Genomic DNA, 72,089 nt, shown 5'->3' on the forward strand with positions numbered 1-72,089 from the left:
AATTCTTCCTAAGAGGAAGCACTTTAATTGGTCCTTAAGAAATTGGTTAAAATGACTATGATATTTTGTTAATAATAGTAGGCAAGGTCTTTGAGTAGTTGGAAATGATAAATCTAGACACTTGGGGACAGAAGCCCATCTCTTCCTCAAAGGGGAAGCCAAAGGGTTAGGATGGGTGTGTGTATAGGGTGTGGTGCTGGTGCAGGAAAAGGGTCAGGATGCTGAGTACTTTCTGTTCTTAGTAGAAATCTTCCAGGACTTAATCTGAGCTCTCCAATTAATTTTTTTCTTAGTTGCTAGCTATTTATATCCAGAGGTATCTATTCAATTGTATTCTCTCCTTTAGCATCAACCTAATGAATTCGTAAGATCATGTAAAAGCAGAGTACACATAAAATGTTTGTATTTTATCAAATGTTTCTTATGTGTATTTCTTAGATTAATGTAGTATTTTTTATTTTGCTGCTTGAGTTTTAGGTGTCATATCCAAAAATTCATTGCTAAGACCCATTGTCAAGTTTTCCTTTTTTCCTCTAGTTTTATGGTGTCTAGTCTTACATTTAAGTCTTTAATCCATTTAGAGTTAATTTTTGTGAGTGGTATAAGATAGGGGCCTAGTTTCATTATTCTACATGTGAATACCCAATTTTCCCAGCACCATTTACTGAAGACTGTCTTTTCTCCACTGAGCACTGGCTCACTTGTCAGGTATTATTCAACGGTATATGCATTGGTTGACCTCTGGGCTCTTGATTCTTTTCCAATGATCTGTTTTTATGCTAGTACCATACTGTTCTGACTACTATAGCTTTTATTTACATTGATTTTCCCCACCTTCCTACTACCCATTGGCTATCACATAGAGCTTTATATTACAGCTTGAAGTCAGGAAGTGTAATGCCTGCCTCCCCCTTTGTTCTTCTTTCTGACAATTGCTTTGGCTATTTGGGGTACGCTGTGGTTCCATATAAATTTTAGAATTTTCTACTCCTGTAAAAAATGCCCTTGGAATCTTGACAGAGATTGCATTGAGTCTGTAGGTAGCTTTTGGTGGTATTGACATTTTAACAAAATTAATTCTTCTATTCCATGAACTTGGGATATCTTTCCATTTGTATGATTTCTTTCATCAGTCTCTTGTAGGTTTCAGAATAGAGTTCACCTCCTATGTTATTCTTATGCATTTTGTTTTTGATGGTATTATAAATGGAACTGTTTTTTCAGATAATTCTTTACAGAAATGCTGTTGCTTTTTGTATATTAATTTTGTATCCTGAAGCTTTACTGAATTTGTTGAGTATTTCTAACAGTGTTTTTGTGGAATCTTTAGGATTTTCTATTTGTACAGTCATGTCATCCGCAGAGACAATTTTACTTCTTCCTTTCCAATTCTGATGACTTTTATTTCTCCTTGCTTGATTGCTCTAGCTAGGACCTTCAATAGTATGTTGAATAGGATGAGAGTTGGCACCCTTGTGAGGGGAAGCAAAGTCAGGAATGACCTATGTTGCCATCTTAGTGATGTCATTCTCATTGTTTTGTGTATGCATAATGTACTTTAATGAAAAAATAATAATTAGCTGAAACTTAAAAGTTTCTGGACAGATGTGCTGTTTATTACATGTACTCCCATATACCACTGGGTCAAAAGCAAGATACATGCCATATCCTGAGTGAAGCTAAGCAAGAGTGGGGAGGGAGAAAGAATTGTGTGCAAATAATATAACAGGGACCTTTATATTTCCTGAGGACTGCACCCTTTTCTATTGATTACCTTATATACAAATATTTGTTATCCTCAGTTAAATTATATCCAGTTTTAAAGAATAAAAATACTTGAATACTATATATTAATGCATTTGCAGTTGATTTATAGTGGTAGTTTTTTTTATTTCTACTGTGAATATCCTATTTTTAAAATTTTACCTGGCAGAATTAAGTGGCTTCAAATGAAAATTCTTTGAGCAGTGCTTCTCAAACTTTGGTATTCATCAGAATCACCTGGTAGGATTGTTGAAACGTTTATTGCTCGGCTCCACTAGAGTTTCAGTAGGTCTTGGGTGGGAGACTCAAGAATTTGCACTCCTAACAAGTTTCCGGGGGATGCTATTGGTGGTTCAAATAACTACACTTACAGTGTCAACAATCTGACATTTTATTTTGGGGTTTTCCTATTAATTTCTCTTGAGTTTGATGAAATGAAGCAAAACCACACACACTTGGTAAAACTCTTGGTGAACAAAATTTTATTCTAAAAATAGATCTTAGATCTTAGTTAACAATGAAATATCCAAAGCTAGTTATTATAATAAAAAGAAAAAAAAGGATTCACTTTAAATTTTTTCCTGAAAAATACAAAATTATCACTGTAGTATACTGCCGACTCTGATGTATCTGTATTTGAATTATTTATTTTACAAATTATCCAAGGAAATTTTAAAATCACTGATTGGATTCTACCTGATAATATACATCTGAATTGCTTTTATCTTCAAGTAAATACATTCTCAAGGAATGCAAACAAAATAGAATGTTTGCTTTAAGTCAGTATAATTAGGAAAAAATTAGAAAATATACTCCAAAGCAAAATATTGGTTTGCCCTCCCTGTTTCCCTCAATTTTTGCACATAACCAAAAACACCTGACTGTATAGAAATACTGGTATTTAAAAGTAGCAAATTATACAACTTATATACAGCACAGAAAACTTTTTGTGCTATACCCAAAGCACAGAAAACTTTAAAGGCATATGATGACATTTAGTATTTAAAAAGTGGTTTTTTACCTTCAAAGTGCTAAAGAAAAAAGTATGCAAGAAAATTTCAGGCCTGTCTACAAAATTCTGACTTATCTGAAGTACTGAAACATCAAGAATGCAGGGGACAAAACAACTTAAATGTAAAAGGCCCCACTGCTATAAAAGACCGGTTTCATAGCATTTTCTCCATACAGCGTGTGTCACATCCATCCTGTCATGTCTGTATCTGGGATAACTTCCATCATCCGCATTCATCCCATCAACTGGCCATAATGCACAGTGAGTAGAACTGATTCTTTTAAATCAAATTGCTTGATATAATCTCCATAAACTAAAAGCTGATCACAAAAGTTACATATAATTCCTATTAATGTAGCTGCATGTTTACTAGAACATCTTAGCTCATTTTTAGACTATTAGAAATTGGTGTGATTTACTTTGACTAATCTAAGATAGAAATACCATCTCAGTATGACGCAATACCTCTTTTGTCAAAACAACCCTGAGTTTTGAGTGCTGGGATATAAACTGTAAAACTGAAAACACTCCAAAATATGTTAGCTAATATCAGTGTCCCTGTAAGTACTATGCTTTTCCTCTCTGCTAACAATACATGTGGAAGTACCTCCTCTTCAGCAAGAGAGGAGTTGTGGGAAGAATATCCAAATAAGGAACTCCTGTCTTAAATCTTGGTAAGAATTTATTTCAAAATACATTGGTATTTTAGCGTAAAAATGCTGTTTCTCCATCTTTTGAGTAAAATCAACAGTGCAGAAAAATGCAGTATTTCCACCTTGTAGGTTTAGTAGCGTGAGGGGAGTGCTACAATCCTTGGCTTGAGGAACAGAGCATTAATCTACAGTTCTGACTGTACAGAGTCCTGAATGTTGTATGGGAAGTCAAAAAGGGGCTTTTTAAAAAAAGTTAGGTGTGTTTACGCTGCATTAAACATTTCTATATATTGAAAGCAGCTCTACATCTCTTAAAAATATTCACTAAATAATAGCTGAATATGAAATAAAGCAATTTCCAGTGGTGACGATATTCTCACAGTAGCATATAATCTAACTTCTTAATACTAACAACTAAGTCTTTAAAACACTATCCTGTTAAACATTGCAATTTACTGAAATTACAGAGGGAAAAAAAGATAATTATATCAACTGCCACTAAAGCTTGAAAGAAGTTATTAATAAAAATACAGGCTCTCACAGGGCTAAACTCCAGTATTGTTTCTACTTTTATTTGATTTTTTGTTTGTTTGTTTTGTGAGGAGGGAATGCATTTTGTTTCTAAACCTAGTACTAAAACAAAATATTCATGCTTTTTGAAGAGACACTTAAACTAAAATTATGCTTAAGATCTGGTTTACTCATAAAACGCCTGCCATGTGACATCAGTAAAGCAGCATATATCCATCCAGCTCTGTGTAGCACTAAGTTCTCTGCGTGAGCAGGAAAGACAACCCACATCCTGAGTGCTGTGACGAGCACCTTATTTGTTTGTCCAGATGGCACTGTGCCCTTCTGAGACGATGTCCCCCAATCACTGGCCCCTATGTGACCAATGCCACAAAGAAACCGGGACAGGACTTGTCTTAACATCTATTTCCTAAAAGTGAATATAACCACTGCATTAACTGTATGTTCCAAATGAAACCCAAAAAACCCTTTTTACCTTTAGTAATCATGAGAAGTGATCATAAGATATAATCATATTTATATGATGTATTGTACATTATATGCATGGCCTGTTTATACTGTTTTCAAAAAGAGAGTATGGTCTTAAACTAATCGACAGGGATGCACCGATCTTCTTTCCAATGGTCCTCATATTTCCTTAAATGATGGCATCATGTTCATCACTGTAATATATCAAAGGTTAAAATTACTTTCTTTTGTATTTGTATCAAAACTACTTATATATACATATTTTAAAGTAACAAATAATTTCAAATTTTAGAATTAAAATTAAGTGGTTAAGGATTGGAATAGTGGTTCAGGCTGTCAAATCTAGACTTAAATTTTTGCTCTGCCTCTTGGGGCTGTGTGACTTTTCACCAGTTAGCGATTATAACCCTCTTTAAAAAAGAAAACCACCATCATTTCTTGAGCATTTACTACGGGCCAGATGTTACACTACAGACTTTACATCCAAAACTCATGTAATCATCTCAGTAGCCCCGTGCAGAGGACACTTTTATTTACTTGACTTATTCGTTCTCCCATTTGCACAGGACCTGAAGTTAAGCAAGCATGTGAACTCCCATCTTGACCCCTGGGCACTGTGCTGCCTCGTTTACATAAGCACGGGAAGGCACCCAGCTAGTCAGCAGTCGACCAGGCTTAAAACTGTTGGTCTGGCCAAAAAAGTCCGTCTGGTTTTATTTTTACCAATACCTTTATTGTTTTGGATATTTTGGCTATGTCTTGTTATTGGCTAGAGGGTAGAGGCCAGGAAGAAGTGCTGCTAAACATCTATCTTCCAATGCATAAGACAGCCCCATAGCAAAGAATTATTTGGCTAAAATGTCAACAGTCCCAAGAAACTTTGCAAAACACTTGACACGTTCAATCAGTGACAGCACTTTCTCCATACATTGCATAAATCTTTTTAGACTTTCAGGTGTGTTTTTACATCTCTTGAAATAATAAAGCATAATATGCAGAAAATGTGACGTATTTTCTTCCATTTTCAATATTAAACTGGCTACACAAAAGTTTTGATAACAAAACCAGTTTTGGTAAGTTTTTTAAATATGTATGCTCTTATGATAGCTGTCACAATACAATCTAACAAAACTATTTCAAATGAAGTTAAAGACAACTAAGCATCACTACAGCCATCACACAGAAAAAAAACAAACTTCCTAACCAACCCAATTAGTCTGTCCCAAACCCTATGTCTTAACTATTTAATTCCATTGTTTCTCCATGCAACTCTAAGAAACATAGGAGCTAACATTTTAATTAGTTAATATCCAATAAGTGAAAACTAGAAATGTTCATTATTACTGGATATAGAGGGTCTCAGTTTCTTTCTTTTTAAATTTTTTTTAAAAAAGATTTTTATTTATTTCCAGAGAGAGGGGAAGCAAGGGAGAAAGAAACATCAATGTGCAAGAGACACTGATTGGTTGCCTCTCACATGCCCCCAAACAGGGACCTGGCCCACAACCTGGGCATGTTCCCTGACTGGCAATCGAACTGGCAACCCTTTGGTTCAGAAGCCAGCACTCAATCCACCGAGCCACAGCAGCCAGGGTGAAGGTCTCAGTTTCTTTACTGGGACAAACATTAAGTCCTTACTTATGGAACGCCATTTTTTATAATTTCAAAGGAACTACTGGCTTTAAAATGCACATTTTTTTTATATAGCACTAAGAAAAATACAGCCAATTAAACTAAAACACAATGCTTTCTCATCCCACGGACTGCAAGAGATATCCTAATTTCAGAGGTGTTAAAACATGGTAAAAACCAAAAATGTTTACTTAGACTCAATTAAATATTTTTTTTACCACCTACTGATTCCTATATGAAAATAAAACCCCTTTTAGAGTCAAAATGCTTCTGCCAGCAGTTTCCTCCCAGCAAGTGGGGAGTCTGGACCCTGACTTATTCCCCAGGGCACATGGCGCTGTGTGGTCATGTATGTCTAAGGGGAAAATTAGCCCATAAGCTGAACTTGCATACTTCATGGTTAAGGCAGTTTAAAAGGAAAATACATATTTTAATTTAACTGCTACACTATTTTATAGCCTCCACTATATGAATACATACTGATGTTATGAAATACAATTGGCATTTAATTTACTATAATCAAAATGTGCCTTCTGTTTAACTGCTTAAATTTACTAAGAAAACAGATGATAAATATTTCTAGAAAGAGTGATTTTTAAGAATTACTGCAAATTTTAAAGGCTCAACCAGTATTTCTCAAATGTTTCTTACATGGAAAGTCTGTGTGGGATGCATATGTTTACAACAACTTAAAACAAACAAATCTGGGAGAACCATCATCTATTCTACGGTATTATACATGAACATCAAAAGAAGGAATTGGTACTTGTACATATAAGACTCAAATCTAAAAGGATTTTGTTGGTGTAACAAAAGCTGGGAAGCACTACTTCCAAAAATTGTAAGGCCTATACAATTTATGAAGGAGGAACATGGTTTGAAGATCAGGGCTTGAAGTAAAGCTCATCTAAAAAGTAGTTTTACCACAGATAAAATGATAATGTATGTTACACTAACAAGTCATTTGATACAGTAGATTATCAGGGAAAACGTGGCTGTCAGAAAAATTTCTTTAGTTGCTTTGCCTTTGTCATAGAAAGCAAAAACCATGTTTTTACCAAGGATGTTATTTTAGCGCTACCGATAACACAAGACATGCTAGGCCAACAGCCACACAAACCCTGATCCGGTGTTCCTTATGATTACAGCTACAGTCAAGTAAAAAGGGTTGGCTTAACTTGGCTCTGTGGTAAAAAAATGTATAACATTAAAAACTAGAAACACATTACCAGGTACATACATCTATTTCTGTGTGTAAATAATTGTAATCAGAAGCTGAACATACGTAATTTACTTTGGGCATAGAAGATTAATGGGAACATAACTCATAAATCTATAAATTACTCATCTCTGAGAAGAACATCGCCCCTACTACTTTGATATTTCGTCATGATATTTAAATAAAGAAATACAGAGATAATTAAAATTAAAGTCCTGGGCAATCAAAACTCACATGGTTCTATACTGAATGCCTCTTCTTGAATAATACATTTTGCATCCAATGTAAAGAACAGATAAAATTCCCAGTGTTAATACAATACCACCGACAAAGCTGCCAATATCAAATTTTGATCCTTTGTTTTCTTTAGAATTTATTGTTGCTGTTACTGAAAGAAAACAAAACAAAACAGGCTTTAGTACTTTTAAAAACCTAAAATTGTAATAACCTAAAATTTTCTGAATCTCTATATAAATGAACATGGAATTGGGGACAAGGGGGCCTCTAAACATAGAAAGGTGCTCCCTAGCATCTCTAGAGACTTGCCTGGCTCTAGTTTTTTTCGGTCTATCCAACACCTCTCTCAATGAAAAACCCCCAGTGCCTGCAACCCCAAGACCTGGAGGTGTCTGATGGTGCTGGACTTGGACAGTCTCTCACCAAAACCCCGGAGGCAGCAAGACTTCATGTTTTTTTCCCCTTATAAATCCTATTAAGAGTTTATGCCTTAACAAAAGAAGTCTGGGTAACACAGCTATAATCTTGAAATTGGATCCAATTTGAATAAATGTTTCTAACTGAAATTTCTCCTTTTAAATAAATTAGAAGTCTAAACTATTTTGGTTTGAATCATGGCAAGAGCCACTGAGATAATATGTTTGATTTCAATAAATAAATTGTAGCAATAAAGAAAATGAACTAGATGGAGTAAAATACATAAAAACACACAAAAGAAACCATAAAGTCTGCTGTTTGTTCTCATGAATGTACTAGCCCTTGAAAAGAAGAATAATGTTGGATAACTTAAAAAGACAATCTTCTTAAAGGTTTTTGAACTCATGGTTTCACAAACATCATGTTTTTAAAAATGCAAAAAATAAAGAGTGCTGAGACTCTGAAACTACATACATAATTATATCTAATACCATTTTAAAATATCTTTATGGCACAAATGAATTAAAATCACAGTCCACTGTGATTTTGGTTTGGAAATCACATAGACTGAGCCTTCCTAATTCCTTCCTACAGTGAGGAAAGGCATTAAAGGTATGACAAATTTTCAAACCACAAAATAAAGTCCCCTGTTAGGATAAATTACTTATTCACAAATGGGTCTTATATAGTCATTATTTGGTATGATTAAGTTGGAAAACCACTTTTTTTTAAAGGGACAAGAACACTAAGTCAATCAGCTCTTTTCCTGATTTCTACAACTAATTTATTTAATAGGAAATCGTTGCCTAAATTTCTGTTATTTATTTTTGCAGAACGGAATGATGATATACATGTGGCACTTAAATTAACAACTATTTTCAGCACAGGAAAAGTAGATCATTTTTAATACATACTTGTTACTGATGAAGAAACCGATGTCACCGAGCTGTTGTGGTTTGTGGTCATCGTGGATGTGGACACCTGTGATGTGTTTTGTGAAATGCTTGTTATCTTGGGTGTAGACTTTAAGGTGGTAGATGTTGTATTTATTGAGACCCCTGGAGGTGTTGTCACTTGGGAAGTTGTTGTGGATTTCAAGGTGGTGACTGTCACATTTTTTGTGACTGAAGTAACTGAGGCTGTTGAGGATTTCACTGTGGATTTCGAGGTATTGACTGTCACTGACGAAACTGAAGTTGTAGATGGTTTCACGGTCGTGCTGGAAGATTCATTCCTATTGTTGGCAGGCACAGGTGGGACATTCCCTGTAAGAAAATCAAAAAACATTAAAACTGGACTTCCAGCCAAGATGGAGGTGTAGGTAGATACACTTTGCCTCCTTGTACAATGAAAAGGACAACAAATTTATAAACAAAAACAACAAAAACTGGCAGAAAATTGAACTATATGGAAGTCCGACAACTAAAAAGTTAAAGAAAAAATATTCATCCAGACCAGTAGGAAGGGCGGAGATGGGCAGCGGGGGTAGAGAGGACACATGACAAGGCAGTGGCTGGAGGACTGGGTGAGTAAGGCAGTGGCTGGCCGTTCCACATTTGTATGCAGATAAACTGGGAGGAACAACTGGGGAGTGAGACAGACTGTACAAGCCAGGGTTCCAGTGCAGGGAAATAAAGCCTCAAAATCTCTGGCTGTAAAAATCTGTGGGGGTTGCAGAGGCAGGAGAAACTCCCAGCCTCACAAGAGTTTGTTGGAGAGACCTGCAGGGTTCTAGAACATACAAAAACCTACCCACCTGGGAATCTTCACGAAAAGGGCCCAGTTTGCTCGTGGGTAGCGAGGGAAGTGAATGAAAGCTGGGAGAGAGCCAAGCAAGCGGCATTGTTCCCTCTCAGACCCCTCCCCCATATACAGCAACGCAATGCAGCGATATGAGTTGCCTCACCCTGGTGAATACCTAAGGCTCTGCGCTTTACAATGTAATAGGTGTGCTGAGACAAAGACATGTGGCCCAAATGAAAGAACAGATAAAAAAATCTAGAAAAACTAAGCAATGAAGAGATAGCCAACCTATTAGACACACAGTTCAAAACACTGTCAATGATGATGCTCACAGAAATGGTTGAGTATGGTTGCAAAATAGAGGAAAAAGGGAAGGCTATGCCAAGTGAAATAAAGAAAAATATACAGGTAACCAACAGTGAAGGGAAGGAAACCAGGACTCAAATCAACAATTTGGAGAAGGAAGAAATAAACATCTGACCAGAACAGAATGAAGAAACAGGAATTAAAAAAAAAAAATGAGGAAAGGCTGAAGAATGGCTGGGGCAACTTTAAATGCTCCAACATCTGAATCATAGGGGTGCCAGAAGGAAAAGAGGAAGAGGAATAAATTGAAAACTTATTTGAAAAAATAGTGGAGGAGAACTTTCCCAATCCGGTGAAGGAAATAGACTTCCAGGAAGTTCAGGAAACCCAGAGTGTCCCAAAGAAGTTGGACCCAAGGAAGCACACACTGAGGCATCATAATTACATTACCCAAGATTAAAGGTAAGGAGAGAATCTTAAAAGCAGCAAGAGAAAAGGAGACAGTTGCCTACAAAGGAGTTCCCATAAGACTGTCGGCTGATTTCTCAAAAGAGACCTTACAGGCAAGAATGGGCTGGAAAGAAGTATTTGAAGTCATGAAAGGCAAGGACCTACATTCAAGATTACTCTGTCCAACAAAGCTATCTTTTAGAATGGAAAGGCAGATACAGTGCTTTACAGATAAGGTCAAGTTAAAGGGGTTCATCATCACCAAGTCCTTATGTAAAATGTTAAAGGGACTTATCTAAGAGATAGAAGATCAAAAACTATGAACAGTAAAATGACAACAAACTCACAACAATCAACAACTGAATCTAAAAACAAAAACTAAGCAAACAACTAGACTAGGAACAAAATCACAGAAATGGAGAACACATGGGGGGGTTATCAGCAGGGAGGGGGGAGAATGAGGGAAAAAGTACAGGGAATAAGGAGCTTAATTGGTAAGTACAAAATAGACAGGTGGAGGTTAAGAATAGTATAGGACATGGAGAAGCCAAAGAACTTATATATACAACCCATGGACTTGAACTAAGGGAGAGTAATGCTGGTGGGAAGGGTGTGCAGGGGAATAGAGGGGAGAATAAAAATTGGACAACTGTAATAGCATAATCAATAAAATATGCTTAAAAAATACTTTAAGACTGGAGCTATGACCTGGGGAAACTAAGACCCCACATCACTGTGACGTTCATGGTTCCATACAAACAGGTCTAGCAAGTATGGCAGTGTGAGAGATACTTAGTCCATTAATAACTACTCAACAGGAATCAAGCCTACATTTAAGAATTTCTGTGAAGATATGAAAAAAAGGATTGAGTCCATTCAATACAGGGACAATGTCTTAACCATTTCTATCTGAAGATCTTACCATACTTCCTGTCACAAATATTAGTTGAATAGATGAGTAAATTAATGGATATGAGAAAGGTTTTTGAAATTAAAAGTTTAAAGTTTCTCTGCCACATCCTTCCAATGAGCTTTGAGGACAACCAGTAGTTGCATGTTTCAAATTCCTCTTACATTTTCTCCACTTTGGGTCTCAATGTGTGTTGTCTTCCACTGAGTATTATCTAATATTTTTAAAAGGCCTAAGAAATTACTTTTGTACTATAAAGACCACTAAGTTATAACGTTCCAGCATATGATACAAATGCTATGAACTTGAACTAATCTTTTACTATTAAATTCTGAATGCTTTATATAGATAAAATATGGTTTAACATTGAAATAATCATATTTTATTTTTAAACTAGTGGATGAATTCTATTGCAGTGAAATTAAATACAGCAAATAACTAGCATTTGTATCATATCTTTAGTATAAAATGATCTCTGCAGAGTAAAACAATGAACACAATGCTGCTTTTGGATTCAACACACAAACATAGCCCGATCCCCACTCCCTGCCAATAAGAAATTTTATACAGTCACATGGGCAAAAATAGGGAGGTATTACAGATTAGTTCTCCACTAAGAAAATCCAAATGTGTTAAAGAAACAACTAAGCAGCCAAAAATACAAATTGACAGAAGAGGCAAGTACATTTTGTATCAAACTGTGTTTCATGATTAAATGTGTAAACTGTAATGCCCGGATTTGCTCCTTGAGGTCAGAACTCATATCCAGTATTCCTTCTCCCTTGTCTGTAATATTGTTACAGAACAAAGGGCCAAGGGGGGGGGGGGCACATGGATATACTATTACCGAAAGGAACACCCCGCCCCCCACCCCCCCTTCATTATGTCCCCCGCCTTACAGGAAAGACATCTCTCAATGCCAGATATTTGTGAAAAGGAAAGGAAATGTTTACTTAATGCTATACAGACTTAAAGTAGTGACCTAATGTCTTCATTAAAATATCAAAGTCCTTTAGGATACCCACAGCCGCACACAGTGCTTCCTTCTCCCCCTGCCCTAATTTGGGGTACTGTATCTCTGGAAAAAAAGCAAACATCTGGGATCCAGGCTCCTGACACAGTCAGCTGTGTCTCCGTCCGGGCAGGATCTCCAATTAATCCAAAGCCATGTGGCACCTTCTCATGGCCTACTGGCCTTCTTTCAGGCAAGGTCTCTCCTGCTTCCCAAGCCACTCGGTCAAAGGGAGCACTCCAAAACCATGTGGTCCTCTTCTACCAAAGCTGCAGGGGCCCCCATTCTGGTCAAAACTGCATGGTTCTTCTCTCCACCAAAGCTGCGGGGGTCTGCACTCTGGCAAAACCATGTGGATCTCCCTGCAAAGCTGCAGGGAAGGGGAGGTCACCACTCTGCCAAAGTTGAGTGGCAATTCTCTGCTAAAGCTGCATGGTGGTTCCCCCTACTAAGCTGCAGGGATCCCCACTCTGCCAGAAGCGTGTGGCCCTCCCCTACATGGCCACAGCTGCGTGGTCCTCTCTCTAATGGCTGCCATGTCTGGGTTTAAATCCCGGTGCCAATCTTCCTCCACACCTCCATTTCTGACTCCTCCTACAATCAGTAACATCTGCCAGCATTCCTGTATTAGTCCAAGTTTACTGGGCTGCCATCCTGAGTCTGGGCAGGTGTGCCCCCATGTCATGGAGCCAATCTTCTGCAAGCTCCCACATAAGTGCTGTAACTCAGGGGACCTGCCCCCCACTCAGTTACATCTTGGGGGGAAGTTCCTTCCATCCCCCTGGCTCAGAGCATGGCCACAGCTATTTAACATATCTACGTGACCAGCCAAAGGCTACAGATATGTTAAATGACCATGCCATGGATTAGCTGCAAAGCTGTGGCTGCACACAACAGCCCTGCATGTTCCAGCTCCATGTGTTCCTTCCCCCAACTCACACCTGTGGGGGAAGGGGTGAAGACATCTTATATGTCTTTCTAATATTTCCTAGACACCTTGAGTTCTGGACCCCATTCCAAATCCTTATTTGGGCCCCGCCTTGGCTGTACCCTGTAACAATATAAGTAAGTGATCACTTGTGCTCCACTACGAATGATCCTATGCCACCAAGGAAGTTTGGATGTCTTCCCTTTCCCTTAACTGTCCAGTTACTGACCAGCGACTCCAGGGGGTGGCTAGGTTAGCACCTGCAGAGATACCTGCAGAAGAGACCGCCTAGGGCTTGCAAAGGATTAGGTCCTATCTGACTTTGCCAGTCTTAGCCATTGTCTCCTGAAGCCTCTGAGAAGCACAAGTTGTAAAAGTTTTTGGGGTGAGGGTTGAGCAAATAGGTGAGGGGGTTGAAAAGGTATAAACTTCCAGTTATAAAATAAGTAAGTCATGGGGATGTAATGTACAGATGGTGACTATAATTGATGATACTATATTGTATGTTTGAAAGTTGCTAAGAGAGTAGATCTTACAAGTTTTCATCACAAGGAAAAAAGTCTGTAACTATGTATGGTGATGGATGTTAACTAAACTTACCGTGGGTGATCATTTTATAAATATCAAATCACTATGTTGTACACCTAAATCTAATATGTTATATGTCAATTATACCTCAATAAAATTTAAAAGTACTAAAATCAAAAGAAATACAAAACAACAAGACCAAAAGAAGGTAAGTTATTGGAGAGTGTCACTGTGCTTTGTGTCTACCCCCATCTCTGCCCCTGGAGAGAGAAAGGAGAACACTACCCTTCGTTTCAAACAAAGCTGGAAAGGCAATAAACTCTTTGACATTGATTGGTCTTAGAGTTTCTTTTGGATAGGTCTTTCTGGGCAAGGGCAACAAAAGAAAAAATAAACAAATGGGGCTATATCAAAATAAACAGCTTTTGCACAGTGAAAGACACCATCAACAAAAGTCTTAGAAACTGTGGACACTTCCTGTGTGTCCCTCCAGATCCCGCCAGTTCTCTGACCTGAGAAGGAACCCTTATCAGTTGCACGGATAGGCGACCTTACCGTCTAGGTCTCTGGTCTGGTTCAGCCAAAGAGAAAGCATCATTTGTTAGCTTGTATAACTGATTTGACTAAAAACGCAGTGTCCTTTACTGCTTGGGACTAGATCCAACCAGGAACAGGCTCACAAAGTTAAGCCCAGTTCTGTGTGCCCTAAAGCTATCTGTCTGTCCACATGTACTGAGTTGGCCAAAAGTCCATTACATTTTTTTCTGTACGATGGCTCTAGTATTGCTCATTTGTCTTCAACTTTATTCAAAACAATTTTGTTAGATTGTATTGTGACAGCTGTCATTAAAAAGAACTTATCAAAATCGGTGAATTTTTGTATAGCCATTTTAATATTGAAAATGGAAATACACATTTTTGGCATATTAACTTTATTGTTTTAAGAAAGGCAAAAACTCAACTGAAATGCAAAAAAAAAGAGATTTGTGCAGTGTATGCAGAAGGTGCTGTGACTGATCAAAAGTGTCAAAAGTGGTTTGCGAAGTTTCTTGGTACCAATGACATTTTGGCCCAATAATTCTTTGCTGTGGGGCTGTCTCATGCCTTGGAAGATATTAGCAGCAACCCAGCCTCTCCCCACTAGAAGCCAATAGTGGGAGATAGCTGACATACTCACAATATCCAAATCAATAAAGTTACGGGTAAAAATGAAACATGTGTGACTTTTTGGCCAACCCAATATTTACTTAATGAATACTTAAACAGTATTCATTCTGAACCAGACACAGTTCTAAATATTTAAAAATATTACAATTTTTGTAATTACCCAGGAGGCAGATGTAATGGTCATCCCTATTTTACAGATGAAACTGAGGCAGAGAGGTTGAATAACTTGAGCACAAAGCAGTAAGGGGAGCAGCCAAGATTTGAATTTAGGTGGCCTGGCTCAAGAGTCGTTGTTCTTGATCACTATGTTAAGTCACAAAAAGTAGTGCCATTGTGATGAAAAACTTTGGTTGTGGTGGGTGACTGTCACTGCCCCACTGCTGACCTTCAACATGCTAAGTATAAGCTAATAATGGATATTAGGTAGAAAAAATCACAATATAAGCATTCTCACAATAACTCTAAGTATTTAATAAGCCTCAGTAGGGTATGTAACAAATACTCTTGACATTCCATGTTCTACAAACCTATATACAGAAAACACTACCAGTCTGTCTGCATTGTAAAACACACATAAAACAGTAACAACTTCTCATCTCCAGACGTATTTCACTGTCCTGACAGGGCTAAGATGTGTGAGAAAATAGGTCTGAAATATTTCAAAATAACATTACTAGAACTATAGTTACAACCTCAAAAGGCTGTGCAGGTGACGCTGTCACTCAACTGCAGAAGATTGATGGCCTCAACATGGAGAATAAGTATGTGTAATGTGCAGCTGCCACATAAGAATTTGGTCATTAACAAGCACAAAGCACCACGACAAAGAGATTTTCAGTCAGCAAAAAGAGTCTGCTCAAATGTCAGCAAAAAGAAATCCCTAGAGATGACAACTGTACAGCTTAGTATCCACTAGTGAATAATTTTAATTCATTGTGTAAAGGCATTAGAAAATCTGATATTCAATACTGAACAATTTTTTTCTTGCACAACAAAAAAAAAAGGCAAAACTTTGCAATTACTAAAAATACATACTTGCTCAAATGCTAGAAATGGTACCAGAGTCAAGAATGGGTTTGCTCCCTGTGACATACAGATAAGAAAACTGTGACTCAGAAGCTTAAGTCAATTCCCTAAATCATTCACTGTCAGATGAGGTGGTGAGCAGACCTTACTTAATACAGGTTATCTCCTCTGGGCCTGCTGAGCTTTTCAAGGATTTCCTCATTATTCCTGATGAAAATCCACCTGAATGCCAGAGCCTGCTTTATCTACTTTAGGTACTAGTTTTATCATTGACTATCTTCACTGCACTAAAAGCACCTTCAATAAGAGCAAATGTATATACTTAAATAAAACTTTGCCAGTTAAGAAATCCCTGAGAGGTGTGCCCCCCTCAACTGCAATTCTGTCAGAACAACCACTATCCTGAGTCTATTCTACATTTATCTTTTTACTTCACACTACTTCTAAGCAATATAGTACTATTTTTCACATTTAAATTTTATATAACTAGCATAATGTTAAAGGTAATCTTCTGTTCTTTTTTGTACTCAACATGTTAATTAATTTCATTCATGTTAACATCGACTCCTCTGGTTCATTCATTCCTCATAGTATAAATATTTAATTTTTTATACTGAGAATTATGTTTTGAGATGTTTTCTGTTTCTATGAGACTGATGATATGACTAATTCAAATACCTTCTGAATAATCTACCCAGAACACAGCTGAAAGGCAAAATGTGTTTGTGTATAATCAGGCTCTTCACTTGTAAGAGATGTATCCCCTGAGCCCTCACTCAAAACCCCAACAACTACTGACCCAACAATCCCACTTCTAGGAATCTAGCTAAATCCTAGCTCAAGCCTGTACAAGTACACTTGTGTGTTCACTGTAGCACTGTTTAGAAGAGTAACAATATCCATGAACTGGGGCACGATCAAGGAAATTATGGGACACCCATATTATGAAGCATAGCACAAACATCAAAATCCATCAGGCAGAGCTATACATCCTGTGGTGGTTTTAAAATACGCCCATGGATTCTTTGATATTCCTCCCTTCAAAAGGTGAAGCCTAATTCCACTTCCCTTATATGTGGACCTAACTTAAGAGTCTTGCTTTTTAACAAAGAAAAATGGGGGAAATTATGCTATGTGACTTCTGAGACTATGTCGGAAAAAAAAAAAGAGAAATAGCTTCCATCTGGCTTTGTCTAGGACCTAGGAATCTCTAGGATTGCTCACTCTTGGGGAAGCCTTCCACCATATTGTAAAGATACTCAAGCAGCCCTATCCTATAAAAGGAGAAAAAGTAAGGCCTGCTGATAGCCAGCCTATGATTTAGTTCGCCTCAAAAGTGAGTCCTTCGTGACTACAACCTCGAATCTGACCCCAGCTAAGCATGTAGCTAAATCACTACCTAACTCCTAGCCCAGAGAAACTGTGAAATAATAAATATAATCTTAAACCACTAAGTTCTGGGGTTCTGTTATGTAGCAATAACCAGTAATATAATAATACAAAAAGATCAATATTGCATAGTTTAGTCAAAAATCAACTTGCAGAATGTTATGTGCATGCCTATTTTGTATATTTATACTAGCAAACAGTGATTAATCGAGGGAGTTACTGGGAAGGGAAAGGAAGGGAGGAACCAGATTCTGACTCTGTGTGCTTTTGCATTGCTTAAAAGATTAAGTGCATGCAGTATTAACTTCTATAATTTTTAAAGACTATAAAGATTGAAAAAATATGAAAGAATTTTAAACCAATAAAGATTAAAAAACTCTCCCCCTTTGTAAAAGAAAAGAGCAAAATCACCTTAATTTTAGACACATTGCTAACACGTTCTATTGTGTGGTTTCCTAATTGACTGCTGATTAAAAGCGGCAAATTGGGGGATAAGTGGGCTAATTAAGGGAGGGGAGACATAATGCCAATACGAAGATATGATGGTTGAGTTTGTCAGAAAAAGGAGTCGAGATAAAATAAGCCATCTGAAACCACTCAAGCGTAGAAACAAAGATCCTTATTTATCTAGAAGCCTCTGAGGATGTATCTCACAAGAATATAATCATAAAACTAATATTTAGTGGATTGAGCACGGGCTGGGAACCAAAGTGTCCCAGGTTCGATTCCCAGCCAGGGTACATTCCTGGGTTGCAGGCCATAACCCCCAGCAACCGCACATTGTTGTTTCTCTCCCTCTCTCTCTCCCTCTCTCCCTCTCTCTCTCTCTCCCTCTCCCTCTCCCTCTCCCTCTCCCTCTCCCTCTCCCTCTCCCTCTCCCTCTCTCTCCCTCTCTCTCTCTCTCTCTCTCTCTCTCTCTCTCTCTCTCTCTCTCCCCCCCTCCCTTCCCTCTCTAAAAATAAATAAATAAAATCTTAAAAAAAAAAAACAAAAAAAACCCCCTAATATTTATATAGCAGTAAATAGTTTATAAAATATTCCACATACAGAATTTTGTTGTATCCCATAGTAAACCTTGAGGCATACAGAAGCATTTTTACTGCCATTTTACTGATTTGGAAACAAACCCAGGGAGCGAGTGGAGTCAAGGCACCAAGCGCCCTGAATTTCATGCTAGAAGTTCATTCAGACTTGATTATATACACAATACCATTTATCTGATACTGAAGAGAGGGTTAAGATTATAGATGTGGGTCCTCTCGTCACTACAGCCAAACTGAGCGTTCCTCCTGGCCACTCAACTCTGCACAACTACAGGCTCAGAAGCAACCTTTTCAGAAACAGTCTTGGTGCAAGACAAACAGCTGTTCTTACTAGGGGTTTCTGGGAGAAGCTGGAGGCGGCAGGAAATCTTTGTTGAAAACATAGAAGTGAGAATGCAGAAAATTCTAATTTGTATCAGTTTCTAGTCTCCAGATAATAGCATATGTGTCTAATTACCTGAATTGAGTACAATTGCTTGCGTTTCTGAAAAGGCAGCCAAGTATATTAGAAAGAAAGGCAGGGTCAACCACTCCAGTGCTTAAATGGCTACAAAGTCACTTTCTGTCTGAACGACTTTTCCTCATCCCTAAAACAGGACAAACAATAATTAGCTCATTTGGTGCTTTTGTGGAATTAAAAACCAAGGGTGATTATATATACCTGAATACCTGAGTAATGTTAGGCAACAACATTATGCTCAACAAGGGTTACCATCATTATCATTATCACCACCATCACCACCTCCACCATCATTTTACAATAGGGCAAACTTGCAAATAAAGATGCCTGGGCCTTCTTTGCAGCACACACCATTTCCTTCCTCCACACCTTTCCTCATGCTGTGTCCACCAATGGTTTCCTTCATTCCACCTCTGAAAGTCACATCAACTCAGACCTGGTTCATGCTATTTCCTCTCAGATTTTCCCAACTGAAAAACTAATCTCTCCTTGATGAGTGCTCATTTGTTTTTTGCACATTTATTAGTACACTTAGCATACTGATCTTTTATTACAGCTATTTTTATTCTTTTCAATTAAATCATAAGCATCCTAAGGACAGTATCTATGTGCAGTTAATTCTCTGTAGCTCCCACAGTACCTGGCATACTCCCAGAACATACTGTATTCAAAATGAACATCTGTTGCATAAATACAACAAAGGAATATCAGAGGCTTATATAGCAGAATTATCACTAAACTCCTGTAGGACGATCAGCAGGATATTTGTAGCTTTGAATCTAAATAACTAATATAGTAACCTATTATAACTCTGACTTCTCCACTCTTGACCACTATATTTGGATCATCATTAACAGTAATAGTTAACACGTACATAGCGCTTATTATGGGCCAGACACTGTTCTAAATGCTTTACATATATGTACTTATTTTATCCTTATGCAACACTATAAGGAACTAGAATATTTTAAAGCTAAAGTACTAGCTTTAAAAGCTATAATGCCCAAAAAGAATTTATTAATAAGCATTGCAACACTCTACAGTTTACTTCAATCAGTCTTCACAAACCCCTGTGGATTGGGATCAGATGTGTTTTATTTTCCATTCTTTCCCTATTCATATTTCAATACTTATTAATGATTATACTTTTTTCCCAAAGCAAAACAAGGTTCTACTATCTATTGTCTATAATCAATTTCCACTGACCTACAGAAACACTTTTAGTTACCTCTATCTAACTAGTATAAAAGTCAAGGAGAATTATCTCTAGGCCCTGGATTTCCATAGAAACTTGCCTGAGGTCAACCACTTTGCAACTAATTAGTACATTGACAAAGCATGTATAATAAGATATTTGTAAAACTAAAACAAAAAATTTTCTAATAAAACCCTTCTCTTGTGTGAAAAATTACCCAGGATCAGTTTCTTTACAATAATTCATCTTTCTGTAATGAGGTTGCTATTTAAGTTTTAGCTATCTCCAGGAAGTTATAAAAATTGTCTTTGACTTCATAATAGAAAAATCCAGAAAGTTTACAATCAAATAAGGTGTTCAAGGATCTCTGGTATTCCTTTTGTTGCTGTTATTTAACAGTGAAAACAAATTTACTTACTAGAATATGAAGATAAAGATTGAATAAGCATGTTTAAAAAGGCTGTTTTATCCCCTGTTTACTGATCAAAATCCATGACTACCTAATACTTTAACAATTAAAAGACTGATTTGATGACATCCTGGATACTATAGGATATCAAAGTAACTAACTGATGTATGTGCCCAGACACAAAACTTTTTATTTACTGAATGGCCTGCTTTGGGTAAAGTTTTGGGTCTGGGCATATACTGTACTTTTTGGACTATAAGATGCAGCCCCCATTTGGGAGGGAAGTGGGGTGCATTTTATAATCTGAATGTAGTAGCTTACCTGGCTTGCTGTGGAGGGGGTGAGGGGCGGCAGTGGCCTACGTAATTTATGTTATTAAATATTTTAATTTTACTACATTTTTTGCTTCAAATTCCCCCCCCACCTCCAAACCTAGGTGTGTCTTATGATCCTAAAAATATGGTACATCAGTTACTGGATGTACCATTGTAGTAGGGACATCACTTTAAATCAAAGGCCAGATATGCTTAAGCTTATTGAAGAAGGCATGTCAAAGCTGAGAAAGGCCAAAAACTAGGCCTCTTGCATCAAACTTGCAGTCAGCCAAGTTGTAAATGCAATGGAAAAGTTCCTGAAGGAAATTAAAGTACTATTCTAGTGAACACACAAATGATTAGAAAGCAAAACAACCTTATTGTTGATCTGGACAAACTTTTAGTGGTCCGAATAGAAGATCAAACCAGCCACAACATTCCCTTAAGCCAAAGCCTAATGCAGAGCAACACCCTAACCCTTCAGGTCTATGAAGGCTGAGAGAAGCGAGGAAGCTGCAGAGAAAAAGTTTGAAGCTGGAAGTTGGTTCATGAGGTTTAAGAAAAGAAGCCTTCTCCAAAACAAAAGTGCAAGGTGAAGCAACAAGTGCTGATGTAGAAGCTACAGCAAGTTATCCAGAAGATCTATTAATGAAAGTGGCTACATTAAACAATTCATATTCAGTGTAGATGAAACAGCCTCACATTGGAAGATGCCATATACATCGGACTTCATAGCAAGAGAGGAGAAATCAATGTCTGGCTTCGAAGCTTCAAAGGACAGGCTGACTCTCTCTACTCTGTCTGTGCTCTATAAATGGAACAGTGAAGCCTGAATAACAGCACATCTGTTTACAACATGGTTTACTGAAAATTTTAAGCCAACTGTTGAAACCTACTGCTCAGAAAAAAACTCCTTTCAAAATATTACTGTTCACTGACAAAGTGCAGGGCCGCCCGAGAGCTCTGATGGAGATGTACAATGAGATTAATGTTGTTTTCATGCCTGCTAACACAACATCCATCCTGCAGCCCATGGATCAAAAGGTAATTTTGACTTTCAGGTTTTATTATTTAAGAAATACACTACCTAAGACTATAGCTGCCACAGAGTGAACTCCTCTGATGCATCTGGGCAAAGTAAATCACAAACCTTCTGAAGGGGCTCACCATTCCAGATGTTATTAAGCACTGTGAATAGAAACTGTCATGACAGTCACTTACCTCATGGGAACTGAAATGGAGCCAGGAGGTCATGAAGAGGTTGCCTTATGCTCACCCTACCTGTGAATTTTAGAGACCACATCCTGAACTTCACCTAAGCTTCACCATAGCAATGAGACTATCTGAACTCTATCCTGAAAGGAGCCAATCCAGCTCACCAGTCTGTATCTTTCATTTGCATAGAGGATCTAAATGAGGTTTGAATTCTTGGACTCGCCACTTACCACAGAGCAGTGATTTTCAACTGGTGTGCCACAAGAATTTCTAAAACATGCAATATCTGACCATTTATTTAGTCATGGGCGTTGACCACTTTTCCCTTCGGTCAAATAAAAAAATGACAACAGCCAACACAATAGCTATCTAATGTGAATGAATCAAAATTATACCTATTTTTTGTAGCGATAGTTAAAAAATATAGTTTGCTGTGCCACAGAATTTTAGTAACTGGTTTGTGTACAACGAGATAAAAAAGGTTGCAAATCGCTGTCCATCTGGCACATCTTGGAAGCTGCTTACCTCAGAATCTTACCATGTGGACCTCCCCTATCCTTTTCAACTAGTCATCACACTATGTTAGACAACCAACAGGAAAGGTGCCTTTGTTACAAATGTGTGGGTTTTGCCTTTATAAACCCTGTCTTTGTTCTCTTTGGAGTTCAATTTGGGTTGCTACCTAAATCTGTGCCTCCTGGACTGCACTTCTTTTTGCTCAATTAAATGCTTTTGCTCTCCACTATGGCCTAAACCTAGTCTTTGGTTAACATTTCTTACGGATGAACAAAGAAAATGGTTTCTTCAGAGGAAATCTACTCCTGGTGAAGAAGTTGTGGAGACTGTTGAAATGACAATAAATTCAGATTATGTGCATTTAGTTGATAAGGCAGTGGCAGAGTGTGAGAGGATTGACTCCAATTTTGAAAAAAGTTCTACTGTAGGTAAAATGGTATCAAACAGCATCTCATTTATCTCTGTATCTCTCTTCAACTACAGTGAAGTTGTTTGTGAGTGGAAGTGTAAACCAGTGTGGCACATTTCATTACTGTCTTATTTTATTTATAAATATAAATAAATATTTATATTTATAAGTAAATATATTTTATAAATAAAATAAATTTACTAATTTATTTTATTTATTTATTTTATTTTAAGAAATTGCCACAGCCTACCCAGCCTTCAGCAACCACCACCCTATCAGTCAGCAGCCTCAACATTGAGGCAGGACCCTCCACCCACAAAAGCGTTACGATTTGCTGAAGGCTCAGATGATGGTTAGCCTTTTTTAAGCAATAAATTATTCTTAAATTAAAGTATGTACTTTTTTTTAGACAATGCTATTACACAATTAATAGACTGCGGCACAGTATAAAGACTTTTATATGCACTTGGAAACCAAAAAAATCATGACTCACTCTTTTGTGGTGGCCTGGAACTGACCCACAATATCTCCAAGGTATGCCTGTATATGTTGATGAAAAATAATTCAAAAAGCAGTGACTACGTATTTGCATATATTAAGAAACTATTGGGACTGATGTCACCAAGATGGTGACTAGAGCATTCCTGACTTTGTTCCTCCATAAGATCAACTAACAAGTATTCATGGGCAAGGCACCCCTGAAAGAATCCTAGAACACGGGGGTGCAGCGGGGATGGTATGGGTGGTATGTATGTGTGACTGTCTGTCTGAAGTACTCCTTGCACCACAGAGGCCAAGACAGACCACATTAGAAGAGTAGTAGGCTACATGCTGGCCGCATGCCCCACCCCAGGATGGCACAGAACCATGCTGAGAGGTCTCCCCTGTACCTGTGGTTCATTCAACAGGAAAAGAGAGCCTAGGGTGGACGTTCAGCTCCCCCAGCATTGTGGGTTGTATCTTGGGAGCCCTACTTCTGTCTTGCCCATGGGGATTTCCCAGGAATTTGTGGAGCTCAACCACTGGAAATCTGATTGTGATGGGAAAAAGGGTGGGGCTTGCAACGACTAGCACTGGGATCTTGGCAGACAGAGTTCCTACCTGCAGTGTCCGAGTAGTAATCCAAACCAGCAGCTTTGCTTATTTGCAGAACCAAGTCAGCATAGTACAGCCTGACTAGAGAACTGAGCAGGATGCTTGTTTACCTGATTCAGGTCTTAAAATGACAGATTTACCAGTCCTGGAGCTTGATCTGGCTTGCCACAGGCAGGGGAGCTGAATCATAGCCCTTCCCACTGCTGAGTGAAGCTTCCAACCCTGCCCGACCAGAAAGAAGGGCAAGAACACCTACGAGCTGCATAGCCAGCAATGCTTGAGCAGAGGCCAAAAGGCAGGGCTGACAGTCTGCAGAACAAAGCCAGTGGCCCTAATTGGCCAGTGAGGTTGGGGCACCAGTTGGCTAGAGTCTTACTCACCTTGGAGTTGGTTCTCCCACTGCGACTTAAAGGGAAACTAATTCATGGCCCTGCCCAAAGACCCTCAGCCCACCCAGCCAGGGAATCTAAACTGAGCATATGCAAAGCTGTATAGCCATCCTACAGCCAGGCTTACAGTGACACTTGAACCAAGAGCACAGTTGGTGGCTTTCACTGTCTGTGGAGCAAAACCAGTGGAACTTTCTGGTCAGGGACTTTGGTGAACAATCTTGCCTTATTTGGGTCCCCAAACAACAAGCTCTGGGGGCTCCAGGGCTTATCCTGCTGCCCCATTAGGGCAGAGAAGCTAATTCATAGCCCTACCTACTGCTACATAAAGTTCCCAGTCCTGACCACTAAGAAACCCTGACCAGAGAACCCAGGCTACCACGGAGCTGTTCTACAGCCTCACCTGGGCAGGGAACCAAGCCAGCGGTATCAACTGGCTGTTCTCAGCCAGCAGCACCCCACCCTGTCCATTGACTTCAAAGCCCAGACAGTGACCTCACCCAAAACAGATCCTGAGAGCAAGCCCCATGTGCCCAAAGGTGTTACCAGCAAACATGGGTAGAAACCCAAACTGAGCTGATTGATGAAGAACTGTCTCCACCGAAGTGAACCTGTGAAGTCTGGAAGAGGAGACTGCTTATTCAAATGGAGATACCAACAGAAGTAATCACAGATCACCAAAAAACCAGTACTAATAACACCACCAAAAAAAATAACAAAGTGCTAATAAATGATTCTAAAAAAAAGGGAGATCTATGAAGTCTCAAATAATTCAGAACAATCCTCCAAAAATTTAGTGAACAAGAACACACACAGAGACAACAAAATCAGGAAAACAGAACAAAAAGAAAAGTTCAACAAAGAAATAGAAACCATCAAAAACAAAATAAACACAAACCCTACAGCTGAAAAACACAGTGACTATAGTGAAGAATGCAATACATAACTTCAAAAGCAGATGACAATGCAAAAGAATTGGTAACATAGAAGACAGAACATTTGAAATTACCCAGTCAGAGGAGTAACAACAAAAAATGAAAGAGTGAAGAAAGTCTACAGGATTCATGGAACACAAACAAAAGAAACAATATCCACATCATAGGAATTCTAGCAAAAGAAGAGAGAATAAAATAAAAAACACCTATTTAAAGCAATAATGGCTGCAAACGTCCCAATCCTGGAGGTGGAAATGGACATCTGCTTTCACAAGGCCCAAAAGATCCTAAATATTGTAGTTTGAACTTGAATAGGGCTACACTGAGACACATCACAGTTAAGCACTGTTTAATGATGGGGATGCATTCTAAGAAATGTGTCATCAGGCAATTTCATTGTTGTGTGAACATCATAGGTGCACTTACATAAACCTAGATGCTATAGCCTACTACACACCTACACCATAACGTAGAACGTATTGCTCCTAGGCTATCAGCCTACACAGCATGTTACTGTTACAAAACATGAGAGTAAATCAACCACCAGAGAAAATTATATGACCAAGAGACTCAGCAAACATGAGATAAATGAGGCTGCTGCCAGCATAACAGAGCACACATTTTATAGCAAACTTTTTATAAGTAGAAAGAGTACACTCTAAAATAGCAGTAAGTATACTATAGTAAATACACTAGTAACAGTTGTTTATTGTCACTATCAAGTACTGTGTACTGTACATAATTGGAAGGAGTATATTTTATACAGCCGGCACTGCGGTGGATTTGTTTACAGCAGCATCACCACATCCATGAGTAATATGTTGTGCTATGATGTCATGATGGCTATGACATCATCAAACAATAGGAATTTTTCGGTTCCATTATAATCTTATGGGACCACCATTGTATATGTAATATGTTGTTGACTCAAATGTTGTTATGTGGCTTATGACTCTATAATTAAATTGTCAGAAGTCAAAGGAAGGCTTTTTAAAGCAGTAAGAAAAAGGAGAGAAATGACATACAGGGGAACACCTCCCCACCCCCATGAGACTATCAAAGGATTTCTCAACAGAAATGTTTCAAGCCAGGCAACCATGGTATACTCAAAATATACTCAAAATATTGAGGGGTGGGAAACATCTGTGAACCATGACTTCTATACCTGGCAAAGCTGGTTCTTTAGAGAGACAGGCTTTCCTGAAAAATAACTGAAAGAGTTCATCACCACTAGACTTGCCTTACAAAAAAAAGCTACAGGAAATTAATTGACTTAAAGGTAAAGAATGCTAACTGATATCATAAAAACATAAGAAGGTAATATAAAACCCACTGGTAATGATAAAATATGATTTGTATTACCAAGCTACAATAACCAAAACAGTATGATATTGGCATAAAAACAGACACATAAACCAATGGAACAGAAAGCCCAGAAATAAATCTGTACATATACAGGCAACTGATATTGACAAGAAGGCCAAGAATACACAATGGAGAAAAGATAGTCTCTTCAATAAATGGTGCTGGGAAAATTGGATATTCACTTGGCAAAAGAATGTAACTAGACACCTATCTTATACCATTCACAAAATTTAACTCAAATTGAATCAAAGACTTAAATTTAATACCAGAAACCATAAAACTCACAGAAGGTGGTCAAAAGGTACAAGCTTCCAGTTATAAGGTAAATTAAGTACTGGGAATATAATATATAATATGATGACTATAGTTAACACTGCTGCATGGTATCTATGAAAGCAAAGAAAGTAAATAAATCCTAAAAGTGCTTGTCACAAGTAAAAATATTTTATTCACTATTTTTTTGTTTTTGTTTTCTTCGTATGTTTTTGTATCTATATGAAATGGTGGATGTAACTAAACTCAATTTGGCAATCATTTCATGATATATGTTAAGTCAAATCATTATGCTGTGCACTCTAAATTTATAGAGTGCTGTATGTAAATTATAACTCAATAAACTATAAAATATTAATTTTAGGTATAATGGTATTATGTTTAAAAATTGTCCTTATGTTCATACGTGAAATACACAATCTCAATATGCACTCTTTATGATAAAAGCTGCCTAAATATTCCTTAAAGCCAAGTTAATCCAATTTACTCTAGAAGAAGGCATAAATGACTCTCATTCCATTATTTGTAAAGTTACTGCTATTTCTTTTTTTTGTCACACTGTGATGTTAAAGAGCTAATGGAATGAGTTAACCTGTAATGAAAGGCAGCTTTAATGCTGTAGAAATTTTTCACAAATAATCCAAAAGCAATTGTTCATACATGAATTAAGTTGTGTAAAGTGTAATAAAGTCTCGTATAAGTAGAATAAAAAGTCTTATAAATAGAATTCTCAACTATTTTCTATAGCTTTTCATGTAAATAATTATTATTCTTGTTTCTGAAATTTCTCAAGGAAACTGTACATTTTGGATGGTTAGTCCTCATTCTCCTTGTCAGCTAATGAAATAGGCTTTCTATCATATCTAAACAATGTTAATCACAGTAACAAAAACTTGGTACTACTAAAGTAACTACTATTGCTGTGCCCCTGTTTGTCCCATATCTTTCCTTATCCTGACCAAATCTCCTGAAAAACAAAACAAAACAAAACAAAACAAAAAACCAACAAAAAAAAACCCTGTTCTCTGGATCACTGTGGTATTTTATTTTGGGCGGAGTCAGGAGGGATATCCCAAGATAAGCAGAATCACTATTTTCTGCATATCCCCACTAGTTAAGATTTTATAATTCTTATAAAAAACAAAAACAAAATAAACTATTATTGCAAAAGCATCCATATTTTTCACACACTTGCCAAAGGCTACTTAGGGAGAGCAGCCTCTTTCAGTCATTCTCAAAGTCAGTGATTCTCAACCTTAGTTACACAAGGGGTGACAGAAAAAAAACAGAATTAATTTATAAAAATTTGTGTACTTATTCTTACATGTTTAAACTTCAGTCACCTTCAAAGTACTCTCTATTTCATGCAATGTACCTATGAAGATGTTTTTTCCACTGCTCAGAACAGTTTTTGAACTCATTGATTTTTAGGCCTTTTAGGGATTCTGCCATCTTTTGTTTCACCTTTTCCACACTGGCAAAATGTTTCCCTTTGAGGACTTTCCTTCGCTTTGGGAAACAAAATTCACTTGGGGCGAGATCAGGTGAAGAGAGAAGGTGGGACATGGGGGTCATGCCATTTTTGGTCAAAAACTGAACATTCAGCACACTGTTGGCAGGTATGCTTTAAATCAGCCATTGTGAAATGGGTAAACACATTGAAAGAGTCTTCAAAAAATTCACTGAAGCTGAATGCAGCCTCTCACTACACCAGCTGGTACACTGATATAGATAGGTTCCAAGAACACTCAGTAAGGGAGCCTGTACCACAAGGGTCCTGTCCTCTAGAAGATAATTCTGGTTTTTTGGATCCCACCCCTTGTATATCAGAATCACTTGGGCACGTTTTCATTCTATTCCCCACCCCAGCTTTAACTGGTCTTAAGTGGAATCAACACCAGCATTTTTAACACTGCAGGTTATTCTAAGGTGCTACTAAATTTGAGAAACATTGCTATAAGGTTTCTTGCAGTTCAAGGTTTTATACTTTTTTTAATTAAAATGGAATAACTACGAGATGATAGTTTCTGAGATTTATATTGCCAGAAACCTCTTTAATAACTTGATTGGGGAGGAAGTTAAAACCACTAGGTTTTATCGTCAATGTCCCTCCCCCACATCCTTCTCAAAGACAAAAAAGCATATAAAGAGGGATTCTCTTCCCTTTCTACTTTATCTAACCCCCAATTCTTTGTCCTTACTTTGTTGTCTTTCCTCATGAGGCTTTTCCACTTCAGACATGGATCAACCCACTCTCCCCTTCCGGCCTGCTGGGAGCTCCCAGCTGTTCTCGTTCTTAACTTCTCCCCACCCCCATAGTAATCCCCAGATAAGGTGTCTGACTTTAACTGGCACAATAAAACATTTGATTTAAACTCAAATTCAAACACACAGCCACACTCAACCCATCAGCAAAATCTCTCTTCATCTCCGCTGCTACCACCCTGGCCCACCATCCACTTGGACTGATTTGTTTAAAATCCTGCAATGGCTTCCCACTGCATTTCTATCAACCCAAACTCCCTGAAGGACTGCAGCAATCCCCAGCACACCTTTCTCCGTCCACCTTCATTACCTCTTTTACATCAGTGCAGAGCACAGATGTCCCTGCCTTGCCAAAATGTCACATGGACCAAATATCTGTGCCATCACCTCCTCAACAGGGAGAGTGACCACAGCACAGGCCTGGTGAGCCAGGCAAGGTCCTCTGTGTCCTCTGAGACCTGAACACCCTGTCTATCCCCTTCCACACATCCCTCCCGGCATCAGGGCCTGATTGGAGAGGCTTTATCTGCACAGAAGAAAAGAAAACAAAATTGCCCAGGGACACAGTACAGGCATGTCACAGAGATATTGAGTGTTCAGTTTCAGACCACCACAACAAAGAGAGTTATACCCTTTTCACTGGTGGAGTACCTTGCCTTCAATTTGCCGGGGGGTAGGTGAGGAATTCTAGCACCTGCGAAGTACAAGAAAGCTAAGTGCAATAAAACGAGATGCAACTTCTGGTCAAGATGAAGGCGTAGGTAAACATGCTTTGCCTCCTTGCACAACCACAGAATTACAACTACACCTCAAAACAAATAGCACCCAGAACTGTCAGAAAATCGAGCCGTATGGAAGGCCGACAACCAAGGATTTAAAGAAGCCACATTCATCCAGACCAGTGAGGGGGGGGGGGGGGGGGGTGAAGACATGGTGCGGAGCAGAAGGTGGCAGTATGGGTAGTCCAACATTCACATGCGGTGGATAAAAATCAGGAGGGATACTGTGACAGCGAGTGATCCAGCCCCACACCAGATCACCCAGCCCTGGGTTCCAGTGCTAGGAGGACAAATCTCTATAACTTGTGGCTGTAAAAAAAAAGAGGGATGGAGAGGCAGAAGAAATGGCTGTATTTTCAGGAGACTCCACTTAATGGCCCAGCACAAATTTAAAACACACACATAGACCTACCCTGCTGGGAACCACCCTGCCTGGTTTCAGGAGCTGTAACCCCACCAAGGCTAAGGCTGAGGGAGTGAGTGACCTTCAGGCCGTATGCCACTAAGGAGACAAAGCTTATCTCTCTGGCAGGGGCCCCACTCTTGCTCCTTTTACTTCATCCACACCTGGCCCCCAATGCTTGATCAGGTAGCCAATGACGGGTAAGATTCCTCAAGGGGGGAACAACCTAAGACAGGCACGATCATGTGGAGGCCCCAGGGAAGGACTTGGGGTGCTACAGCAAAAGGGGGTGATGGACCCTCGCCCCTCGGCTTTGACACAGCCTGAGTCTTCATCCTGTCTGCGAGAAGTCTCCTAATTTATTGGCTGCCTTGCTTCCTCTGCCTGACTTAATCCTGAAACAATGACAGAGGGCAGTGCAGCCCTGTGCTGGAAAGGGCAGGTTCCCCGGGTGATCAGGACCAAGAAAGAATACATAAAATCCTGTGCAACCTGCTTTGTTTAGAATGCTCTCAATTAAATAAGGGTCCAAGCAAGAAATGAGTTTGTTCCTCAAAGTTTTACAGCTCTTTTAGCTAATTGACCCTGACTCAGAATAGGCTCTCAGAGTTCTTTGTATGTTATCTATTGTTTGATCCTTACCGCCTGACAACGATTAATGAACTTTACCTGTATTCCTGTGCAATTTAAAAGCCAATAAAAACACTGTGAAGGGAAGGATCGAGGCACCCTCCCCTTAGGAGGGTAGCCATGCCGTCCCTTTTCCTCCACAGGACTCAGTAGTCTGTGTGAATGTCTCATGTCTCATCCATGATGCCACCGGCACTGCAGGTTAGTGAATGTGTCACCACCCACCCTGGGATTCAGCTCCAGGGCAACAGTTTGAAGGTGCCAGTCCCAAAGGGTGAGTGCCAGGCAAACCTTTAGAAGGCAGGCAACATCACAGTCCACCCTCCAAGCCTTCTTCCCCACAGAGCCACAAGGCGGTGGTGAAACAGGTTGCCCTGCCCTGGTGGTTACGTAGGGCTCTGCCCACACAATTTATAGGTACCTTTTCTACAGTAGGCCATGTTACTAAGACAAGGAGTCAAAGCAGCTCTACCTAATACACAGAAACAAACACAGGGAGGCTGCCAAATTGAGGAAACAAAGATACATGGCCCAAATGAAAGAACAGAACAAAACCACAGAAAAAGAACTAAACAAAATGGAGATAACCAAACTATTAGATGCAGAGTTCAAAACACTGGTGATCAGGATGCTGAAAGAATTCACTGAGTACGTCAACAAAATAAAAAGGACCCAGGAAGAAATAAAGGTTACATTAATTGAAATAAAGAAAAATCTACGGGAACCAACAGTGGAGGGGAGGAAGCCAGGATTCAAACCAATGATTTAGAACAAAAGGGAGAAATAAGCATTTAACCCGAACAGCAAGAAAAACAGAATTTTTTAAAAAAGAGGATAAAATAAGGAGCTTCTGGGACATCTCCAAACATACCAACAGCCAAATCATAGGGGTGCCAGAAGGAGAAGAAAAAGAGGAAGAAATTGAAAACTTATTTGAAAAAATAATGAAAGCAAATTTCCCTAATTTGGTGAAGGAAATAGACATACAAGTCCAGGAAGCACAGAGTCCCAAACAAATTGGACCTGAAGAGGACCACATGAAGACACATTATAATTAAAATGCTGAAAGTTAGATAAAGAATCTTAAAAGCAGAAAGAGAAAAGAAGAGTTACCTACAAAGGAGTTCCCATAGAACTGTCAGCTGATTTCTCAAAAGAAACCTTGCAGGCAAGAAGGGGCTGGAAAAAAGTATCCAAAGTCATGAAAGGCAAGGACCTACATCCAAGATTACTCTATCTAGCAAAGCTATCTTTTAGAATGGAAGGGCAAATAAAGTGCTTCCCAGACAAGGTAAAACTAAAGGAGTTCATCATCACCAAACCATTATTACATGAAATGTTAAAGCAACTTATTTATAAAAAAATCAAAATTATGAACATTAAAATGGCAACAAATTCACAGCTATCAATAACTGAATCTAAAAAAATCAAACTAAGCAAACCACCAGAATGTGAACAGAATCATAGATATGGAGATCGTTTGGAGGGTTATCAGCTGGTAGGAAGTAGGGGGAGAATTGGAGGAAAGGCAGAGATTAAGAAGCACAATTGGTAGGTACAAACTAGATAGGGAGATGTTAAGAACAGTATAGGAAATGGAGAAGCCCAAGAACTTACATGCACAACCCATAGATGTGAACTAAGGAGGGATGACAGCTGGAGGGAATGGGGACACCAGGCAGAACAGGGCAAAGGGAGAAAAATTGTGACAGCTATAATAGCATAATCAATAAAATATATTTAAAAAATAAAACGAGATGCCTATAAATACACTTATGGCAACTCTCCCATTAACATTAAGTCATGTTCTTCCTAGTTGTACAGGGAAAGGCCCTGGGTCCAGTTAAAGCTTTGTTGGGCAGAGTACAAGTGGTGATTTATTTTGACCAACAGGCTCTCTACTTATTGTGCAGGTAAGCAGGAGTAGCAAACTCAAAAACTGGTTTCCTTTTCACAGAGCTTCTTTTATCTTTTATTTTTTCACCAAAAATGTGTGTCAGGTGCTTGGGATGTGGTGGTGGTGAAGTTAGAACTGCCCAAGGAGCTTACTTTCTGTTCAGGAAGGGAGAGAGACTTATACAAAAGACCACACAAACAGATATGGTCGTCTGAAGGCCTGTAACTAGAGGGCAAGAACTGCCCTCCAAGGAAGCAGAGCTACAGTGGAGATCTAAAGGCTAAATGGGTGTTAATATGGGAAAGGCAAGGATAAGAGGAAACAGCTCTTCGGGGAGCAAGAAGAATAGAGGTGTACCTCAAAGACACTGCAGATTTGGTTCCAGAACACTGCAATGGAACAATTCATTATCTTTTTGCTGGTGGAAGACTTGCTTTCAATTTGTTTAAAGAAAAAAAAGCAACATCAGTGAAGTACAATACAGTGAAGCACAATAAAACAAGGCAGGCCTGTGTATAAAGCCCTGTAGCAGAGAGCTTCACAGAAGGGATCAAAAACAGGGTCACTGTGGATGGAGAATGAGAAACATTCAATTTTAATTTGTGCCAGGTGCTTTACATGTATCTCATTTATCCTGTGAGATAGCTATATTTTATCAGCTCAATTTTACAGAGGAAACTGAGGCACAGGGAGGTTCAGTAACTTGCCCAAGTTCACTTAATAGCAATGCAATTATTCTTCCCATTGTATCTTCCCCAAAATACAACAAAGCACACATACAGGGGGGGAAAGTACTAGAACCAGTGAATCAAAATCACCAGTGAAGTAAAAACAAAAAAAAAAAGGTCATCAAACCAGTTCTTACTGAACAGTCAGGTAATATATTAAAATTGTCATTTTTCAACTAGTTGTTTCCTGTCATAAGATGTACCCATAATGACAATGTTTTGTAAGAGTGGGTTAGTTCTCATTTTAAGAAACTGTACCTATGTAATTACATTTAAGATTAAAAAAAAAACCCTAAAAATACTTTGTGAAAGTGATTTGAATAATGATTAAAAAATGCTTGACCTGACAAGTGTGGCTCAGTGGACTGGGCAACGGCCTGCAAACCGAAAGGTTGCTGGTTCAATTCCCAGTCAGGGCACATGCCTGGGTTGCAGGCCAGGGCCCCAGTTGGGGGTGTGAGAGAGGCAACTGGTGGATGTATTTCTTGCATATCAATGCTTCTCTCCCTCCTTTCCCACCTCTTTAAAAATAAATAAATAAATAAATGAAATCTTTTAAAAAATGTTTTGCTACAATAGTGTGGTGACTGGTGGGAGGAGGAGTGTATACGGAAATCAAATGGTAATGGAAAGAAATATAAAAAAGACTAAATAAGAAAATAAAAACATAAAAATGCTTTGCTGTAGTTTCCAAAATTTCCATAAAACTATATGTAAGTATTTATAATCAGAAAAGAAATTAAGAAAGACACAGACAAGGTAACAAAATGACAAGCTAAAAATGACTAACAACCTACCCCATATTTTGCCACATATAATGCAAACCTTTTTGCCCAAATTTTTGAGGGAAAAATAAGGATGCATATTATACATGGGTAGTACTAATTCTGTATCTATATAAATGTTTTTAATTCTTTTATTTATGCTTATGCTTTAAAAGTGTAACTCTATAAAGCAATAATGATATCCATATGCAAAATAATATTCTGGAATATGATAATTGGTTTTGTTCCTAAATGTAAATAAATAAATAATTGAATTAAAAATTAAAACAAAAGATTTTTCCCCCTGAAAGTCTGGGCCAAAAATATGGCTGTGTATCTATACATGGCAAAATATGGTAATAAATGAGCAAAGGATGTAAACAGACATTTCTCACAAAAAGACATACAAATGATGTAAACATGAATATATATGAATGTGGTAGAGAATTACTAGGGAAGGACTCTTTCTATATAGATACACATACACCAAAAAACAAAAAATCCTGCTTATTTTTTTAAAATCACAATTCCAAACCATCTTCTTTAGTTGTTTCTCTCCTCCGTAGTCTGTATCTCTCCACCCGGATATATACTTCATAGAGCAGGGGCTTTTCTGTCTTACTTCCCACTAGATGCTTGTGCTTTCAAACAGTGACTAATAGAACAGGCAGTCAAAACAAGCATCTGTTTCCTAAATAAGTGAACATAATATTGCATGATTTTCCTACTCTATATTCCTTGAGACAACATCTGATGATGTTAAAAATTACCAACAATTTTCACATGCAATCTCAAAAACATGAGTTGAACACAATAAAGTCTTTGAGGGGTTTAGGCAGTTAAGTACAAACTAGTTCTTCATAACATATAAGAAATTCTTTTCTATATAAAATCTCTTATTACAAATAAATGTCAATGTCTATATGTCAGTCAGTCTGTCTGTCTGTCTATCACCATCTGCATCTAAAGCAACCTGTCAAGTCAAATGGTTCTTGTGTAATAGCAGCCTACAACCTAGCAGGAAGTTTCCATTGAATACTTATTTCATTCACAGAAGATTTTATCCAAAATAAGTGGAAAAAGGTATTAATGGAGTATGGAATTATATACCTGATGAATTCTTTCCATTTCAGTAGGACTTTTAGTGTTTTCACTGGGGGTAAAAATTGGAATACAGAATTATCTGAGTAAGTTGTTCCCAAATTTCCACCCCTCCTCTTCTGTAGAAAAAAATAAGCCCAATTCACATGCATCTGCTCAAATTTGCTAGGTTCTGCCATGTCTATGGAGAACAATCCTACCAGAGTAACCCAAGTGACTGAACCAAGGATGGGTTACCAAGCCAAATGCAATCACGTATACAAATGGAACATTAAAAGAGACCAACTGCTTTGAAACTGGTTTGGTACAAATAATGCCCAAGGAAAGAGCTTCAAAATGAAGTAGTACCAAGAACCCCTCAAATTCTTCTTTTTAGAGAAGCATCAATGCTAAGTAATCGAGGCTGAATCCTGAATGATAGTGAACTGTTGTGCTGGCTACTGATGAGACCTGCTGTCCATCCTGAACCACATCACCCTCTCTAGTATCCTTGCCCAAACTCTTGCTACCAAAAATCATTCAGGCATGTGTCTTTCTTGCACCATGAAGAATAAATTCATCCATCCAGAGACCCTAAAATATAAACCCTCTAACTATACATAAAATCTCCATAATCTGAAAGCATTAACAAGTCCCTGCAGAAAAGAATGTTCAAAATATGGCTGTCTTCAAATAACAATTACGGCAGTTGAAAAATAAAAGAACCGCTACACATAATTCAGTGGTACAATTGGAAAGTAACCTTAATTCCTGTTTCTTTGACCTCAAGTATCTATCTTACTCTATAAACAAGAAGAAAAAAAACCCAGCTATAATAATGGGTAAGATTAGAGCAGGGACCACTCATGTTTACAAGATGTGTACAGTGGTTCTTTGATAAAGTCAAGTCAGCAATTACAAAATATGTATTTTGTTTGATAATTCAGTTCAACCACCATGTGTGCATATCTACTATGTACCGAGCATACTCTTAGGAGCTAGGATAAATAAATCACAGACACCACTTTCAAGGAACTTAGATGGAGACTAAAAAACGAAAGAGAAAAAAGATTTATTGAATTCAATGTGTAAGTCCTATAAAAGTGATAGGCGCCTAATGTGGTAATATTGCTGGCAATTTCCACTTTTTCGCAGAACACACATCATACAAGAGTTTGCCAAAAAAAGATGGTATGTTCCTCTTGGGACTGGTACCAAATAAACTGGGCTAAATAAATAGCACCAAAAAAATTGGTGAATGGTATATTCAAAAAAGCAATGTTTCAACAATTAGGAGCACCCATGTTACCACAAAACAAAACATTAAGCGTCAGGTCCTATACAAATTCAATATGTTACAGGAGAGTTTTCAAGATACAAAGAGAATAGGAGGAACATAAGTTCAGGTAAGTGTTACACAATGTACAACAAAAACTGTATTATCTGGTTTCAATGGAAAAAACCTGAAGCAATGCTTTCTTTTCTTTCTCAATAAATTTCCCTGGGCTAGAAAGGACATTTGAAATCATCCCACTGACTCTGGAGCTGTTCTCAAAGTATTGTGTTGTTCACAGTTATCATCAGCAGTATACCTTGGTATATCTTGGCTGAAAAAAAATTTCTTTAAAGATTTTATTTATTTTATTTTTAGACATAGGGCAAGAGAGGGAGAAGGAAACGGAAGCATCAATGTGTGGTTGCCTCTTGGGCACCCCCTACTGGGGACCTGGCCTGTAACCCAGGCATGTGCCCTGACTGGGAATCAAACCTGTGACCCTTTGGTTCTCAGGCTGGCATTCAATCCACTGAGCCACACCAGCCAGGGCAAGTTTTTTAAAGTTAAGGCTGCACCACAGTTTCAGGATGTTCAGCAGTACAGAATTAGAGTTAATAAAGGTTAACAGGAAAAGACACCTAAGAATTTAATAAAATATTTTGAGAAAACCCTCCCACAATTGCCCAATAATAATCATTATTACATTTTTGGGTAATCTATCCAGTCTTCCCCCCTCAATAAGAATTTTTCTATAGAATTGCTAAAGATAAAATAAAAGTATATCCTGGCTATATTCACCCAGCAACCAGTAGGAAAAAGGCATAGATTATGAAAAGCACAGAGGTAAACTAAGAATATGAACTACATGGGACACTGGGACACCCATGAGAATAAAAACTCTACAAAGTTGCACAACAATGCAAATGTACCTAATACCACTGAATTGTGCACTTAAAAATGGCTCACATCATAAATATTATCTTATGTATACTTCCCACAATGAAAACAAAACAAAACATCTTCCACCTCCTACCAAAAAAAGAAATCTCCAAGAAACCAGGGCTTGGTCCATTTTGTATCCTTAGTATCTAGAGCATTAGACACTCAATAAATATTTGTTAATAAAGCTAAAGAAAATGGGTCTAATGATAGGATCTGTGTGCTTTTTCTCTAGTTTCTACCTATCAACTCTGAGGAATAAGGATAATAAAAAGATAACTTAAATATTGCTTATAAAAAACACACCCTGATGGTTTACTACTGATATTTACAACATCAACCTGGTTCCTATATCTATCTTTTCATGTTAGTGAGCTCAGAATTCCAAGGAAGAAATCCATTTCTCCCAAACTGAAAGCACAGGGAAAATGTATCAATAATTGTTTCTACAGGGAAGCAAGATGTGTATGTGCATGGCAGGTGGTGGATGGGCGGGGGAGGGCAGTGCTGAAGTCTGATGGTTGAAATGTAAGCAGGGTCTTCTTAGAGTCTGTCAAGGCAAATTAAGGCTGCCCTGGCTGACCAGCTTAAAGTGACTTGTTTCACCAGCAAAACAAGCAGACTTATGTATTCACATTTCACATCTGCAAGCAGAGTGCAAAACCTTCCCAACTAAAAATGTTCTTCAAAACACAATATGGCCCCAGCTGGGTAGCTCAGTTGGTCAGTGCATCATCCTGATGTGCCAAGGTTGTCTGTCTGTCTGTCTCTTCCTCTACCCCAAATCAATAAACCCACACAGTATGAAATTCTAACATGCTTTTAGTTTTAGAATGTATTCACCTCTTTGCTAGATTGAAAAAGACTATTCACTAGTGGACTATCATTTATTAATGCCTACTAAGGGCAGCCCCTGAGGCAGGCTGTAGGGATTCATGAATAAATGGTGGTTGAAACAGGTCAGTATACCAGATTTCATGTATATACTTTCCCAGCTGATAGTTCTTTATGTGTTCTAGATAGATAAAAATTCATTCCTTGAACCTTTCTAAACTCATCTGTTGACTTAGTAGTGGAGCTTTTGAGAAGTGTGGAAAATTTCCATCCTGGAGATCCTATAAAAATAAATAGCCTGTGATTAATGGGCACTTAATATTTAACTAACACTGGTAATATATTGTGGTGGTGTGGGGAGGGTAGGTTATTACACAAGTTCTAATGTCTACTTTTGCCACTGTTGCAGTGAAACATACTGTCAGTAAATCTGGAACTGTATTATTGGTTTTTCATGAAGAAATGTAGAGAAGACAAATTCATTTTTAATTGGAAGCTGTCTCAGTATGACTCAATTTTTAATTAGCACCTTAAAGATTTGGAAAAGGTTTAGGGGGATTCTATGTCCCAGGTAAGCAACTTTTTCTGCTGGTTTATGCATTTTGTGTCTTTGTGTAATGGAAAATTAAATATATATACCACACAGGAAGAAAGCAAGTGCATTATTGTATACTTTTCACAAAGGTAGCCTCCCTCAAAGAAAACCCCCCAGAGTACAAAAAAGGTAAGCAATAACAAGTTTGAAGGATCTTTATTACATGTGCAAATTTCTTCCTCTTGATGGAACTATAATACACAAAAAGATCTGGTGTGAAGATTCAACTAGAAAAAGATCAAGGTCAGTAGACTATACAGATGTATATAGCAGTAGGTATCAAACAAATACCAATGTTATGAAAAGCTTAGAACATGCCAAGCCTCCTAGGGAGCATGTAACTTGCATTAGCTCATCTAACACTCTCAACAATTCCGAGACAGGAATATTGTATTGCGACAGGAACTGAGGCCCAGAGAAGGCCACCCAGCTAGTGAGTACCAGAGTCTGGATTTGGACCAAGCTGTTTAATTCCAAAGCTTGTGCATGTGAATGCTAAAGTGGGACTGTTGATTTTCTACTATAAACCTGTTCTCCCCCAGTCTTCCCAGTTGGTGCATTACCAGTTGTTTGACCCCCCCCAAACCAAGGTGTCATCCTTTAATACCTCCCTCTTCCTCACTCCAACATCCAATCCATTATACCAAGTGACTTCAGTTCCACCCCCTGAATAGATATAGAATGCATCCACTCAATCTCCACCATCATCTTTGGTCTGGACTACTGCAAGAAACTCATATTTGTCTCCCAGCTATTGTCACTCTTATGGGGGATGATTTCCTGGCAACCGATTTTTTATTTTTTGCTTGAGAAAGAAGACAGAATCTCTCTAGCTAATTTTTCTCCTTTTTTCAATAAACATACTTGAAATATTTGCTGTGGGCAGGCACTGTTTTTTTATCTAAGAGACAACAGTAAGTTCAAGAAGTCCGAAGCTTTACCTAACAGAAAGACCAAGTATTCAATTGAATGATGTACTGAATGGAAAAAAACAAAAACAAAACAAACAAACAAAGAGTTAAATTCATGAAGCAGCACAGACTCACTATGGATTTATTTCATTTCCTAATTTGGTACGCATTATGGTGGCTTTTGAAGCCTGTATCTTACTTTAGAAAGTCCCTGTTATTTGAAATGCCACGTTCTCCCCATGACCCCACTCCCCACCAGTCTAAGAACAGTTCAACTACGGCTTGGGCTTGACTGAGAACTGATACACATGATCAAAAGAGGTAGAAATGGCCATTTCCTCCTGACAACCTATTTGAACTCCTTGGACTTTTCCATTAAAGTCCTTGGACTTTTCCATTGAAGTGTCAATAAAATCCCCTTTTTCCCCTAAGGTTGCTTAGGGTGGGTTTCTGTCATCTGCCACCAAGAGCCCTAGTAATAGCCTCTATCTTCTCTCTTCCCTTAATGTTTCTCATTGCACTACCACAATCTATCCTGTTTGCTAACTTGTTCATCCTCTCCCCACCCCCAACTGAGGATATTTATGAATCCATGCAGTAGACTATGAAGAATATATTAAAAGAAGAATTTCAGTAATGTTTTTTATCCTCTCCCACAATATTCTGGGCAGGGCTGTATTGTGGATTTAAGCATTATCATCTTGGCAAACCAATATCACCTAATGTGGCAAAATGGTTAACTGAGAGTTTGGATTCCAGTCTCTGAGGGCAAACATGTAAAACAAACAACACAGAATAAGTTAGGTAACTTCTCAGTCTCAGTTTTATCTATAAAATGGGGATGATACTATGAGGATTCTGTTGGATATGGTATGAACCCCAATTAGCATAGTGTGAAGTACATAAAAAAATGTGTGGTACAGGTTAGCTCTATCACTGTATTTCATAATGACACTTTATCAGATTACACACTATATGAAGACTAGAACATTTATTTTTTTTTTTGAGATATCCTCTACAGAGCCTTTCTTTAGTTTCAAGGCAACATTACTGCCTGTAAAAAATGGATTCCAGTTTATGTTGGTTATACTAGTTCCTGCAAAAGGCCTTCGTATGGTTCAGCACTCATTCCAAGTTTTCCAAATAGCATTAACCTCTTGTGAGACTTTGAGTAATAAACAGAATAAGCAGCGAATGTTAAAATAGGATAAAAAATCTGTTGTAAAGGCAAAAGAAAAAGAGCAAGGACCCTCAGTTTCTTTAATCATCAATTCATTCGAGAAACAAAAAAGATTTCTCTCACAAAGCAACAAATATAAAATTATTAGTATAAAATTAGCACCAAGATATACTTTTTCATCCCAGATTGTTTACTTTTACAATAAAACATCTCATAATATTGAAAATATGATGAACATGACTTACTGATCCTTTTCTTAAATGATCTCAAAATTAGATCTGCAAAGCCAGTTTGTCACATGCACAATTCAACAAAGCAAACAAAGAAATCGGCAAAACAAACAAAAGTTGTTATTGTCTCACTTAGATTATTCTAGCAAAAGCAGGTGTTGAGCCTGAACCGTCTGGTTTTGCAAGCTGTCCTCTTTATCTAGATAAAACTAATGTCAGGCTAAATACAAAGAAGGTGGACAGAATTTAAATCCATTAAAAAACTGACTCCTTTAAAGCAATTTATTTTAATTTATTGACCATTACCCTGACTTCTAGAATAGTTTACAAGTAAAATGTAATTTACACAGCAAATCCCAGTTTTCTGGCCTTTTCCAAGGCCTAAAGGGAAAGCCCCTTCCGCAAGAAGAGTTCTGCCCTCACTGACGACATCATGGGGTCCTGACTATTCTCAGCGGGGATTTTAAGGCTGCACAGCTGATGCACTGATGCACGCCTTGCTGGTTTATGGCCCAAGAGGGGCAGGAGGCGCCCTTCCCACCCGGGCATAAGCCTTACCAGCGCCCGGGAGGTCAGGGTGCACTTCCCAAAAGTTCCCAACCTGCCACATTAGCCCCAAAGTCTTAACTTGAAAGGTGTGGGGCCATGAGACTATAAATCATTTGTTCGATACTACACAATTAGACGATAAAACGCCACGGAGACTCCTGAAAAGTTCCCCAACGAACTGGTAGACATGTTTCCGCAGGAACCGGTAGACATGTTTCCAGCCCACCTACTCCTGAGTACAAAAGAAAGCACTAGATAAAGGGAAAGGTTGGAACAAATAAAGTAACACCAGGGGAAGACTGGTACAACTAACTTGAGCCCTCCGCTGAAAGTCCGTCCTTCGGGTGACTCAACAGGTTATACGCACTCCTTCGGGTTTGCTACCTCCGTTCGCAGAGAAAACGGAAGGGATGCACCAGACAATCTGCTCAGCAGGCAGCTCCGGGGGCAAGCGGCAGGCCCGCTGGAGCCTCAGTTTCCCCAATCCCTGTGCAGTCACCTCCAGTTTGGACCCCTGCGTTTGGCATAAGACACGCAGAACTTTTCCTCACAACCACATCCCAACTTGGAAACTCCCGCTGGGCAGCGCGCCTCCTCTAAAAGCGCGGCCTGGCGCCCCCGGCAGCCACTTACCCGCCGAGTCCTCGCCTTCCACGGCGACTTTCAGCAGCGCGAGCACGAGCAGCGCCCCCACGAAGAACAGGGCCCAGCTACCTCGGGTGCCGAGTCCCATTGTTCTCAAGGCAGGACGCAGCGGCCTCGTGGGTCCTCAACTGAGGTGGCAGTGGCGCGAGCTGGAGCGGTGCCTCTACACACCCAGCCTGTTCCGCGTCCGCTTCCGCCAAGCACGCCTGCCTTCCCGCCACCTGCCCCGCAGTGGCTCAGTAGGGTGCCGGAGCAGGGCTTGAAGCGAGCGCCCCGAACCTAGCCCGGGTGGTGGGACAGTGCCCACCGGAGGTGAGGGGGCGGGGCCGGCATGCGGGGCGGGGTTTGTGAAGGTTGGCGCCCTCACCGTCCTCCCGGCGTCCCCCTCTGATGTGCGCCTGAGAGCCGGGAACGTTCGAGCAAGTTTCCTTTCTTGTCGGAAATGGCAAGTTTTGTTCTCTCCGATAAAAGCAAGCACCACTGCCTCTCCGGATGCTGGGCACACCAGGCTTTGCTGGGCCCGGAAGGATGTCTGTGAAGCGCAGCTTTCGGGTGGGGGCACTGGGGTGCGTGCAGCTGACAGGGAAAATTTGCAGGCGGGGACAACAGAGCAGGGAGGTGAAGGAGAGAAACTCCTGGTAGTGGTGGCGGTGGGATTCTTTCTGAGAAGTCCTGGGTCGTTGGCGCTTTCTTTTCTTGACCCAGCCTAAGTTGGGTGGGGAGGGGGTGGCAATGACAAACTTCATTGCTTAAGTTCATATGTAAAATATGATCTCTATATCACAAATTATACCTCATCCTCTTCCACAGGTTCCCTGCATCTCTGGATAAAGATACATTGTGTGCAAAAAAGAGATTAGCGGAGTGGTGAGGGATAGACGGGAACAGAAGAGTTGGTAACATTTCATACGCAAGTATAGCCAGCCACCAAGGCTGAGGTTGCACAAATCCCACCTAGTCCCTTCTCTCCTTGGTGTCTGTTGTCCCAGTTCAGATGGAATAACGTGTTTTGAATAGTTTTTGATAAAGCCCTCTTAAGCCCTTGGAACCAGTTCCACTAACCTGTCTTGACTTGCAGTGCTTCTGAAGTCTGCATCTTCTTTTTGCTGAGAACTGAGAAGCGACCTGTAGCAACCTGTGACTGATGCAGGAGAAAGACTGGTTTGACTCCTGGTTTGGGTGGGAAACCCTCAGCGAAGATGAAAAACAGAAGGATCCAGGGCACTTAAAATCATGGTGAATCCCCCACCTGCAAAGCTCTAAATGTTGCAGGTCATTGGCGTTTGATCCAAATTTTATGAAATAAAGGCCACATCACATTTCACTCCCAAAAATATGTTATGGGAGATAGTACTTTCTGATCTCAGGTAAATCTATCAATATGGAGATGACCTCTCATAGAAATTAGCACGGGCAATCTCTCCTAAATAGGCTATTCCCTAAATAGGCTCTCCTATAGGCTTCCACCTGTTGATTCAGCCAAACCTGGCATCCAAAATGGTCAAAAAGCAGGCACTGCACATTTAGCTTTTGGTTACTCTACTTAATTGGGGAATCTGATGTAGGGGTAAATTGTTTTGATGACTGAGTACTTATCCTGGTGTCCAAGCATTTCACAATCCAGGCTAAGCCAGTCTTTCCAGCCTTGGTTTGGCTGCCCATGAGCAATGGTGCTTTCTTGTTCCTGGCATTTGCATACATTGTTCTATCTTTCTGAAATGCCCTCCTCCCTTTCCATTCTCTTCGCTAATCCACATCTAACACTTTCTTTAAGGCTTAGTGTACATCTGTCTGGGAATCTGGAGTGGACTATGAGATGATTGCAGAAGTGAAATGAGAAAGTATGAAACACAAGATGTCTACTTGACAGTTTCTCCTGGGATTGACTTCACACTCAGATGCTCTCTGTGGTTTGATTTCTGTGCCTGAGGTATAAGTGGGTGTGCCCAGCTTCACTTTGATAATAATAGCACAGAACTGTGGGTTGGCTGTGTTTTTTTCTGGTCTGAGGAGAGGTGAAAGAGGCAAGAAACTGTCCTTTCTGCCCTCTTAGAAACTCCTATGAGAGATCCGAACTCCATGAGGGGAAATCTGGACCCAGTTTTGTCTCAGGCTCTGTCCCCATCACCGCACCAACGTTTTACTTTAGTAACATGAAATGCCTGGAAGCCCTTGGCAGTCTAGCTCTCCCCTACTCTTCCAGTCTCGTGTCTGAATCCCTCTCTGTAACCTCACCAGTCTACTCTCCAAAGTTCTGCAAATATGCCAGGGCCTTCCATGCCCCTGTGTCTTTGCTCCTGCTCTTCCCTTTGCCTAAAGATGCCTTCTGACCTCTTCTCCTGGGCAGTTTTCCCTCATCTCTCATGATTCCTTTCTTGTGTCACCCTCTGCCCAGCCATCTGGGCAGATTTTAGTGCTCTAATCCCTCTGCTCATACTTTATCAGTTTGGTCTCCCTGCAAACCCTCTTTCCCTCTAATCTATTCTTCACACAGTAGCCAGTGGGATCCATCTACAGATTCCAGATCATGCTATTGCCCTGCCACCTTCCTGAGTCCAAAGCCAGGGCCTGTGTCTTCATGACCTGCAAGGACCTACACGACATAGTCCTTGGCTGCTAATCAGTTTCTTTTTTTAAAAAAATATATTTTATTGATTATGCTATTACAGTTGTCCCATTCCCCCCCTTTTCTCCCCTCTACCCTGTACCTCCTCTCCCACCCACATTCCCCCCCTTTAGTTCATGTCCATGTGTCATACTTATGAGTTCTTTAGCTTCTACATTTCCCATACTATTCTTGCCCTCCCCCTATCTATTTTCAACCTACATTCTATGCTACTTATTCCCTGTACCTTTTCTCCCTCTCTCCTCCTCCCACCCCCCTGTTGCTAACCCTCCATGTGACCTCTATTTCTGTGGTTCTGTCCCTGTTCTAGTTGTTTACTTAGTTTCTTTTGGTTTTGCTTTAGGTGTGGTTGTTAATAATTGTGAGTTTGCTGTCCTTTTACTCTACATGTTTTTTCTTTATCTTCTTTTCTTAGATAAGTCCCTTTAGCATTTCATAAAATAAGGGCTTGGTGATGATGAACTCCTTTAACTTGACCTTATCTGAGAAGCACTTTATCTGCCCTTCCATTCTAAATGAGAGCTTTGCTGGATAGAGCAATCTGGGATGTAGGTCCTTGTCTTTCATGACTTGGAATATTTCTTTCCAGCCCCTTCTTGCCTGTAAGGTCTCTTTGAAGAAATCAGCTGACAATCTGATGGGAACTCCTTTGTAGGTTACTGTCCCCTTACCTCTTGCTGCTTCTAGGATTCTCTCCTTCGTTTTTACCTTGGCTAATGTAATTATGATGTGCCTTGGTGTGTTTCTTCTTGGGTCCAACTTCTTTGGGGCTCTCTGAGCTTCCTGGATTTCTTGGAAGACTATTTCCTTTGCCAGATGGGGAAGTTCTCCTTTATTATTTGTTCAAATACGTGTTCAATTTGTTGCTTTCCCCCTTCCCCTTCTAGTACCTCTATAATTCAGATGTTGGAACATTTAAAGATGTCCTGGATGTTCTTAAGCTTCTCCTCATTTTTTTGAATTCTTATTTCATCATGCTTTCCTGCTTGGTTGATTCTATCTTCCTTCTGGTCCACTGTATTGTTTTGAGACCCAGTTTCCTTCCCTTCACTATTGGCTCTCCTCCGTGTATCTTCCTGCATCTCTTTTATGGTAACCTGCATCTTTTCATCTAATTTGCACCTAAAATCAACCAATTCTGTGAGCTTTCTGATCACCAGTGTTTTGAACTGTGCATCTGATAGATTGGCTATTTCTTAGTCACTCAAAAGGATGAGTCCTGGGGGACTTATCTGTTCTGTTGGAAACATATCTCTCCCTTCCTCTCCTTTTTTTTTTTCCAGTCTGGTCATTCTTGTTATGGTGGGGGGCGGAGCCTTATGTGTTCACTGGGCCTGGGCACCCCAGTCACTAGATTGTGATGTTATATGTGGGGGCGGGGGCGGGGGGGGGGACAATGGCGGTAGTTCCATTCTCCTGGGACCTCAGTCCCTTCTCTGGGATCCTGGGCTGCGAGCTCTGCCCTGGTCCACAATCGCCCCTTCACTGGGTCCGCCAGCCGCAGCTTGCGTACTCAGGGACCACCACTGCGTTCTTGCATGCTGGATGGCTTTTGCGCCGATTTCACACCAAGTTTTCCCCGGCCTCCGCGCACCACCGACCCGCGCCCACCCAGCTCGTCCTCTCCTACCAGTCTGGATGTACAGGTCTACTTCAACTTCTTGGCTGTCCGACTTCCATTCAGATAAATCCTCTGTCAGTTCTGGGTGTTATTCTGTCTGTAAATTGTTGTTGTTCTAATCTTGGTTGTGCGAGGAAGTACAGTGCGTCCACCTATTCCTCCATCTTGCCGGAAGTCGCTAATCAGTTTCTATCACAGAGCCTTTGTGCTTTCAGTTCCCTTGCATCATTTAGGTCTTTGCTCATCTCAGAAAGGCATTAAATTTTTTTTAAATTTATTGATTTGAGAGAGAGAGGAAAATCGATTTATTATTTTACTTATTTATGCATTCATTGGTTGATTCTTATATGTGCCCTGATGGAGGATTGAACCAGCAACCTTGGTGTGTTGGGACCACTCTCCAACTGACTGAGCTACCCAGCCAGGGCCAGAAAAGCTTGTCTTGAATACTCTACCTCACAGCTTTATTTGTGTTTGTAGCATCTAGTGCTCCATCATATATAGGACAGCGGACATCAATGCATACATCATTATGCTCGTTTATATGTTTCTTGTTTGTCTCTTCTACAAGGGTGTAAGTTCTATTGATACAAGTAGATGCCCTGGGCACACCGCAGAGTGAGGGAAGGGTTGCAGGAAACACTGGAGGTGGTGGGGATGAAGCTGAGCCTGGTGCTTGGGGACAGATTTCCCTACCCTGGGACTGGGACCCAGCAAAAGGGGGGCGGAGGGTAGAGGAGACTGCACAGGTTGGAGAGGGTGATTGACAGAGGGGAAAAGCCCTCCTACTCTCTTCCAGATCATGGCAGCAGGGGGAAGTGCTGACCAGCCAGTATAACTTGGGAAAAAAAAGATGGATGTCAAAGCACGCAGAATTTGGGCTGGGAAATTTAAATGTAGGGTTGGGAAAAGCATGCAGCTTCTTCCCCTCACCCTGTCGGAAGCCAGCTGGGCCATGTCCCAAGAATGTATTCTCAGGCCATGGCTGAGGGACACTGTGGTGTCTTCCACGCTGCACAGATAGTCCTGGACCAGGCCCTTTTCTTTGAGATCAGTGCACAGATACGCAGGCCAGAGCACTCTTTGGCTGTGGGGGCTGGAGCAGCCACAGGTGCTACGACCCACAGATGGAACCCATGTATAAGCAGCTGCAATAGTTGGCTGCAGCCCAGGCCTCCAGGATCAGAAGCAGCTGAGGCGTGGCAATGGCAGCACCAGCCCTGCACACCTGATTCCAGGGAGTGAGCCTGAGGCCAGAGAGCCATCCACATAGCAGCCCTGTGCTCTGGGGGTCAGATAAGAATGGGGCAAGATCTCTGGGCTTGGTTTGGGGTTTCAGTCTTTTTGGGAACAAAGGGTTTTTTTTTCTCTGCTTTGCAGAATAGAGGAACCTGGAGTCAGGGAGTCTCCTGCTCCCCCAAATTGTGCAACAGTTTAATAAAATCATTTTTCCTCCCCCACCAACCTTTGTTTTATGCCTGCGTTTGGAGGCAAGTAGCCGCATGCCACTTTTGTTCAGTAACACTATGAGAACAAAAGTCTATGTCTGAATGTGTAACTCTAGTTTAGCCACTATCACACATTGCCATAGGACAGTGGACATCTGTCATATTTATGGATACCTATCATCTTTTGAATAGCTTTCCTTTATTTAGAGCTCAAATCCCCAACCTCCCTTGCAATTGGGCTAAAAAATGTGATCAAGTCTCTGCCAGTCAGGCTCATTCATGTGAAACTTAAATTCAGGTATGAGCAACCAAAGGCAGCAGGCTCTTCATGGCACTTCCAGTTTTGCTGAAATGAGTAGCAGTAGAGGTGGCTGGCCTTTGTTGGTGGCACAGCAGCACCAGCAGTTTCTCTGTGGTTGCAAGACTGAGTAGCTCATGCAGAAGTGACATTGGTAGGGAGCTACAATGAAGATAGTCTCCTCACAGGACTAGTTCTATACCAGGTTTTGTTTCATTTCGTTTTGTTTTGCTTTACTCTTGGATGCTTAGCTTTAGTCATGATTCTCTATACCCTCCAACAATTCTGACAGCTACCCAGTATCTTCAACATACACCTTTTCTACTATATCAGCAAGAGTCAGCTTTTCTTTCTCACAACTAAGGATCCTGACTTCATACAGCTGATTATGTCTTTCCCCCCCGTGAGGCTATGGTCTTCCTTAGATGATTTATCAACTATTTATCGAGTGCTTACTGTGTGGTAGACAATGTCTTCACAGACCTACCAGTCTAGTGGGAAAACAGATGCTGAGATTTGATCAGGGAACAGTACACATTGGAGCCAGGGTTTGTGTCTTCGTGTTTGAGTGCAAAGGTCTAACACACTTCCCATCAAATAGAAAGCATTTCCTATAAATTTTGGATGAAGATAAACAACAGAGCAAAACTCTGGTACTCCACTTTCTTAATGCTGTTCTTTTTTGTCCATCCTGTATTTCTTGTATGTCTATGTCTTTGACTTGAGGTCACCTGAGGATAGACCAGAGGTTTGAACCATGACCCATTTATTCATTCAATCACTCAATATACAAAAATTTATTAAACACATGGCATGCTGAGAAATAGCAGTGAATAACAGATCTACCTGCCTCATAAAATGACAGACACCCCCCCGTGAATGTTTTCAAAGTGAGCTGCTTTCTAGAGAGGAATGACAGAAGCTGCTTCTGTTATGACTATACAGAAGATACAGCAATTTCATGTTTCCCCACTGAAACTTACTTATATCCCACAGTAAATTTTTATTCATTTAAAATGGAAGAGGTGATGAAGGAAAGCCCATCTGGCTTGATGTCCACAGCTGTGAATAAGCCAGTCTGTTGATAAATCAATATTTGCATGAGGAATGAATCATAATCCTACTGACGTTGAGCCTGTGAGGTAGCTGTAAATAAGGCAAGGCAGTGGAAAGCTTTAACAAAAGATTATAAGTTGGCTTGTCGCCACGTCCCTCTTTCTGCCAATTTCCTGTCAAGTTTCATTTTAGCAGATTGACAGCGTGTTATAAACTGTGATTAAGTCTTCACAATGAAGTTCATTTATTGTGTTTCTTCCCAATCCTTCTTCCAGCCTCTACTTCCTTTCCCCTATGTCCTAGATTCCCTCTTTTTCTTGCACCTTCTTCCTTTTACTTTTTATTTTTACTTCTTGTTTCTTCCCTCAGAATGTGAATCTATTTAATTAAACCCCAAAATTATGGTGTATCTACTCTGTGTCAATACTACATAGGATTCTCAGTTTAAGACAAAAACAAAAAGAAACCTCAAGTTGGGAAATGCTCCGACCCCCACGCCCATATAAGAATTCAATCAGTGTAACTTGCAAAATGCATAAACTTCTGACAATGTGAATTTACAGTGTTAATGGAAGAAATCATTTTAATTTGTATGGAAAACTTGAAATACTCAGGAGCTGAGTACATGCATTTGTGGCTAAAATCCTGACCTTTTAGTCACGTTGGACCTGGCAGTTTTGATTTAGCATAGTCTTTTCAACTTCGTTTCCTGTTTAACCACCACCAACTTTTGTTGTAGACTCACAAGTTTGACTGTTATAACAGTATTATATGTCAACCATGTGGTTATAAACTTTATTTACATAAAAAAATACAGTAAAAAAGACAAAAGCAAAAGTAAAAATAAAACAAGTAAAAAACCAAGTAATGGTAAAGGATTAAAAAAAATAAGCAGAACAATGAACTCCTACACAATTGGGTTTTTCTCTTGAAACAAGGAGATCAGAGAAGAAGGGTTCTGGGTAGACTAAAGTTTTTAAGGAATAACTTCTCAAAATGGAACTGAGGAGCTGTGTCTGAATGTGGAGGATCTGGTTGGGAGGGAGGCGGTGATGGTGAGTCTTCAGTATGAGTTCTGGGAAGAATTATGTTGTGCTGTGAAGACAGTAAGAAGTTGGGATGTGAGTTCAGAGACCTTGAGGGTGGGCACAAGGAAGCCCCAGGGGCCTTTCCATTGTTAAGTCCCAGGTTGTTTATCCGCTCCTACTTTGACTATTTTTGTTTCTTTTCTGTAGGCTACACAGATTCCAGATTCAGCCTACCTTCCTTTCCTGTTTGAAGTCACTGCCACAGATTCCATCCTTTGGTGTTATTTCTTCAAGTCTTCATACAAGTTAGCTCTAAGTCCCCAAGCTATTTTTCCTGGCTGCCCCAGAATATAAGTGCTTTCTACAGAAAGAGTTTCATTGCTAGTCACTACCAAGAAATTAAAACAGATAAAATAGCTGTTGTGAGGAAGTTAAAAAATAACCTGAAAAAAATTCTTAAGGTCTTGTTTCCCACTTACTATTTCTTCCATATAGGAAATAAAGGAGTAGGACTGACCATTTACTCATTCCAAAATATTTTGAGCAATTGAAAATACACACATACACATAAAAAGTAATTACAAATAATTGTTTTGCAGCGAAAACAGCAATGTAATGGAGGACAACTGAGTGATCACTTTAGCATAACTAGTCAGAGAAGTCCTCTTTAAGAAGGTAACAGTTAAACTGAGTCTTTAAAAGGAGCTGTGTAAAAACGGGGGTGGGGGGGGGGCGGTGGGCACACGGGGAAGTACCTTTCAACCAGGCTTGGTTCGTTTGGAGAACAAAAGAAAACCAGTGTGGCTGAGGCTTAATGAGTAAGTACAGAGAAGTACAGGGCTTTTCAGGTGAAGAATTTGGATTTTAATTCAAGTATGATTGAAAACCATTCAAGAGTTGGTGAGTGACATGTTATGATTTATATATTTTTAAAAGGTTATACCAACAGCTATAGAGAGGAACAAGAATAGAAACAGGGAGTCCAGTTAGGAGGCTAGGGTATGGTGACTTGAACTAGACTTGAAGTAGCAAAAATGGAAGAAGTGAATGGATTTTGGATGTGGATTGAGTGTGGAACCAATTGGATGTGGTGGTTGAAGGAAAGTGAAACTAAGGTTTGTGGCTTGTGTACTGGGTGAGTGGTAGCTCCACATTTCCACATCCTGGAATGCTCGCACACTTTCTGAATTCTATCCCACTGCCCTGTCATTTCTAAGACTCTTCTAGTGTCCTCTATCAAAAGTGCATACAGAAATAGCCAAGGCAGAACAAAGTGTTGTAATCTCCTGTTGGTATCTACACAGGTGAAGGGGGCACTAAGCAGTACTGGGTGTTACTGAAGTCTACCGCCACCCAGGAGTAGTGCTCTTTGGGTATTGCCTGGATTGAAGGAAGACAGGAAATAAGAAATATAGTTAAGTCGATGAAACAGTTTTTGTAGGATGATCCTAGTGTTGGGGAAATAAAACAAACAAAAAAATCCAAAAAAGATCTCCCTCTACCAACACAGAAGAGAGAGAACAGAATATAGTATTGGGTAAGCATTATCAGTAATAGCATGTATGTAAGATAACACAAAAGTGCCTACAAGTCTGGAGAGCTTTTTCACAGAAATTTATACAAAAAGGTAGAAGAGATAAATGAAAACATATCTCCATGAGAGACAAGATGTACCTTGTGATTGTCCCATTATATTCATGAGATGTCTGAACTAAATTCAGTTAAGCATTTACAGTTTCAAGGGTCAGAAGGCCATGACTTTGTAAGATCAAAAGGTCAGAACATTTGTATCAGGCCTATTTTGTCCTCAAGGTAAAGAGGAGAGGGTGAAAAGGCAGTGATCACCTTCCTTAAAGAAGATGTTGTCTCATTTTACCTTTACAATTCGCCACATATTTTTTTTCCCAAAGGCCTTCCATGTAGCCCACCCTGAATAAATAATATATGAGAATTTTACTGTGTAATGAGAACAAAGGAAAGGACCATACATTGTAAGCATTTGTGATTTCTACCACTTCCTCCCCTTCCTTCTCACCTCAGTCCAAACTCCTGTGTCTCCTCCCAAGAGAGGGGCTAAGTATGCCAGCTCCATTCATCATTCATCATCCTTCGTTCATCGATGAAAATGGAGCAGAATCAGAGACTGAGGAGAGAGGGAGTGAACTGAAGTAAGCATGAATGCCGAGATTATGCAAAGAGCTGTAATTTATTGGCTAGAAGGAAGAAGGAATAGAAAAGCAGAAGCAAAAGAAGAGAAAGAAAAGCAAAACCAAGAACCACAAAGAATAAAGTTTAGGGAGATTTTTGGTGATGATTTTGGGACTGGGGCTTTGAGTCAGCTGTGGACTTGAGGCATATTGAAGTGAGAGGAGTGGAGTGTTTTAACAAATGCTGTTATGGATTACAAGTTGAATTTCTTTTCATATTCTTCAAGTAATGGAAATAAAGGTTCAAATGGCTTTTAAATTACCTTTGATTACCGAACCAATGTCTTATAATGTAAACCCTTGCCAAATAACCCTGCAGGACCTGGGTTGGGTTACACCTATGAAAACTCAGAGTATTAACCTTGAAAATGATATGAAATCGGCAATAATCATCCAGAAGTTCTTCACTGAGTGCCTGTTGTGTTTGTAGCAATCAATGAGGCATAGAGGAAGAAACAAAATTGTGTAACATGTAGCCAAGCCCCTGAAACTCTCATATGAGCAAAATATTTCCATGAGACAGGTAGGTAATAACATACCACCAAAGGGATGTCATAAAACTATGTGGACTGAGTTGGTAGGAAGGAGCCCTAACTGTATGTTAGAGCCTTTCCTGGAACTTATTGTCTATTTTTCTTATATTATTTTTGAAGCTTGCCCCCCCAAATTAGAATAATTTTCTTAAGCTGTAAGATTCTATAATATCAACCATATATACCAAACAAAACCCCAATTCTTAGGGAAAATGCCTGGGAAAAACATACTGAAAGGTTAATGGTTTTCTGGTTGATAGTTCTCCAAGTGATCTAATTTCCTTTATCCTCTCCAGTTTTCTGAATGTTCAAGTTTTTCTAAAATGAATATTTATTGCCTTTCAAGGATTTTTTAAAGCCCTGCTTTTAGAATTGTGTCATAATGATTAAAAAATGTCTATTCCACAATTAAGTACTAGGCTAAAGACAAGTATTTAATATTGTCTGAGAGCTTAGATCTGAGGAAGAAAAAAATAAAACAAAATTCTTGCCATGATAGAGAGCAATACCCAGAACTTACTCAAATTCTCTCTTCCAAATATATCAAATGAGCCATTTCCAATGGCCTCATCTTTCTGTAGACATAACTGCCACTTGCCTGATCATCTGAATTAGATCTTAGTGGAGTTGAGCTTGGAAAGAGGCTGTATTGGGAGACAAGATGCTGTTTCTGAGAGGAGCTCTAAAATTGACTGAGTACAGAGTTAAGCTATCTAACCGGTTTTATCCTTGATTCTTCATCTTAAAAGTGAGGATTTAGATGCATTACTGGTGGGAATGTAAAACAGTGCTGCTTGTGTAGAAAACAGGTTGGCAATTCCTCAAAACATTAAATATAGAATTATCATATTACCTAGCAATTCTACTTCTAGGGATAGGATAAAAATAAAAGGATAAAATTTGGACTCAAACGGATATATATTTTTAATTAGATAGTGGACTGATTATATAATTCCATAAATATACTTAAGTCCACTGAATTATATTTTTTATTATTTTAAAAATATTTAAAGCCCTGGCTGGTGTAGCTCAGTGGATTGAGTGCGGGCTATGGACCAAAGTGTCGCAGGTTCGATTCCCAGTCAGGCCATATACCTGGGTTGCAGGCCATGGCCCCCAGCAACCGCACATTGATGTTTCTCTTTCTCTTTCTCCCTCCCTTCCCCTCTCTAAAAAATAAATAAATAAAATCTTTAAAATAAATATTTATTTATTTTTTAGAGAGGGGAAGGGAGGGAGAGAGGGAGAGAAACATTGATAAGAGAGAGAAACATCAATAAGTTGCCTCTTGCACGTGCCCTGACTGGGGAATCAAACCTGAAACCCAGGCAGGACGAAGTCCAACCTATTGAGCCATACTCACCAGAGCTTAAACAGATATATTTTTTATACTAATGTTCATAGCAGCATTATCCACAATATCCAAAAAGTAGAAACAACCCAAATGTCTATCAACAGGGGAGTAGATAAAGAAAATATAGTATGCACTTAGGAAAGGCTTGCACCCATTTCCACACGGGACAGGGGTTCCCCACAATAACACGCCATTTTCGGACACCAGCTGGGTGTCCTGCAATTTAATTCAATTCTGACGTGCTCTACCTGGAGCATCAGATTCCACAGGTTAAGGGTTCAGTCTTGCAAGACAGCCCTCTCTGCTTCAGATGCTAGTTGCAAGCTCTTTAAGTATTCTTCAGAACTCTGTGCTCAAATTATCACATCGATGTGGGTGACAGGAACCTGAAACCTCATGTGGTAGCACAGAACAGCCATTTCCATGTTGTGAATGACGTAGGAGAGATACAATAGAAAAAGAAATTTCTTTACCACTTTTCTTTAAAGAAACTGGCAGCCCAGGCATGGGGCTCTCAGAAACAATTCACCTAATCATTGATTTAGGCCAGGGGCCACAAGTTCAAGTGCCACAGGAGGGCAAAGTAACAGAGACTAATGAGGTCAGCTGGGAATCAGACCAAGAGGACCCGAGGGACTGTGGGAGATGTGCACAGCCTGAGGGAAGCCGCTGTAGCTTAAGTCCAGCCAGAGGACAGGACCAGTCTGGTTGTTACCTGTGCTTCTGACCACTGGGCTATATGTCAGACGTTCCCATTGTAACCGGAAAAGACACCAGCGTTCGGGCTGCCTGTCACTACCAAATCCAATAAGCAATGACAGTGATTGAATCTTTTATAGGTGCTTTATTCAGATGGCTGGCGATCCAAGAGAAGATGGCGGGTTCATACCCTAACAAACCATCTTGCCCTTTCTTTCCCAGCCAGATCTTTTATAAGGGGGTTGGGGGAGGGCAAACAGGAGTTAGTGAGAGACTTTGAAATTCCAAGGGGAGGGGTAGTCGCCTGGTAGGGATGTCTCCAGGTGGTATCTTTAGCCAGCACTCCAGAAGGTCAGTTTTTTTCCCCTCAGGCGCCAGATGGGCTTTATCTGTAGTTTCTGAAACAAAAAGCTTAACATACACATTACTTGCTAGATTTATGGCTATTTACCTTAAGCTAAAATTTTCCAAGTTTTGAGTCCCCTATCATTCCCCACTATTAGTATTAAACTATCTCATTTCTGTGAGATCAGCTTCCTATGGAAGTATTTACTTTGTTGCCTTGCCTGTTGCTGGACACTCGATTGTTCTGCGGGGATTTTAGGAACACACGAATCTGCGGACTTACATAAGGGGCTGACTGTATACAACAACAAGCTATGATACTGAAGAAAATGACATGGATAAAAACAATAAAAGCTTCTTGAAGACCAGATATGCTGGATAGCCAGGAGGTTAGTTTAGACCAATCAATGCCAAAGAATCTTTCTCCTTGTTTTATATTAGACACCATATCATTTATTTGTTTTACTTTATGCTCTATACGCTGTGAAGTATCAGTTAGGTTAAAACAGCAGAGTCCCTTAAATTCCTCACATCCATGATTATGTCTCAAAAGAAGGTAGTCTATAGCTGCACGATTTTCCAGTGCTGCTTCTTTGACTTGTCTTAATTCTTGACTAATGGTATTAATAGCTTGAGAGGTGGCATTTAAGGCTTTTACCATAGCACAGGCTAATCTGCTCACTTTTACACTAAATAAGTTACCGTGGTTGACATTATAAACATAATTAAGGACACATATTCAGCAGGGCTAAAAGATGCAAGTCACTGATACAATCAGGTGTAAGGGAGACATCCCGTCAACCCGGGTTAAGTGAGGCTTCTGAGGCATAAACACCGTTAGTCTTCCCAGAGAGCACGGTCCCCCAGAGCTGTTTGCTGAAACATAAGAATAAACTGTTATTCCACATATCAGGAACCATCCTATTGGCAACTTAACATGGGCATAAGCATAAGATACGTCACTGGTGGTGGTGCAATTCATCTTCACACCTGCTGAGAGCACAAGACAGTTTTTAGTGCAGTTGACAAAAATTACATATTCTCTAGCTGGGGTTACATTAGTGACCTTCAATGAAAACATTTCCCTGTCTTTTATATTTACCACTGGTCCCCAATTATAAATGTCAGAGTAGGCCATTTTCTTTTTAATATGCTCAAACATAGTAGAGTTTTTAAAGCTTTCCAAAGGGGCACAGATGCCTATAAGACATGAAGTGAAAGTTTGTTTTACATAAGTTCCTCCTGCAAGACAAAAGTCAGAAATATTCAGGACATTTTTTCCCAAATATACCCAGATGTTTTCATCCCATTTGAATGGAATAAGTTGTCCATAACAAGGGGTCAAACAGGAGGTAATGAAGAGAACATAAGTCACTGTTTTTCAAAGATGACTTTCAGATCTTCTTCCTGTGCTTTTTATTCTGGTGTGATGAATCTAAGGTTTTATTCCTGCCAGCTTCACTGCAGTTGGGGTGGTAAGGAGTATATCCCAAGGTCCAGTCCACTTTTCTTCTAGTTGATTTTCTGGGGATCCTGTCCTCCAAATCTTGAGAAGCACCTTATCTCCTGATTTGAATGAATGCAGTGGACCTATGGGAGAAAAGTCCCTAATACAGTCAAAGTTATTCATCACAGCTAAGGTCTGATTTAAATACTGCACATATTTTTTTCCTTACCTTCAGATTTTTATCTATATACATATCTTTCACCCCAATTGTGACCTGAAATGGCCATCTGTACACAATTTTATAGGGACTCAACTGAATCCCACTTCGAGGAGCCACCTTTATCCTGAGCAGGGCAATAAGTAAAGCTTGATCCCAATGAAGATGAGCTTCTTGACACTTTGGCTATATTTTTCTTCAAGGTGTGGTTCATATTTTCTACTTTCCCAGAAGCCTGGGGTCTCCATGCTGTATGGAGTCTCCACTTAATTTCTAGGCTTTTACTAACCTTCTGTGTGATTTCTGAAACAAAAGCAGGTCCGTTATTGCTCTGAATGCTGTCAGGGAGACCAAAGCGAGGGATTATTTCCTCTAATAATGCTTTTACTACTTCTGAAGATTTCTCTGTTCTAGTGGGATAGGCTTCTACCCATCCTGAAAAGGTGTCCACAAAGGTTAACAAATATTTCCACCCTCAGAGCTTTGGCATTTAGGTAAAGTTTATTTGCCAGCCCTCGAATGGGCACTGTCCTTAATATTGCTTTCTTTCTTTTGGTGGGGTTCTGTTTTGGGGTTGTTCTTTTGGCATACAACACATCTAGCAGTTATATTTCTTATTGCTTTAGAAATTCCAGAACCTGTGAGCCACAGTTGACATAGGTGGTTGATGAGTCTTTTCCACAGTGCATGGCCTCGTGCAAATGCTTTATGACTGGCTCTACTAAATGTTCAGGAAAACAGTATAGCTTCTTTCTTATTCTTTTCTATTAGCTATCAGGACCTTCTTCATTAAAACTCCATTCCTTAACTTTTTCTAAGTCTGCAGTCTTAGAAAATATTCAGGGTCAAATTTTGACAAGTCCAGAACAAGTACTAGTGGCATTATAAATATTCCTTTAGCAGCCTCTTTTGTTACCCATTCAGCCAGATTGCTTTCTTTAGCCACTTCAGTTCCCTCTCTTTGATGCCCCGGGCAGTGCATGACTGCCACCAGTAAGGGTGTCTGGACAGCCTCTAATAACTTTAGAATTTTGGCTGCATGCTTAATTTTCTTTTTATTGGAGGTTAACAGTCTTTTGTTTTCTCAGATGGAACCACGTGCATGCAAAATCAAAAAGCTTACCTTGAGTTGATACACACATTCACTCTCTTTCCATGAGACAATTCCAGCACCCTTGTCAATGCAGCCAGTTTAGCCTTCTGGGCAGAGGTTCCTGGCAGCAAGGCCTTGGCCTCCACTATTCCTTGAAGAGTCACAACTGCATCCATCTGTACAGAGAGTGCAGTCTGCTTCTTCTACAGGATGGTTCTGTAAATTAATTCTGCTAGAATACACTTCATTTGCTATTTCAGCACAGTCATGTATTAGTGCAGCCAAGTCAGGGTCTGGGAGAAAAAGGCAGGAATTACTTTACTTAGTTTTGAGGAGACATTGGGATTGTCGAGAAGAAAGGGCTTGGTACCTGCCCATTCTTTCAGCAGTCAGCCACATATTTCCCTTTTGCTCCAGCAGGCTCAACACTTGCTTTGACACATAACTGGCATAGGCTGCCCCAAGGCAAACTTTTTCAGTTTCCTCCAAGAGCTCACAGGTGGTTGCCACTCTCAAGCAGGCTGGCCACCCCAGACAGTGTGATTTAATATCCTTGACAATTATGCTGATGGATTGCAAATGCCACTAAGCATTTGGGTGAGGAATTCTAGGGCAATGACCTGTTTCTCACACACTTATCATTGAAAGGGCTCCAGTAGGCTTGAAAGCCCCAAGGCTGGTGCTGAAGCCAGGTGCACTTTCAGAGACTCAAAAGCCTGAGTGCGCTCCTTTGTCCACTCTAAAGGGCTATATTCTGGTTCCTTCAGAGCCTCACACGGTCAATTAGCAGTGAGCCCAAAGCTTGGAATTAAAATGCAGCAGTCACTTGCCATCCTCAGGAATCTCCTTAACCGTTTCTTAGTGTTAGGAGGAGTCCTCTGTGGACTTTTGTTGCACGGCCTGCACTTACTCACACTTTCTGTTCAGGGATGCCTTTCCCCTTCCCTCAAGGAGGCATCTCTTATAATGCTCTAAGAGAGAAAGGCCATCCCCTTCAGGGTTCCAGTTGGGCTCAGTTATAGGTATTCCCCTGGGAAGGCCCAGAGCCCCATCTGGATTTTCTTGGCTTAACCTCTGAGCCTCTTCATTTGCCTTATCGAACACCAGCCTCTGCTCATCCCCCTTACTGAAGCAAAGAACTCAATAAGGCTCCTACGTCTGCCCAATTGAGATGATAAGTGGCAAAAACTGGCGCGATTAAATCAGTTATTTTAGCAGGGTTATGTCCATAAGAAGGGTTTGAGCTTTTCCAGTTGAACAGATCCAATGTACAAAACAGAGTATGTGCCAGATAACATCTAGCAGACTGGCCTTCTGGCCTTACTCTCACTGAAAAAAAGTCTCCAAAAAGGATATTGCCTTGCCCTGGTAGGGGCTTTTCCTCCACCGAATCTGGTTTCTTGACCGATTCAAGATAGCCGATGCCAGTTCGGGCGTACTTTTCCCATTTCACTCACAGGAGTGGATCCCCTGGGGCTGCAAGAACTCTGACCAGCCTGTAGTGGTCTTAATACCTAGATCTTCCTGGCCCCTCTCCTCTGATCTTCTATCTTTCATATGTAAATTCCCTTTTCTCCGAGCTATTAACTGACTTTCCTCTCTTTCCTTTTTAACTCTGCAAGCATCTTTATCATGTAAACCCAAACACTTCTGGGTAAGGCAATTTGTCCTGCTTCCCTGATTTTGACAAAACAACTTTAGTTACAGTATAATACAGTAATTTAAAGACCCATTCAGTGACCAGCACTCTCCTGAGTCTAAATTATACAGGACACAAACAGAACAGTACTACAACAAAACAACACATGCCTCCAAAATACGCTCATACGTCGATCAATTTACCAGAACCCACCCCAGCAGGCTGTTTTTCGGAATGGAGGGTTCCCCCTATATTACCAGACGGAACTCCATGGAGCTCCAAACAGACTCCCCTTTTGGGACCAGAACAGATGTCCTTGCGGACCAGACGGAGTTCCAAACAGATGGTACCCAAACAGAACAGATGACTTAAGTTGTGACTGGGATTTCAACCTGAACCAGAAAGCGCAACGATTCAATCCAGTGTGATGCACGACGAGAGGTGCTGGGAGCAAGGGGTGAGAATCCCCAAGTGAAATCACTTGGCAGCTGCTTGGGATTCTCTTGACTCCAAGCCCCCAGGGCCCCTCAGTCCAGGCAGCCAATGGGACTCCCCGCCAAACACCCAAACTTACCGGAGAGTCCCAAAGTTGTCCCAGCACGGGGTCGCCAAAATATGTAACCGGAAAAGACACCAGCGTTTGGGCTGCCTGTCACTACCAAATCCAATAAGCAATGACAGTGATTGAATCTTTTATAGGCGCTTTATTCAGATGGCCGGCGATCCGAGAGAAGATGGCGGGTTCATACCCTAACAAACCATCTTGCCCTTTCTTTCCCAGCCAGATCTTTTATAAGGGGGTTGGGGGAGGGCAAACAGGAGTTAGTGAGAGTCTTTGAAATTCCAAGGGGAGGGGTAGTCGCCTGGTAGGGATGTCTCCAGGTGGTATCTTTAGCCAGCACTCCAGAGGTCAGTTTTTTTTTCCCTCAGGCGCCAGATGGGCCTTATCTGTAGTTTCTGAAACAAAAAGCTTAACATACACATTACTTGCTAGATTTATGGCTATTTACCTTAAGCTAAAATTTTCCAAGTTTTGAGTCCCCTATCACCATGACTCCCTCCTTTCATTTGATTAATTTGCTAGAGCAACTCAGGAAACCCATTTACTCACTAGATTACTAGTGTATTATGAAAGGATGTAACTCAGAGATGGCCAGACAGAAGAGATGCAGAGGGCAAGGTATGTGTTAAGGGTGTGGGCCTTCCATGTTCCCTGTAGGTAGACAACTCTTAAAACTCAAAGTTCTCACCCATTGGGAAGCTCTCTGATTTCCGTCCTTGGGGTTTTTTTATGGTGGTTTCATTAAATAGGCATTATTGAGTAAGTTGTCCACCACTGGCCCCTTTTCTCTCCCTGGAAGTCAGGGGGAGGGGACTGAAATTTCCAACACTCCAATCACTTGATTGGTTCCACTGGCAACTAGCTCTTATCCTCAGGTGATTTAGGTAGCTACTTTTCAAAAGTCACTTCATTAACATAACAAAAGACACACTAATTTCTCTCACTGCTTAGGAAATTCCAAGAGTTTTACAGGCAAGCTCTTGTACTAGAAATAGGGTCAAAGCCAAATATATATTTCTTATTATAAACTACAATATTACACTATACAGTGGAATATTGTTTAGCCATAAACAGGAGTGAGGTTCTGATACATGCTATGACATGGATGAAACTTAAAAACATTCTGCAAAGTAAGCCAGACACAGAAGAACAAATATTGTATGATTTAACTCATAGAACAGGCAAATTCATAGAGCCAAGAAGTAGATTGGAGTCACTAGAGACTGGAGGACGAGGGAGTGGTAAGTCACTGTTTAATGGGTACACAATTTCTGTTTGGGGTGATGAAAATTTTGGAACTAGCTAGTGGTGATGGTTGTACAGCATTATAAATGCAATGCCACTGATCGGTTAAAATTGGTTTGAATGGCAAATTTTGTATTTTCTATATTTTATTACAATAAGAAATGAGAGATTTTCATGGGGTATTTTAAAAATGTCTTTGAACTCTAGTGTCCTAGACGGGCTAATGGAAGAAGGGGAAACTGATGCAGGTCGGGAAAGAGGTGCTGGAATGAGTCCACCAGAATGTTGCAAAGACAGTAAAACTGAAGACGGCAAATGGGAAGCTGCAGGCCCAACCCAGCTGGGAGTTGTGTTTTGTTTGGCCTTTGCAGTGTTTACCAACACAGTGTTTAAGATTTTAAAAAATTTGTTGGGTAAAATGTAAAATCTGGGGAATTGCTATGAAAAATTCTGATTTCTTGAAATATTGAAAGATGTAGTAACACCAGACCCCTGCTGTCCTCTGGCTGGACTTAAGCTACAGCGGCTTCCCTCAGGCCGTGCACATCTCCCACAGTCCCTCGGGTCTTCTTGGTCTGATTCCCAGCTGGCCTCATTGGTCTCTGTTACTTTGCCCTCCTGTGGCACTTGAACTTGTGGCCCCTGGCCTAAATCAATGATCAGGTGAATTGTTTCTGAGAGCCCCATGCCTGAGCTGCCAGTTTCTTTAAAGAAAAGTGGTAAAGAAATTTCTTTTTCTATTGTATCTCTCCTACGTCATTCACAACATGGGAATGGCTGTTCTGTGCTACCACATGAGGTTTCAGGTTCCTGTCACCCACATCGATGTGTGTGATAATTTGAGCATAGAGTTCTGAAGAATACTTAAGGAAATTATTCATGCATGTAGTTTCTGAAATTTGATCTTTACTTCCGAGAATATTCAACTATTTTATAACTACTTATAAATTCTCTACTTTTGTTTATTTTTATCTCAAAAAAGTCAAAAATATTACATTAATGTTGAAAGAAAATTTAAACAATACACAGAAGTACATAAAAGTAAAAGTGCTTCCTGTTTTTCCTCCCCAGAGAGAACCACACTTCAAAGGGGGTGGTTATTCGTTTTGGACCTTTGTTTTTACTTGTATGTTTGTTTTTGTACATACAGTTATGGAGAAGTTTGTTTGTGTATTTATAGGAACATAGAAACCTATAAGATATGTCTTTTTTTCCACAAAACTGTATTATGGTATTTATTGCTTTGCAATTTCCTTTTTTACAAAAATTTTTGATTACCCTTTTATGTTTATATTTAATTTACTTTTATTTTAAAATTACAGTTGATATTCAATATTATATTAGTTTCATGTGTATAGCATTGTGGTTAGATGAAGAGATCCCCCAATAACTCTAGTGCCCACTTGGCACTGGACATTGTCATTACAGTATTTTTGACTATGTTTCCTATGCTACATTTTACATGACTATTCTGTAGCTGCCAATGTGTACTTCTTTAACCCTCCACCTTTTTTACTCAGTCCCCCAACCTCCTTCCCACCTGGCACTCATCAGCTTGTTCTCTGTATCTGAGTTTGTTTCTGTATTTTTAAAATTTATTTTGTTTTATATAAGTGGAATGTATGGTATTTGTCTTTGAGTTATTTCACTTTGCATAATGCTGTCTAGGTCCACCCATGTTGTTGCAAATGGTAAAATTTAATTCTTTTTTTATGGGCAAGTTAGCAACCTGTTTTTTTGTTTGTTTCTTCTACAAGTATTTCTTATTAGTTAAGCCACGTTTCCATATCCCAGGGTAGGACTTACCCAGGTCCCTATTCACCTCCCTGGGAGAAAGATGGCGAACAGAGGAGAGGTGGGGTGCAGCCAGTTCAGATTTTCCTAGGACAGATGATTTCTGCCCAGCAGTCATCCAGGCCAACACCCAGGATATGGGGCAGAGGGACCTGTGTATACTCCGGCACCATTCACACATGGAGACATCATCTCCTTTAGCAGTCATTGCCCTCTCATGGCGGTGGGAGTCTAGGTAGTTCTGCCAACGGTTCCTGGTCTGGTTCTGGTTGGGGATATTGCTGTGAAAAGGGGCAGTGTCGTAGTGCTTGATTTCGGACTTGATGTTTTCTGCCATGTCATTTACTCCCAAAGAGGCCTCTGAAGCAATCACAGCTGGATGTGACGTTCAGTATAAGATATTGTTTTCTTTACAATATCTTACAATCATTTTTTTCTTCATAACTAACCCTAAACCTATACTTAACCTTAACCCTAACCCTAATTCAAATCCTAATTCTAGGCCTAACAGTAAACCTACCTTCGACCTAACTTGAACACTAACACTAATTCTAAATCTGTGAGGGGGAACCCCACAACCAGAATTTATTTATAAAAATTGTGTATTTATTCTTACATGTTGAAACTTCAGTCACCTTCAAGTACTCTTCATTTGATGCAATCCACCTATCAAGACATTTTTTCCACTGCTCAAAACAGTTTTTGAACTCGCCAATTTCCATGCCTTTTAATGCTGCTTCTGCTATTTTTTTGTTTCTCCTCTTTATATTGGCAAAATGTTTCCCTTTGAGTACTTTTTTTACCCTGGGGTGGGAGGAACGTCTTGGGGTGTGATTGGGTAAATGTGGAGGGTGGGGGGAATGGGATCGTGCCATTTTAGGGCAAAAACTGCCGAACACTCTGTGTTGTATAACAGTTGCACTTGTAAAGCTGCCATCATGAAATGGGCAAATGCATTGAGTCTTCAAAAAAAATTCACTGAAGCCAAAAGTAGCCCTTCACAACAATGCCAGCTGGTACACTGATACAGATGGGTTCCTGGAACATTTACCTAGTAGGGGAAACCTACACAAGGGGCCTGCCCTCCAGAAGATAATTTCAGTTTTGGGGGGTTCCCCCTTGTATAACTAACCTTAAACTTAATTCTAAACCCTAAAATTAATTTTAACCTCAACTCTAACTCTAAATCTAACACTAACCCTAATCTGATTCTTAACTCTAAATATAAACCTAACCCTAAAACTAATCTTAATCCTAATCTCAACCCTAAACCTACCCTTAACCTAACCCTCATCCTAAAACTAATCTTTAACCTCAAACCAGACCCTAATCTAATACAAATCTAAAACCCAACACTAACTCTACCATTAATCTTATCCTAATACATAAATTTAGCCCAACCCTTACTATAATCCTAAATTTAACCGTATCACTAACCCTATTCCTAATCTAACATCAATTTAACGCTAACCCTAAACCTAACCATACTTTAACCCTATTCCTAAATTTAACCTTAACTATAACCCTAAACCTAATCCTAACCGTAATATCAACCTTAATTATAACCTAACCCTTGTTGGGAACCGCCCTGCCTGGTTTCAGAAGCTGTAATCCCCTATGGCTAAAGCTGAGTAAAAAGACCTTGGGACCATAAGCCACTTAGGAGACAAAGCTCATCTTCCTTGTAGGGGCATCACCTTTGCCCCCTTTCACCTCACCCTGCTTAGCCCCAGGTGGATGACTGGTTAGTCAATGATGGGTAAGGCTCTTCAAGGAAGGGGTGACCTAAGACAGGCATGGTCATGAAGGGGACATCAGGGAAGGACTTGGGGAACTATGGACAAAGGGGGTGATGGACCCTTACCCCTTGGCTTTGACATAGCCTGAGTCCTCATTTTGTCTGCAAGAAGTCTCCTAATCTCTTGGCTGCCTTACTTCCCCCACCTGACTTAAGCCTGAAACAATGCCAGAGGTGGGTGCAGTCCTGTGCTGGAAAGGGCAATTCCCTGGGGTGATCAGATCTAAGAAAGAATACATAAAATTCTATGAAACCTACTTTGCTAATACCCTCAATTTAAATGATAAGAGTCCAAACATGAACTGAGTTTGTTCCCCAAAGTTTTATGGCCCTTTAGCTATCTGACCCGGACTCAGAATAAGCCTTCAGAGTTTTTTGAATGTTATCTACTTGACCATTACTGCCTGACAATGATTGATGAGCTTTCCATACACATGCCCTGTATTCCTATCCAAATTAAACCAAATAAAAGCCTGTCCAAACAAGGGACAGGCCGGCCCTCTCTTTCACTGAGAGAGTGGTTGTGTCATCCCTTTTTCTCCACAGGATTTCTGTAGTCCATGTGAGTTTGTCTTGCCTCATCCATCATGCCACGGACACTGCAGGCCAGTGTCCACATCAAACCCTTACCCTAACTTCAACTCAAAATCCAACTCTAACTCAAACCCTGACCCTTACCCTGACCCTAACACTATACCTAACTTCAAACTTAACTTTAACCCCAACCATAACCCTGTACCTAACACTCTACAATATCCTAACAGTAAACTTAACCCTAAACCTGTACCTAACCCTTACCCTAATACTAACACCTTGTACTTAACCTCAATGGTTAACCATAACCCTAACCCTAACCCCAACCCTATACTTAACCTCAAGTGTATCCCTAAACCAAACAATCCTAAACCTATAACTAAACTCAACCCAAACCCTAACACTAGCCCTAACCCTAATCTTATATCTAAACTCAATTCTCTTTTTATTTTTATTTTTTGATATTCAGTATTATTTGGTATTAGCTTCAGGTATTAGCATAGTGGTTAGACAATCATATACTTTAAAAAGTGAGGATCCGCTGGCGTAGCTCAGTGGATTAAGTGCAGGCTGCGAACCAAGGCATCGCAGGTTTGATTCCCATTCAGGGCACATGCCTGGGTTACAGGCCACGGCCCCCAGCAACCACACATTGATGTTTCTCTCTCTCTGTCTCCCTCCCTTCTCTCTCTAAAAATAAATAAATAAAATCTTAAAAAAAAAGTGATCCCCTTGATGTTTCCACCACCCCCCTGGCCTGATACATAGTTATTACAATGTTATTGACTCTGTTCCCTGTGCTGTACTTTACATCCTTATGACTAGTCTGTAAGTACCAATTTATACTTCCTAATCTCTTCACTTTTTTACCCAGCCCCCTAACCTCCTTTCCATCTGACAACCCTTAGTTTGTTCTCTGTATCTATGAGTCTGTTTCTGTTTCATTTGTTCATTTATTTTGTTCTTTAGATCCCATATTTAAGTGAAATCATATAGCATTTGTCTTTCTCTGACTGACTTATTTCACTTGGCATAATACCTTCTAGGTCCACGCACATTGTTGCAAATGGTAAGATTTCATTCTTTGTTATGGCCTTGTAAGACTTACTTTTTTATTTTACAATATCTTGTGCTCATTTGTTATATCTGCACATATAGATATGCATCAATCTTTGTGATGGCTACATAGCATCAGAATGTAGATGTAATTTATTTAAATATCTCACTTTTGATAGATATTTAGATTATCTCTAATTTTTACTAATATAAATTTATGGCACCATGAACATCCTTTAGCCAAGCTCCTGGCAGTATGAAAAAAAAATTCTGAAGAGTAGATTTTTAGAAGTGAGATTATTTAGTCGAGGGATATGTGTTTTAAAACTCCTGATTAGTATTGTAAAGAGCCCTTTAAAATCTACATCCCCACTATTGTCAATGCTGAACATTAACTCTTTGGCTTTTGCTAATGTGTTAGGCAAATGGCAGTGTCTCATTTTGTTCAGTTTGCATTTTCCTTTTCATTATATGAGATGACATATCTTTGTTTACTTTGTTAGCCACTTGTATTTCCTCTTCTGGGAATTATCTGTTTATATCCAGTTGCTTAACTCTTATTTAAGAGTTAGCTTAAGTTGCTTAACTCTGTACATGGAGATAGGTAATCAGAGAACATATCTGCACATCTATAGTACTAAGAAGTGTTCCAAAAGTTAGCTCCTGGCTGGGAGTGTAGGTATGTTCCTTGCTAGTGTGTCAGGTTCATCTTGTTGTGGCTTGTAGATAGATACTTGAGTTAACCATCAAACAAGTGATTTTTTTTCCCAGAACAACTAGCTAGGTGCGGTGTGTAATTTAAGAGGAAATAAAAGAAAAGAAATAGCAAGGGTCTGTTACTGGCCTTTAGAAGATCATAATCTGATAGATATGAAATGTACAACAAAAATAATGAAAATCATTTGCCTTTGATCAGTGCCTTGAAGTTTATGTTATTTTTGATAAAGAACACATGTACATAAATTACAAAAGGGGTTTGCTGGAAGTAGAAATAAGTTGGGAGTGTGGGTTCTGGCGTAGAACAGAAAAGAATTCCAAGAAGGACAAAGGAGAGATGAAGAATGAGGTGGAAAAGATTTTTATTGGGGGAAGAAACTCATGTGCAGATACAGGACCAAAGGGTGAGATTCTGTCTTGGAAAGAAAGATCATTTCCCTTTGGAGTGAGCACAGCATTCAGAGTGCTTGGGAAGTGACCATAGGAGTCAAGATCTTGTATTAATTTTCTTTCTTCCGAGCACCATACTTTAGTTAACTCAATCTCAAGGTTATATCATAATTTTGTTTTTCTATCAGCCACACTCTCCCTACTGGTTTATATTGAGTTAGGGTGAACTTAGATATTCTGATATTTTCACATAAACCTTGTCTGTGACCACTGAAGGGAGATGCCACATCTGAATGATCCTGTCTCTGACCTTCAGTCACAGTGACATCCATTAACTCGTTGATTCCTTAATTCATCTGTTACAACATCCCAAAGACAGGTATTGCCCACCCACTATGCATTAGAACCATGCTAGGTGCTGGGGAAACAAAGACAGACATGTCAAGTTCCCTTCCTTGTGGAACAAAGCTTATTGCAGGCTGGGGTAAGTGAAGCACTTGGATACTTAGCACATTGAGTGTCCCAGTCTCAGAGAGAGCGGGTCCAGACCTGATCTGTATTCCTGTTAATGAGGGCTCGCCTTACTGAGAGGGCTGCCAAGTGGCCTGCTGGTGCCTGAGACTTAAGGAATGGTGAAGTCTTAACTCACATTCTCATTCAGGGCAGCACTGGTTTTAATTTATACTGTATTTTGCTATATCTGTTCACAGAAAGTGACTGTGCTTCAGCAGAAGGAAGAAGTTTACTGAGCCTTAAAATATTTTTTTCTTAAGAACCAGTTGGTTTACACGATTCTCTAGAATATTAGAAAGGTGGTGTGGCTTAATGATAGTGGCATTATTATCTAACCTAGTTAAACACCTGTTACTCCTTTGAAATTACTTGTGTTCAAATTGCTTGGTGTTGTATTATCTTGTTTTATTGCTAGCTGTAAATTATACATGTAACTGTAATGAATTTATATAGGTGAAAACATTTCAACTTGCTGGATTTCTGTATATTAATAAAATAATCTGTATTTCTTCCATATCAAATAATTCAGGTGGTTTATTTATAAAAAACCAAGTTCTTTTTTTAGAAAAGGCTGACTTGAGGATTAAGGAAGGTATCATGCATGAACACTGTTATTAAGTGTTAGAAGGTAGGGCTTCTGGCTTCATTTCTACCATTTTTAATTGTGGAGCCCCAGTCACAACCTTATAGCCCCAGTTTCCTCCCAGCTAAAATGGAGAGCATTTGTTTGACTAAGGCATCTTCAATGTCCCATGCAGCTGCCGCAGCTAACAGCAACATGGAACCAAACCCATGAATTCAAGGGACACAAACGGCGCTGAAGCCAGAGACGCAGGACTGCCCACGTTTCTGGTCAGACACACTCACTGGGCTGCCTGGCAGCCTGCCTTCCAATCTGTTCCTTCCTCTATCGACAAGCATAAGTCAGCCCCTTAGCTTCACAGAACTTCCATTTCTTCAGCTGTAGTATGAGACCAATGGTAGTACCTATGTTATAGTGATGTTAGAAGAATGAGATGATTTATAGAAAATCCTTACTATTGTGCTTGGTACAATAGGTGTTCAGTGTTAATTCTCTTTTTACGTAAAATACTTAGGTCCAGTTTCCTAACTTTTATATGGGCATGGCTTTCATATTATTTCTCCAGCCAATTAAGCACATGTGAATGAGTTACTAATTTATACATGTTGTTACTGACAAGTGCCAGGTAGCAATGATTTTAACAATTTAATCATTATATTTTAATGATATGAACACAATATAGTACTTACTATGTGGTAGGCCATGCTTTAAGAGCATTACACATGTTAACTAATTCAGTCCCCAATACAGAGGGTACTATTATTACCACCCCTATTTTATACATGCGGAAGTTCAAGACACAGGGCATGTAACTAAGTGGCAATGAGTGTTCGAACCCAGGAAGTTAGCATCCAGAACTCATGCTCTTCACTACTCTGCTTTACTGATTAGTTTATACATATTCCTTTGCTTGTGCAAAGATTAGAAAGTTTTAAAAAGTCTGGGGAACATTAAACAAATTAGTCATGAAATATAAGAAGAAAGATCAAATAGAGTAAACTATTAAAATACAAGAGTGTAGACAGAGAAAAAACAGTAAAGGAAACATTTTTGAAATGAAAATATTAAAAGTATAGTAAATAGAACTACAGCCACAGACTTGCATCTCTGGCAATATGGCAGCTTATATATCTTGGTTGACTCAAGCAGTGAAACACATAAAAATGCTGGGTAAAGGATAAAAAGACATTTAGAAAACAAGACTCCAACAAACTGATGAGGAAATTAGGAATTTTCAAAGGTCAAAAGTAAATAAAAGCAGAAACACAAAAATGACAAAATGTTGGCTTTCACCATGGAGACATTTGCCAAACCAAGCTTTCATTTTCAAGTGATGGGGTTCAGTCTATGGCCATACCACCCTGAATGCGCCTGATCTCCTCAAGTGATGGGGTTCAGGATGGGCTACCCTAAAATACAACATCTTGGCATACTGAATATTTTGAGCTGAAGGAGTTTGAGAAAATGGAAGAAGCAGGAAGTTCTCTCTGACCTTCCTTTGGCTCGTCTTCCCTGAACAGGTCATGAGATCCTGAGAGGGACCCTCTCTCTACCTGGAAAAAGGAGCATCTTCATGTTCAAAATGAAAGAAGAGTCTGAATAAACAGGTCTTGCTAAGTTTCCTCCAGTGCATTACACTTACCACATACCCTTTGTTCCATCATACTTCTCCATGACTGTCCACTCTTCATCAAACCTTGCATAAAAACACTCAGGTTTAACCATTTCTTCTGGTCTTTATTTCCTTATGAAAGCTGTCATGTCATGTAAAACTTACATTAAATAAATTTGTATGTTTTTCTCCTGTTAATCTGTTTTAGTCTGTTTAATTTCCAGATCCTGTTAGGGATCCTATGAGGCTCCAGGGAAACTTTTTTCCTCCCCTGGGTCCGTGATCCAGGTAGCGAGGTGCCAGGGTGCATATGTGATGAGAGGTCTAACAGCAGACCCCTGTGAGACCAAAGGCCAGGAAATCCAGATGTCCTCTCAGATTTCTTCCTCTCCCTTTCCTTTTGGAAGCCAATCATTCACCAAGTCCTGTCCGTTCTATATCCTAGTCATTGCTCTTCACCTCCAACAATTGACTTCAGCCATTGGCTTCATCACCAATAATCAAGTCACTTGAATCTTTTAACAGCCTGGGATCTCCCTCCCTGTAGCTGACACTGTGCTACAGACTCTTCTCTCTCTGCCACCCATGGTCGCTGAACTCTGGCTGTACTAGGCAGGCTCTTCCATGTCTGCCTTTGGTTCTGCTGTGTCTGTCCCATGCCTGTGATGATCTTACCACTTCTGTCCTTTGAGTTCAGCTCAAATGTTACTTCTTCCATGATGCCTCCCTTGACTTAATTTATTCATTTATTTATTAAGCGCAAATGCCTCTCATTTGAGGCATTGCGCTATTGGGGAAAAGTGGTGAATAAGACAGAGATTCTAGTAGAGTCAACTGATGAACAAATCCTGGATAGAGATAGATTCTTCTTTCTCTTCCCGTGAAAAAGAAAGGTGAGCACAGACCATGTACTATTCATCGTACTAAGACTATTAGAGTGATTTTATTTAACCTCCAAA

The 72,089-nt window shown here is 39.8% G+C and overlaps 1 protein-coding gene across 1 annotated transcript; it reads right to left on the reverse strand.

Moving 5' to 3' along the window:
* Positions 1–3,525: 3,525 nt before the first annotated feature.
* Positions 3,526–42,967, reverse strand: TMEM123 (transmembrane protein 123). The gene is made up of 4 exons (XM_028514498.2): positions 42,704–42,967; positions 8,848–9,198; positions 7,514–7,667; positions 3,526–4,622 (listed from the first exon to the last, which is right to left on the reverse strand). Exons 1-4 carry the CDS (start codon positions 42,801–42,803, stop codon positions 4,598–4,600), a joined length of 630 nt encoding a protein of 209 aa, XP_028370299.1. The 5' UTR covers positions 42,804–42,967; the 3' UTR covers positions 3,526–4,597.
* Positions 42,968–72,089: the final 29,122 nt, after the last annotated feature.

Source organism: Phyllostomus discolor, chromosome 6 (assembly GCF_004126475.2).
Source record: "Phyllostomus discolor isolate MPI-MPIP mPhyDis1 chromosome 6, mPhyDis1.pri.v3, whole genome shotgun sequence".
NCBI lineage: Eukaryota > Metazoa > Chordata > Mammalia > Chiroptera > Phyllostomidae > Phyllostomus > Phyllostomus discolor.

Coding starts and splice junctions, on each gene's coding strand:
- TMEM123 (XM_028514498.2), bottom strand. CDS start 42,803: ATGGGACTCGGCACCCGAGGTAGCTGGGCCCTGTTCTTCGTGGGGGCG. Junction 9,199..42,703: donor GGAAGGCGAGGACTCGGCGG/GTAAGTGGCTGC, acceptor ATTTTCTTACAG/GGAATGTCCCACCTGTGCCT. Junction 4,623..7,513: donor GGCATTCAGTATAGAACCAT/GTGAGTTTTGAT, acceptor GATATATTACAG/TGATGAACATGATGCCATCA.